At 36.7% G+C, this 72,089-nt stretch overlaps 1 protein-coding gene across 2 annotated transcripts; it reads left to right on the forward strand.

The window, feature by feature from the left end:
• Positions 1 to 34,880: 34,880 nt before the first annotated feature.
• On the forward strand, positions 34,881 to 56,038 carry LOC149780988 (twitchin-like). 2 transcript variants are annotated; one of them, XM_089938096.1, is made up of 4 exons: positions 34,881 to 34,968; positions 46,118 to 49,207; positions 49,849 to 50,027; positions 53,913 to 56,038. In XM_089938096.1, the coding sequence occupies exons 2-4, from the start codon at positions 46,279 to 46,281 to the stop codon at positions 55,206 to 55,208; spliced, it is 4,404 nt and encodes a 1,467-aa protein (XP_089794222.1). In that variant the 5' UTR covers positions 34,881 to 34,968; positions 46,118 to 46,278; the 3' UTR covers positions 55,209 to 56,038. The 2 variants fall into 2 exon arrangements, with proteins under 2 accessions (XP_089794222.1, XP_089794223.1); XM_089938097.1 differs by lacking the exon at positions 34,881 to 34,968 and adding an exon at positions 45,366 to 45,492.
• The last annotated feature ends 16,051 nt before the right edge of the window (positions 56,039 to 72,089 follow it).

The following is a 72,089-nucleotide window of genomic DNA, read 5'->3' on the forward strand; positions in this document are numbered from 1 at the left end:
CATAAAGGTATTTCTCTGAAGGCTATATCACGCAAAATCCATGTCGTCATGAACTAAAAGCACACATAATTAATTATGCTAATGAAATAGAAGATGTAGCTGACAGTGACCTTTGATTGTAAGGTGAAATACTAACAGATGTTTTCATTTATCAAGCTTCATTACTCTAAAATGAAAAGTACACCGATGTTCTCCATAAAAGCCACAATATATAAATACAAGGCTTATATATACAGATATTTCTATATTTATCGGCGTACGTCAATGACATTATATTTCTTCTTGGACTTCATATTTGCACTATCACATCAATGTCAAGATTATATCTCACTTCGTTCTGAAATATGTAATGTTGTATTCAGTGATGTTGATTAGCTACTCATGCGAAGCAAAACTAAGCTGGTTAGCAATGTTGTTAATTGCAGTTTTCATGGCAATGCACTCATAGCTGTAAAAAAACATATTTGTAATATTGGGTCAAAAGTTAGACAGATGTCAATCAGTAGCGTCCCTGAATTAGATCAGTGCTATGTTACCTTTTTGATCCATGCGATGAATTGTAAATACTTTTATACAGAATTCTAAATCAATATTATGTATCCTTCCGTGAATATATATTCGGGGTAAATCAAAATATTACATTCTCTCAGATTGTTGACAAATGGCAAATTATTCGGTCAATTCTCATTGAAAGAGCATTCGTTACAAATGAGTATTAGCGTTCTGTCTAAAATTTATGAGAACAAATGTGTTAGATGGTAAACGTTTATTTCTGTATCGGAATTTTTAGTTTCCGGTTCCATCTCCAGGTAACAGTCATGTATATATCCTTATGTATTGCTTTTAAAACAGCATTATCATTTCTTGTGATTTTGCCTTTAACCTGTATATGTCAGAGAATAACATACGTCATTATTAGAAAATGAGTTTAATTTGTAGGTAAAGTTGCAGAAAATGTAAACATAATTAAGATAATAGCAAATATGAAGTATCGACAGTTCCATTTGTTGACTCCTTCTCCTCGTTGCTACATTGATTTGTCAGCGATCTGAAAGTGACTCTTTTCTAAATTAAACACAGATGTTTCATGGCTATTGCACCGTTCTTACCAGTTCTGTTTAATAAAATGACTTATTCTGGGATATTTTCAGAGGAATGGGTAACGTCACAATGTATCCATGACATAAGAAAGGCTCAGTTCAATATCCCAACGATTAGAGAGATATTTCGTTTTACAGATGCAGTGTCCAAAATATTTTACAAAAGCATTGAATTCCAATTTCACTATTTTGTCTGATAACAAATTATAGCATTTAATGATTATAGCAAGGTCAGTTCAGCAGATATGTGCCATATTCCCATGCTGTCATGTCTTTTTGACCTTAAAAAAATTCTGGAATAGAAAATAAAACTTATAAACCAAATCGTTGTCAAATTATTGCGTTTTAGGTTTTTATATATGGTTCTGATAATAAAAAGCAATTTACTTCTATTTTAATAACAGTTCGAAATCGCTTTTGGTTGTGTTTAAATATAATTTGAGAGGAAATATTTATTAAAATTATTCACTGGAATTATAAAGGCATTATTGACATGTTTTACTAGAACACTATTTTTGGGATGTTATTATGACTTCAAAAACCATTCTGAATTATATCTTTGTGGTACATCAAGACTATCCGTGCACATGATGCAGACCTTCATCATCTGCAGGTGCTTTTCCCGATTTCAAAGCATTAACTCTCGGCCACATAAACTAATCCAAAGTTTATGGTCCAGTTTGTTGTCGTTACCTGTGCTAAGAGCCCAAACTGCCTTTGGCTAGTTTACCTTAATCAGAGAAATGGTTTGCCATGTGTTTGTCTCATAGTACTGAGTGCTGCCTCGCTCAAAGAATGATGGGAAGTGTAAAGTCATTGTGCTGACGTGTCTGTTGTGAACTATAACCCCTACTGATTGCACTTGTCTTGTGGACTAACATTCTACATTCCGTAATTTTGCTGCTGAGGGTTTCGGTATGACATTGACCTCTGAAGGCATGTTTTAATGTGTTATAAAGCACGCCTCACAACATAATTCATTTGGCTGTCCCTGAAAGGATTAAGCTGTCAGAGCCAAGCTCTCAGATGGGTAGAGGCCGCAAACTACTTTAGCCGCCGGGTAATCATTCTCGCGAGTAAGGTTGTCGATACCAGTAAGCAGTTCAGGTTTCGTTTTGCCTATGCTCTATTCAGTCTACACCAGATCAGTATTGTCTAATGCCATCCACCGTTCTACTCCATATCATGGTTATCATTTGAACGTCAACTGCGAATCAAAAACATTTTAAATGTCGGAAGTTACGCCACGTGTGCGTCAGTCATTTTGGATATTTGAGATTTGGCTATTAGGCTTTCGCCTTCTAAGTTGTACTTGGTATCGCGGCACGATATTAATATCTCCTAGTCCGAATGGGTCTTCTTTATTTTGATACAACATGGGCCAAAGATGTGAACAGCGTCGTCGACTTTAATTTCTTCCCGGCGTTACGAAGATGAATATATGTATCCAGATCTAGTTTTGGGGAATATTCGTAAAGTGACCTACCTTGTCAACATCATGGGCGCTTCTTTGATTTCAGTTATGCCAAGGCGGCCAAATTACTGCCTCACGGTCAGCGCTACAATCTCTGCTGAGCAATAATTCAAACCAAGCTTGAAGGTGGTGGAGCTTCAACCGAAACTGCTACAGTCCTAAATGGGTCCTGGCGTTTTTAGATCGGACCCCCGTCAATGCTTCAAACTGCTTCCGTAATACACGTGTTTGTTGTATATGTGCCATGGATAGAGTGTGCCTAGCCATCTCTAAATGTATTTTAAAACCTAATAGATATGTACCTTATGAGTCTTATCTCTAAATGGATTCATCAATATTCGCTGGTACAAGCATAAGATTCCATTCGGCTCTTTTCTCTATATGCGCCAGCTTATGCTTCACTATATCCCCCCCCCCCATGGAAGACTACGGCTGGCTGAAGACTCAACATCCTTCCCAAAGAAACGACATGCTGTTGGCAGAGTGCAATCATTTCAGTATTTTGTAGATGAACTTTGAAATATTCTCTAAACATTAATTTTGGAGGAAACAGTCTCACCAAATATCGATCCCTTGCAATTATTGTAATCTGTTGATTAAGTATGTCCATTTCAAAATATTTCATCAAAATAAAAAAATAAAATGAGATACGCTCTGGAGGTCTGGACAGCAAAGGAAATGTACCATCACTTAAGTAGCTAGAAAGTCTTAAACATACCTAGTTTTCTTTTTCCTTTTGGGTTTGCAAAAAAGGTATAGTTGTGTACGCTGTGTGGGTTTGTAAGAGCGGTGTCTGTCGCTGAGCGAGCGGGACGTCACGCATATGTGGTACGATCACCTTCCCTTCTGCTACAGATGTTAGAATACATAAACTATGATATGTCCTGACACTGTGAGAGCTACTTCGAATGTTCTTGCATGAGAGAAATGCTGTAGCCAAGAAATGAAGACCTACACTACAACTATCCATATGCATAGTAATGACACACTCAGAGCTGCTTCCGGTACGGAGTACATGAAACTGGTATTCTATCGTATACAGACACACACACACGTATAGAGCGCGCACACGAGCTTTCGTATGTGCGCGCTTTGTACATTCAGTACAAAGTACGCACATACGCGCGCTCGTGTATTCAACACACAATCTTAATCGAATCACAGTCAAAGATATTTCCGCCGGAAATACTGTTTAACTGAACTGATGAGGGAATTTATCCCTACACAATTTGAGAAAACGAATTTCCTAAGATGTACGGCAAGTTACAGCCAAGAGACATGTACTTCAAATGTGAGTTCACATATGTACATTCCTGAGGCAATCAAAGCTACTTCAGATTTTATTACCATATATATTAGCTACTCTAGTAATACTCAGAGGATGTAAGTCTCATACTTATATGAGAGATAGAATTTTCCTAAAAGAGACAATATTAGCTAATGTTAAGCGACATAATGAAAGAGAACTCAGGCCGATCTTCTAGGCAGCGAAAGAGCGAGTTCTGCTGAGGGGATGGGTGGGGTAAAATACCGTTTAATAGAATTGACGAGGGAAATTTCGGCCCCCATCCATATTTATTAAAGAAATTTTCTCACACGAGGGACAAATTGCATCTAAGAGACGTTGATTCCACACACCTTCAAGTCCCTTCATACATGTTACTGGCACATTCAAAACAACTACTTGTAAAATCCTTATAACATTCGAACAAAGCAGAGGGGTCACTTCATAGCCCCGCTAGTTGCTTAGAGCTGAAGGTCTGGAGTAGTCCCCACAAACGAATTGTAATTGGACTGAATATCGTGAGTTAGTGGGGAGGAAGACATCCAGTCTGTTGCACGGGACTTGAGTTGACATCACTCGATCACATGTCATGAGAAAATGCGGTTATCTTTAAATCTATTGCAAAACAGTTTTACATGCTCTGGATTTGTAGTTGCGACATCCAGGTATTTTGAACGCAAGAAATCTGTCGAGTCAGCCATCCCAGGTCATTTTAATGAAAGCGACAAATTATGTCTCTGGGGTATGTAAGGTGCACCTTCCCTGCCCTACGACCCAAACTGCACATAGGACTGCTGTGCTTTTGTTAAAAATTGATACTATGTTTCACATATCTGAAAAATAGAAATGTAATTTGAACTGTTTCAATACAGAATAAACAATTGCACAACTCGATATAAAATCAGTTTTCAGAGCTTTTATATAAATTTTTATGAGTTTAAGAAGAAATAATGCCTATTTGTTTTCAAATTTGAACGGGATAAAAGTAAGTTCCAAGTTGTGTTATGTACAAGAGACAATGATTTGTTTCTCGAACTCAAAAATCATACCTTTTAGAAAAGATACAGAAGTTTTACATATTGCATTTGATGATGACAACAGTGAGGTAGACAACATCAGCATTGATAGAAAGATGATTGAAACAGTGCAGTATGAAGAAGGAAAACAATAATTCGAAGGTGATGCTGAAAAATACAAACATTCGTTTACGGCAACATTTGAACTACAACTTGAAGATCGCGTAAATTTAAGAAGGCCAGTCTACAAAAATTTAACAAAAGCAAATATAGAATTTATCGAAACAAAATTCTATTTAAGATCAGAACACAGTGATCCATTATATGTAATAGCTGTTTAAGAATCAACAATGGGAATATATGACCCATAAATCTGAAGCAATTTATCCTTTTGAAAGGATTGAACAAACTGCGCTAATTACTAGAAATACAAGTACCCGTTAGTAGTATATATAAATTGGGGTTCTGGACTACTGTATCCCTACGTGATAAAAAGTGACTGAGAGAGCCCCATTGATCTCTGGACTACCACGTGAGAACGGGTGGTCTAGCACTGTCCCTGTTGCTGTGTGATAGTGTTTCTGGACCACTTGTTGTGTATATAGTGATGTATTAGAGATGTTCTTGTAGTATAACTAATATGTCTCTTCCATATTATGCTTGGAGCGTCGATCGACTGGGATCTAGTGATGAGCTTGGCAGTAGTATTGCAATAGTGGAATTAAGTGAAGAGGAGTCCAATGAAGGGTTGAAGCGTGCGAAGGAGGCTATAGCTTATGCGAATAAGGATTTGAGTTAAGTTCTTGAGATGATTGCGAGGAGAGCGATGGCGAGTACGAGAACGAAAGTGGGCGAGGCACAGTCATAGTCAATCAGCGTCCGGTGCAGCGTTGCAAGCAGCAGTATTACATAAAGAATAAGCTTAAACGTTTTCACTTGTCAGCGCCGTAGCCAGATCAGATTTTTTCTTCAGTTGCTGAATAGAGTGACTTTAGTTCCGTTGGTGGGCCGTGTGAAATTTATAAAATATGAGTATGTGTTCAAGCGTATATTTGAGATGATGGGTCTTCACGAGCAAGCAGCTAAGTGTAAGAGTGTATCTGCAAAGATCATAGGCGAGGAGTATGATCCGATTATTTCGGAGGTGTTGTCGTCTCAGCAGTAGTGGACACGCAAGGCAATGGCATCAAAGATGCTGATGGAATCCACGAGCTGAATTGTTCATGATAATCAAACCATTTGGCGAGCGATTTTTTATTTGGTGGAGATGGCTTTGTTTTGTTTTGTTTTTATAATTCCTGATTGTAAAGAGAACCCTGTATGGTCTCTCCCGATGAATCTATGAGCATGTCCGTGACCGGAATGATTTTTGAATGCTATCAACGACAATGACTGTAACAAGATGAAACAGAATGGATGCTTGGATTGAATGACAACGCAACACAATGTGAGGGCATGACAGTTTATGAATCAAACAAAAGATGAATAAATAAATGTTCACTACAAGACATATGCAAATTGACTCGCACACCCAACTACTACAAATAATACACTACTACTATACTGAACTTGTTACAGATACCCGTATGTGTAACAAGGATACGAGTATGGTTATCACATTCACATTGTGCACAATGATAATAATATGATTTACGGAGTCATACGAGACAAATGAACATACAGGAGTACGATTCACGGAAACGTATGTTGCACAAAAGAAATAAGCATGATTCCGACAACCATACAATACCGATGAAAAATACGTGGTTCACACAACCATATGATACCAATGAAAAATATGTATATTTCACACAACCAAATGGCACAAAATAAAGTATGATTCAAATAACCACGTGTTACAAAACATATTAAATATGGTTCACAGCCACATGTCTTAGAATCCATTACACAGTGTAATGATCCTTATCCAGGAGTTGAAAATTTACCTCAGTATTCCTCGTCCTTCTTCAGAATTATACGTCCATATTCAGCAATTTCCACAATGAAACAGATATACTTTCGTTTCAAGTGTACTTTTCAGTGTGTGTGTGTGTGTGGGCGATATGGACTTTTAAACGTAGTTTATAGTGATGCATAGCACTGGGGCATCATGCTGCAGACATGTAACATGATGTCACACCCAATCACTTTATCCTGACACCAGGTCGACCAGTTCTAACACTAATCTCTTAATGCTGAACGCACAGCGAGGCAGATGTTAGTAACATTTTTGCAAGTCTTTTGAATGATTCGGCCGGGGATCCAACCCACGAACTCCCGCATCCAAGACGGACGCTCTATCCACTAGGCCACCGGAGCGATAATTGGTAAATACCGACTGCTTTTCTAGCATAATTAACCCGCAGAATAACAAATAAAGGCAGTAAGTAGAAGAAAGGCATTTAAGCTGTAAAAAAATACGTTTGCAAACTGGATTTGTATAAAATGTAACACTTATCCCTATGGCTGTAGTTCGAAGTAAGAGTATTCAACCCCCCCCCCCCCGACTAGATCCAAGCGAGCATTGTGTCGCATAGAACAATAAGCCTCCTATAAATACATGAGACAAAAAAATGCATACGACCAGGAGTAAAGTACCCGTGCATACAGTGCTATCCGTGCTATACTAGTATCTCGCTGTGAGCGACCTAGGACGAGATGCATGTTTTGTTCAGTCATACAAAACAAAAACAAATGAACCAAACTAGATAACGCTGTATGTGTCAATGAAGTTAATAAACCAAATTGTTCTTCAGGTTTACCAAATTATTGTATTGCCTTACTCCGCTACAAAGACTTCCTCGGTCCAGTTAGGGGTGTATCTCTTTTCGAATGTAGCTTTTTGTCTGCTAATTCTGAAGTGGTCACCTACTTTGAATTTGGATCTAAAAATAAGACCTCCATAACCTGTTGTTTTTTGTCAGCCGAAGATGCTTCCGTGGGAGTGATTTTAATGCTGCCGTGCCAAGTATGATAGTATTAGTAAATGATTTCTCTCAAAAGGTCAAAGTATCGGTTAGTGTTATAGCTGATAAATCTCTTTCACATGCGATTTTTGAGAGTTCTGTTAAAACGCAATACGACTGCCGCTTTTGTTTGTTTGTGCTCTACAAGATAATAATTATTGTTTCAAAACCAATCTGAGTCGGTTTGGTTATAGAATTCACTAACATGATCTGACCATAACTTATTGGGCTTTCGTGCACCTAGAAAGATATCAAACGCGATACGATAGCATTTTTTTCTTCTAGAGCAACAACACATGCGTATTTGCTGAGCACATTCATTACCGTCATGAGATATTTTAAATGATCATTGTATGCGCTGTAATATCTCTTGTCGACGAGATCTGTGAACCATATATCGTCTGCTGCGACCGCGATGACTCTCCGTTGTGGAAAATGCTTGCGGGCTAGTTTATGCAGTTCTTCTGCTAGAACTTTCAGTTCCGAAAGATCTTCTGCCGACTTTTTCATTTTATTTGCCTGTGCCTAACTTATGTTTGACTCCTATGATGCTCCGCACAAGAGCTCGGTCTATAAGCTCTCTGAAAATTTTCGGCTAGAGTTCTTTTAAGTCCTTCATCATGAATCATTCGCATCACACTTTGTCGTCTGGTTGATCTCTGTAGCATTGCCGTTGTAGGGCTCTTGACTCGGCTGTTCCTTTTCATCCAGTTGCTGTTCTAGTTGATTCCGCGGCCTTGTGCATTTGTCCAGGCAACGTCCATCAGCCACGTGGTCTTGGGAGATTTCCGGTCAGCGCATGGATGTCCACGGCGCCACCGAGGTTTTGTCTCTCTCTGTGCTATTTACAGTCCCCCAAGCACATAATTAGTTCCACGTGAAGGTCTTTGCAGCTCCTTCCGATGTCACATTGCCTGAAATGGTGCATATTTATGCAAAGCAATGACACTAAGTCACCATCGCACAAACTTCTGCTGCTTACATTTTAGTTGTCTCAGTTGCTGACTGCGTTACCATGCCTGTAACGATGTGTGATTATTTTGAACCAAATACGGCACACCTCAATTTGTTGACGAGGCGGTGACTCTTCGTGACCACCTCGGTGGGGTCGATACTATCAGTTCTGGTTTTGAATTTACGGCACCACGAGTTCGTGTTGGCTATTATATGTTATAATTTACATTATGTGTTTCCTCCGGACCTAGGTCAGATGCAAATGATACAGTACCATCCACACATGTTATTGTTGGCGTCTTGAAGCCGTAACGAGTTGTTCATTGTTCCTTTATGCGGTTGTTGGATGTAACGCACAAACTCATCTGGTGGAGGTAAACCAAACGAATCGAGATACTCGAAGTCGCAGTAATGTAAATCGTTGATTACGGCAACCCAATGATTGCCATGTCCATTGTAATAATTTTGCAGCCTAATTAGGCAGCTCTCGTTGGGCGTAACTTGTTCAGAAACCAGATCTTTAGAAAATACACCTCTGAAATTTCCAACGTTTGGTAATAATTCTTTTTCGAGGTCGAGGTTGGACAGTAGAACCTCACTAAACTGTGTTATTCTAGTCATATTCTTCAGCGTTAAAATCTTTTTTTTTTCTCATACCTCTTCTGGAGTTAACTTTACCGCGTGTGGTTCCAGTAAGTTGGAATCCACGACCAATGCCGAGAAATCCTGGCAGTAACGTTCCAGCGATCCCTGCAAACAGGGGTCGGATGAATACTCCTTGTTTGTCCAGCTGCGACGGTAATAAGTTAAGAACGATGCCTTTTCGTTTAGCAGCATGTTTGGTGACCGAGGTGGCCTGGCAATTCGTCAGCATGAGTCCATCCGGTCCTGTGAGCACCGACACTTTAATGCTAATCGATACAGGTCTTTTGTGCCTGGGTGCCACATTCGTATTTGCTAAACACATTCATGACCGTTATGTGATATTTGAAATGATTATTGTACGCGCTGTATTTTCTCATGTGGAGACTCGATGCGTCAGAAATAGGATACATTCCAATACTCACAAGAAATACCGTAAAATCAGTGTGGCGTAGTCGTATCGGCATCAACGGAATTTTCTACGTCTTTAAAGTTTGTAATGCATTTGCTCAGAATATCGCACCCATTATCACTGGAAACGAGTGGGCGACAGACGGAATCACATCCAATTTTTCGCTACAAATACAGTTACCACAGCCAGTAGCTATCTGGAAATTTCAAGTGCTTGACCAACATCTGGTGCAATATTCTATTTAATTCTTGTCAAGTGGAGACACGATGGCATTGAACATGAAAGCACCACGGATGTGCTTTACAACGGTATAGCAGCGGAGGGAGCAACCACTCTTGAATTTTACATAATTATCAACTACACAAAGTATTCCATGTTTACGTTTACAGTGGAAACAGCAGAACCAACAGCAGAACCAACTAATCCAAACTTATTTTCAGATCCCTAAGATGGATGGATTCATATAATTCAAACAATGACCTGATATATGCACCATGGAGGAAATGGACCAAGTGGCGATATAATTTTACCGGTTGCTATTCGATGATACTTATAGGCAGGATGCATCGTAGGATTGAAATGGCAATCACGTGCTGAAGTATACCACGGTAGTTCAAGCCGAGATCATGCACGGGAGAAACTGTTCACGAACGATGGAAACACGTTGAGGCGAAACTGTCACACATTTCTGTGGGAAGCATGTGTCAGCAGCAGCCGAGAGAAGCCATCGATATGTATTTTGCTGCATTCAAATTTTGTAGCGATCGAGAATCGTCAAGGCTGGTCAAAATCATCGAGTGCACAATATGATTAAAGAGTTGCATCCGTGTCTCGTGGAAACCAGATACCTCAAAGGACGATGGTTTGGTTGAAAAGAAGAGGACGACGCACACAAAAATATCACGACTGCATGGACAAATTAATTTTTTTCTAGCAGGTTGGCTTGGAGTACATAGACGTGAAAACGATCATGGAAGTGATTTCGCTCTAGGAACGATCTGGCGAAGCTGAATCTGACTATGAGTTACCAGCTGCAAAAACGCCAGGACGTGCTCCAATGCACTAATCTATTAAGGCTATAGAAGCCTTATGGTACGTGATCATGTACGGAGACAATGGAAAAGTGTAATCCAATCTGGCTGCGGCCGCGTACCAATAGCTAGAGAGATTAAAACGGGACGAACTATGAGTCAGCTGGCCAGTGTTCTTAAGGACGGCAACGCCATCGTTAAACTCATTTACAGTGGCCTCTCAGCATGTGGTTGTGAAGAAAAACCTTTCCAAGTATATATCTCTCCTGGATGTGGTAGGTTTTTCTCGAGTAATATTAGTTTACGAAAAAGTAAATAAGAACGTGGAGAAAATAGCTAATAATTTGTATCGCCTTTACAGATATGACCGTAGCGATCAATACACAGATATGACGGTAGTGATCAATACCCTATAACGTATCGTGTAGCAGTCGTGGCCAATTCGTATGAATGCTTAGACCATACTAACCTTCAAGCGGCTCCTGATATGTTAGCGGATCTTGTTAAATTAAACTAGGTGCCGATTAACCATAGCCTCACCGATGAGTTCGATGATGGAATCATCAAAGTGGATCTAGCGCATATTAAATTCCTCAAAGATTACCTGCCACAGCTTGAAACGCTGAGGAAGAGTTTAGTCGACACATGAGCATAAGATTATAAAGCACATCATCGACTTCAACCACATCGACGAGAATTTGTCGGTGGATAAACGTCGCGAGCTAGAATCGTATTACCGCTTCTACCACTGAAGAGCATACGTGTACAAACACGTGCTCCGACGATACAGATTCAAAGAGTGACATCGGGGGTACCGCTTGTCGTAACTGCCACCGTTGTAATATCAATGGAAGCGCTAGCCAATTCCGATGATGCTGATTTTGTCCCTTCGTGGACTGGCTCTACAACCGATGATGAAACGCATCGAACCTAAATTGAAGTCCAAAAAGATTAGCGCCAAGCAGGTCATGTTGTAGCATCGGAAAACGTGCTAGAAGATCCGATCATATCTGCGCTGGGTTCCATTCGCCATCCAACTGCTCATCGGCGAGATGATAACTGTCTATGATCTCATTGCGGACATGTACACGTTTAAGGCTTTGCACTTTCATACATTCTATATTTGTAATTGACTTTTTTACAAATATATATTACATTTTAAAAAAAAACTAATGTTTGAATATAACGGGGATATTTCATAAATATGAATCCACACAAGGGTTCTTTTGGGAGTCGGGGGAAGAACTCGTTTGATATAGCGTTGGAACATAATCTGGGCCTGACGTCCTCGACATTCCTACACCGCATCAAACTAGTTGTTTCCGCCCGCTCGGGGCAAAACATATGTGTTCTTTTCTCCATATATGGCCTGATGAGGTTCATGAGAGTAACAAATATATCAAAAACTTCGATAATCTATTTTATATTTTATTGAAAAGACCCAACAAACCGTATGCACAACGTTGCACTAAAAGTTGCTGTTGTTGTTGTTGTAGGGTTTAACGCCATTTTTCAGCACACGATAGGCTATACATGGCGGGCAGTATTAATGGTGGAGGAAGAACCCGGGAAAACCCCGGAAAGAACCACCGACCCACGAGAAGCTACTGGCAAGCTTTCTCATATACCCACATTGGCTGAATCCGAGACTCGAACCCACGCAGACAGAGGTAAGATGGCAGTGATCCGTAACGGAGAACGCTTTAGACCACTCGGCCACTCGGGGCCCCTGCACTAAAAGTAAACAATACTAATTTTCTTTAATAAATATTTCTTTGAGAATTATGTCGATTAGCTATAAGTTTTTGATGTATCAGAATAATAAAATCCAATAATGTTCTTGTCTGAAATCCCTATATTTCGAAATTAATGCTCCAGTCCAAGAATATTATTGATGAACATTTTGTATTTCCAGTGAATACTAATTTTAATATATTATTTCACTCTAAATACTGAACACAACAAAAAGTCTAATTCTACCTCAAATGTTCAATGTAAGAATTTGTAATTTTTTAAGTAAATAAAAATATAAAAGCTAAGACACAAAAGTAGAACAAGATTGCGAGTCCAAAGTTCATTTCCAGAATATTCTAGATTGTCAACAAGATAAAATATTTTGCTAAAATTTTAATAAAGATTATATTAAACATCAGGTACAACATGTTATTCAAGGATAATTCCAACGTCCTAGACCCAGACCAAAATAAACATATTTACTTCCAATGATAATGATCATAATATTTAAACCTGAATCTTTGAGAAATATTAACTATGTACTATTTATTTACAAAATACAAATTACTAGTCAAGTACACAATGAGCCTGATTCTGTCCAAGGTCAAGTATATAAATATGTACATGGCATATAATCATAGAGAAAAAACTAGAAAATATAAATTAAATAAACATAACAAAATATAAATCTATATTTGAACGTCAAGTTTGTTTAACGAAACATAAAATAGAATTTTGTGTTACTGTGACGGTGGCCTATGGAGACTGATATAACAGGTTATCTAAGAAACGCATTTTGTTTTATTTTTTCTGCGCGTGAGTCATGAGCGCAAACGAGCACATGTTTAAAATTTGCATATATGTTAGATGGTTAAATAGTATGTTTTGTATGTGTTCTGGAATGCGCTATTAGTTTTGAGGACTTCAAATAGGCAAATATCGGACAAATTTTGAGATTGGATAGAATTCGGGCCTATTTAGAAAAAAAAAATAACTGTTAATTTCACACTGTTTCAACATGGCATGTGTACACATTTTGCATTTGATATTTAAGGATATGATATAACCATAAGAACTTTGTCGCTAATTTGGGTGCCAATTTAATTGCACTCATGATTCAAGTTAGAGTAAGAAAATTCATACACAGATTCAATGCAGGGTTGCGGCGTTTATTGCGACTACATGGTCTTAAAATAAATAATAGAAAAGAGAGAGAAAACAACAGTCTTTGTGAAATTCAATAACTAATTAATTTTCCTAGAACACAAAGTGCAAGATGTAAAAGAACTTACGGTATTACGAATTAAATACCAGAATTAGTGACACAAGTTGTAATAATTAAAGTTCTAAATAAACGGTAGTGATAATCAAAATGAAATCCAACGCTGGACGTTTTGATGTGCATATGGTGGCCTATGTAGTGGTGATATGGCAACAGTTTTTGTTGGATCACAATAATGCAATTCAAGAATATAACCTTATTTTGAAATTTTACTATAAATCCATATCTCTCATTCCATTAATGTTATTTTTGAGCACTTTGTATTTCCAGAGAAGTATACATTGAATTAAAAAATTCGAATAAATAAGTTCCCGCCTAAATCAAATGCTAGACAAAACACTGATTCTGCCTCTAGGTCTTCTGGCACGAATGAATAATTTCTAGATAACTAAGATTAACGGTATATAGTCCTCTACTTGACCGCAGGTCCCAAGTAGCATTTTCTAAAACAGACTATAATCTAATGAAAAATTTCATTATGGAAGGCTCCAGATGTCTGCAATATAAAATCTGAGTTATAATTAGAAGGCCTCTTAATAGAATTATGATATAAATTATGATAAACTCAATGTCCATTACTCAGGTCAAGATAATAATCTTAATAGCTAACCAGTAATCATATGGAAAATATTTACAATGTAATAGTCTTTTACAGAATAAAAATCATTGATTCAGGTTGGAAAGTCACCCTCTTAGTAAGAGGTGTGGTTAAATGGATTTGGCTGGCATTATCTAGAGGATGACCTCCCTCGATTGTATAGCCCGGTGGGAGTGGACAGATAGATTATCAACAGAGAACTGAGCAAGACTATTGGGGAATAAATAATGCAATACGAGCCTCCTTACACAAGAAAAATACCAAATTTAATCAATGACAATTAATAGCGGCAACTCCAATTCAATCTAAGTTATGTCAACAGAATTTAATTGCAGTGTCTAATTTGGATTTATTTCATCATAGTAACGAGTGGTGAAAAGAGCGCACCCTCCCTCTCGTGACACGTGTATCCTGACTCCCTATTCGTTAGTCTTCCTATTCCGACGCTTCATCTGTTCCTGGACTTCCTAGTCCTTTATTCTGACCACGTCATCTATTTCCAGACTTTGGTATTCCGTCTTCGGACTTTCCTGTCTCTCCCACACAGCTTTTTCTTTAAAGGACAAAATTACCCTATAACCTCCATACGGATCACTTCCTAACGTACGTAAAATTCCCTCACTTACGTTACTTATAAATACTATCCAAACACTGCATACATTTTGAACTAATTCGATAGATCATCACTCTCGCTTCAGAGCGACGGACCATAAATTAACACGTGAGCCGTGTATCTAACATTACCGTATTTCTTTACCTACGCTATCACATGCTCGATTATTATTGCATAAAATCACAAATTTCTAGCTCACGGCAATCCCTAACTTAATAGATTATTTAAACATTACAAAATCAGATATAAATATGCGATTACTGTTAACTCACGATAATCAATATCGTCCTAATAAGCAAATGAAATCATTTCTTATAACCCTATGAAATCCTACACATTTGAAAATTTATTTAGTATGCAATCGTCAATTCTATCAATGAACTATTAAATGTAAAATTAAAGAGATAAAATGCATAACAACTCTAGCATCAACAGATTTCCATGAAACTCACACACGATATGGATCATAGTCATATCATACACATTTGCACAAAACAAATAAAAAATACAAAGTTACGTGAAAAATTAAAATTGCGTACGTGAATGCTGTTCTCTTCCAGAAATTGAGTGTCCTAGCACTAAAGCCTGTCTTTTCGTACAACACAGACACCTGGTCCCTTTTTCATGTTTAACGAGGAAATCACTATTCTTTATAGGCTTCCCCGGAGCAAAACTTCTCCTTTCTCAGGATTTTCGGACTAAAAAATATCGACCAAGGTCGTCACTTTAAATTCACATCATTCCAAAGAGTACTGTTTAATTTACTCTGACCAATCGTATGCAGCGGTTCCTAATTTTCCCAATATAATCATTTCTTTCGTTAGATTTTGGATAGCCTAGAATCTCTGAACTACGCTGCATATCAATTTCCCTTTGAAAAATGATAATTTGACATGGTTTTCTATCAAACGGTTATGGTTGGTAGTTCAAATGTTTACTTTCGTAGGACAGCGTTGCAATGCCCTGGACAAATCTCAATGAGTCATATAAGTTAGCCTTTCAAGCTTAGCACTGATATGGGAGGAGAAAAGAAGAAAGGTCGAGACTTTTCTGGCGTAAATGTTATAAAATATTTATGCTAAATGCATTCAACTTTAAGGCTCAATGCAATTCAAAATTCGACAATTTGTACTTTACATAGGTCAGGTAGAAAATGAATTTAATTTTGTACAAGGTCAAGTCCAAAACAATATTATACATGGTCCACACCATGTAATGAATACTTCTCCTCCCGTGGCCACACTTTCAGTGATATAACACTTATTGCAATGGATTCAAACCTTAAGGGGGTTCCGAAAGCAAAAAAAAAAAGAAAAGGAATCTCACTGGATACGCAGCCTTAGAATATTGAAACCATGAAGACTAGAAAAAGACAGCCATGCACAAATAAAATTATCTTTTTGCAGTAGACAACATTATCTTCACAATTATTATCTAAATTTGCTTATTAGTCACCCAATAGCTTATAATTACTACTATAACAATGAAATATCAGATATATAATTTGCACTTACATAAATTTACATAAAATAAGAGATGTCTGTATGGCCCATCGTTTTCAAGGTCAATATAAAACATTTTCCAGCATCCGCAGCAAGCTGAAATAAACTAGGTGAAACATAATAAATTTAAAGGTTTCATTCCTGTAGAAACAGCCATGGAATGTTTTGCAAAGACAATGGTTATTGTGTTTTATTTGTTTGTCGTATGTTTGTACTTCCTATGAAAAAGACTCACTATGAGTCGAAAGCGCTCAGTCTTGTTAGATACTAGTTTTGCACTGTTCGTTGTCAGTTTTATTGCACGTATCTTAATCAATCACGGACACACGTGATCCTTTTTTCATTCCAGTGCACTTGAAAGAACTGTTATGATTTGTGTTTTTGTTATATATATATATATTGCTTTAGTTTTTACTTCGGTTGTTTTGCCAATGTATTGCTAAATACGACTCGTATAATTCTAAATGAAAACAGCTTTGTTCACCGAATCTGCTTTTTATCAATGTGCCACGAATACTATTTGTATGCATAATAAAATTTAATGAGACATCATTCCTTAAAGGTCCATTATGAAGAACATCTCCAGGATGTGAATTGTTCATACCTTTGTACAAGATTATGAGTAGAATAACAATCCATATCTGGAACAATATTTACATTTGTTAAATCTCAGAAATAAACGGTTATAAGTATTGAATTTTTAGATTGTCGGAATTTTTCCTAACAACTCTTCAAATATTCATATTAAATGGTGCTTTAAATATTTTAACATATGGCATGGTTTGGAAAGACATGGAAGAAATTTACAATTTATGTAAATGGAAATGATTTTGAACTGACCACATTTTTTGACATTAATGTGAAGAATCGTAACATTCACCCACTAGATAATCATATCCTGTTATCATTTTAAAAGGGCTCGCTTTTCTAATGGGGTGATTGTTTCAACGAAGAGGACATACTAATATGATCCATTACCCATATAAAAGTCTGCCTCGGTCAATTTGTTCTTTAGAAACGTACCATCCGCAGGTTTTCTTCGGGGTCAATATTATATACTGCATTGGTATCACCAGTTCGGGGGAAAGAAAACAGCAGAACTAGATAGCATATCATCCGATTATCCCAATGCTACTGATAAATCAAATATTGCAATTTTAACACTTGCAGAAGCAAAAGAAAGACTCACTGTGCAACATAAACAAATTATAATTGAAATAAATAAATGTACAACTTAAATTGCTATTGCAAATATTAAAATCTGACAAATGAAATTCACCCTATCTTTGCCTTTACTAATCACCACCATTGTTTATTTTAGTTCTTGCATTGACACTAGTTAGTATCTGCGTTAAAACGTGAAGTTAATTAGTACTGTTGTATGAAATAACTCTTCAGATGATTTTTATAAACTTTCATAACTTAATAAGGCAAGATTTGTTGACCTTAATCATGTGTAAAATATCATTCAAACTGACTTAATGTAGATGTCCGTGTGTAGCAACCTTTGATGTATAGGATCTATGAGGGTACCAGTATAGAGTGGGGTTTTAAGAGTTTTCATGCAATGGAACTAAAACACTATGGCGCAGTCTAATTTTAGAAATCATTCATCTATATAGCGTTCTGACGGAGAAAGAGAACATCACTGGCTGAGTTTTTTTTATCATTGAAGCACATTAGCATAGATATGGTTATATGTAGATGTCATTTCTTTTCGTTTCTGAATGATGATTGTTCAGTTGTTAGTGTGAAGCTGGAATTGAGTAAATTACATTTCAAGGTTTGCATCCTAGTCGACATAGTAATTAATTCTCATCTATATACAGTCATTCACGATTTTTAATACATAAATCAAAGTAATTAGAACTAATTATAGAGGATTACAAATTATGAATGTGTTTTTGCTATGCACGGATGCCTATATCACCGACAATGTAACATCATGTTTGGTGATTTGTGCATGGTCAGATGGTATAGGAGTCGGTGCTTACAGGCAAAGCGATGGGTGCCGTTTATCCGGGGACCCGGGTTCGAATATCCGTACAGTAGGCATTAAAACTCACTAAATTGTATCGAATATTATATCTATCTATCTATCTATATATATATATATATATATATATATATATATATATATATATATATATATATATATATATATATATACATTTGCTTTCTGTGAAATAGTAAAACTATGAATGTCAGTATCTGATTTAAATGCGTCAAATATTTTAACACCAGACTGTGAATGTATCAGTCACTAAGTAAACATTACATTTTCTAACATTTAATATGCAAAAGGGAAGAGATAACTGAAACAGAAAGAGATAATTAAGTCACCTATTTCGTACTAAAATTAATGATAATAATTTATACTGGTGATTCACAATTCTCGGAGATATATCTAAAATATTCTAAATGCAATAAAGTATGTATATATCAGCTTAGGCTGCAGAATTCCTTCGTCAGACCGTTTTGCGTTCTTATTTGTCCTTGATTACATATGGATTTCTGTATGAAAAGTGCATGAGTTTATACCGACACCCACCTCAATCGGGTGTTAAAATAAACCTTTTCTCTTTGTATATCCCTCTTCTGATCCCTCTCTTCTAACAAAATTCATTGTTATTTTAAAAAGGTGTAAAGATTTTTATGTTGGTGCAAAGATCGGCTGTTTAATTTAACTTAAATATACAACTGCACTATAATGATACAAAATGTTGTATAGTTTGAAACCAGGATATTAATCTGTAACGATGGAAGATTTTGGAAATTTAGATCAAATATGACTCTGGTCCTGAAATATAAGAAAACGAAGCTGTGTCACTCAAAACATGTAATTATTCTTGTCAAAACAACATCGAAGCCTATTGTGGACGCTCTTCTTGAATCTATCAGCTTTCTATATATATTGCCCATGCTGTTTACACTGGAAAATCTTGACGGAAGCAGATATTACCTACTTTCATTTTGCTTTAGTCCATTTAATAAATTATTTATCTAGTGTCGAATTACCAAGAATTACACACCAAGAACATCCCATTGATGACTAAAATTACATATTCTTGTGATCAACCCAAGCTAAAGCACTGAAGCACAAGTAAAAACTCTACTTTTTTAACCTGTCTCGCTACTTTTGTTGCAAGCGAACGTACCTATCTAGATAAAAAGTTTTAAAATACGACTTGCCACGGAAATAAATAAATGTGGGTTGCGCCGATGGTGCATGAAAGTTAAGCGATAGTTGTCGTTACGAACAGCATGTGCTTTTTCGAATGATCTATTATATAACATCTGAGTATGAATGTATGTATGTATGTATGTATGCATGTATGTATGTATGTATGTATGCACTTAAAGCTCTATCACAAGTCCATATGCATGAAGTTCCAATTGAATTGCATTGGTATTCCAATTAAATTCATATATTGAATGCGTTGATGTGCATGTTGTCTCAGATTCGCTAATTTGTCAGTTGCCTGGAGTGTGACAATATGCTAAGAGTCTTTTGATGTATTACAATAATGCAATCCAAAATGATCTTGTCTGAAATCACAATAATTCCAAATGAATGTTACAGTCCGAGAATATTTATGATGAGCACTTTGGACTTTCATTGAATAATATTTGAAGAAATAAACCCACCCAAATGAAAAACTGTGTTCAACAATAAGATTGATTCTGCTTCAAGATGTTAAGGTTAGACTGAATAATTTCTCCAGTAAACAATATTGTTTATAAATAAGACACGAATAACAGAGCCCGGATAAAACTCAGCCTCCTCTCTAAAACATTCAAAGATGATAACAAGTTTAGGAAATATAATGTCCCAAATAAACATGTTTACCCCCTTTGATAATGATCCGAATATTCCACACTCATAGAGAACTATTAGCTGTGTATTATGTTGTTTACAAAATAAATGTCCCTGGTCAGAAACACAGTGAACTTGATTTTGGAGAAGGTCGAATACCAGATACAAAATGAACATAACTTATAATCATTACGTGAAACCAACAAATAATACAAATTAAAATAGACAATATGGTCTACCTAATACTGATTTCCTCTCCATCTTGTTTATGACATGAAACTTTGGACAATGCCGTGGAATAGCGAAATGTACAGAACACGTCTGGATTAAATAATATGGTTCATCTTTATCACTACACAAAGCCTTTGAGATGGGAATATTAAATGTTAAAGAATTAAAGAACCTTTCTAAAAAAGTTTGCCTTGTGCTGGTGGGAAATAAGGTATCCCCTCTTAAAAGTTCCATGCTGGAATAAGGGTAGCCAAATAGAAGGGACACTAAGAAATGAGACTAGCCTTTTGTGTGAATTTCAACATTCGAACTATAAACTGCGCGTGTGCTGAACGACTTTGACAGGAAATTTCAGGAGTGGGGTGACAGATCCATGATGGCGAAAACCTGAGGATTTTGTGGCTTTTCGTACCAAAAATGGGTCTCAAAAACCTTAAATGAAAAGCTTTACAGGGGAATGGTGCTTATAAATTCCTTCCGAATTTCTTGTGTCACTGATGGGGTACAGGAATGATAATTAAAGTATACACTTACTACCTATACCCTCAGCCAGTCATCCATACATAATGACATGAATATAACTCACAAAAATGATTACAGATATTGGCAAGTGCTAAAAATATTTACAAAATTAATGTCAATATTCACATTAGTTCTTACTAGTTTCAAGTGGCACTAATGCACTTCTGTAAAATAGTATAGACAATAATTAAGATATTTGTCAGTAGTCGGATTTTGTGAACGACGTTTGGAGTACTCTTTATTCAAGCAAACATAATCTTCATGAAGCGTTGGAATTCGATTTTAGCTGTTACATAATGCCACCTTTCTCTAGTACTTTTTGTTTTGTACTTCCTGTGTTATTTTTAAATTTAACAAATGTCACAAAATCTCACAAAGTGGTGAAATTTAGCTATGTAATCTATTTATATCTTTCGCATGTGATTTTAAACAATAAATAATCGACACAGTTCAACCGTCGGACCGCTCCGGTGGCCAAGTGGTTAGAGCGTCCGCCTCATATGCGGGAGGTCGTGGGTTCGATCCCCGGCCGAGTCATACCAGAGACTTAAAAAATGGTACTAACAGCTGCCTCGCTTGGCGTTCAGCATTAAGAGGTTAGTGTTAGGACTGGTCGGCTTGGTGTCAGGATCTGCATCTCCATCCCATCGAGAAAGGCCTCAAGAATATGACGTTGGTTTCTGCAGATCTCGTCTAAAAATATCTTAGGGAATGTATATTTTATTTGTACGTTCTGGTGTTCAATCATTTTGTCGTTGGAAAGAAGAAAATAGTTCTAGCGTCAGAGCTAGCTCCGCTGGGGATGGGATAGTAGGGTCATTTTATAGCATTGTTGAGAAACGTTTGCCGTATCCAATTTTAGAAAACAAACTTTCTCACATAACGGTAAGTTGCAGTCAAGATATGCGACCCCCCACTAGCAGTACACATATGCATAGTATGTATGTATGTATGTATGTAGTGCTATACAGGGCACAATATACTACGAATAATATTCTGCTATGTAATTTGCCACTATCCATGCAGAGGCCACATGCATTTCGATTCTACCTGCCTTGTCAAAAAAAAAATAATTGTATCAACATATCTTTGTTCTTCAAAGAAGTCCAAAATAAAAAGAATGCTTTACAATCATTAATAATGCAACAACTTATGTAGGACGAATACGGACCTATTCTGCAATATTGAAAGTAGAAGGAATATAATTGGTTAATGACCTGTGACCAATAAATCTCCTTGTTCAATATTTTTCCAATCGATAGCTGTTAGAGCGGCTCAAACTGGGTGCTGTTTTTTATAATAAGCCAAGCTAGTTATTAATTTTTAATGTTGTCATTTCGGCCCACTGATCGCGGTTTCGATTCTTCAGTCATGGTTTATAATAACAATATAGTGGCACCGTGATAGGTCCAATAACGTACCTTGGTACTGCCTGCTTTTGTATTGATCAATATGTGCCTTTGTTAAGTTTAATTGCATCGGTCTTTGTGGATGGGTGGGTGTAGGTGTGTATTCATGAATTCGGGTTCGTTAAAACAAAAATGTTAACAGTAATACGGATAGCTGGCGAATGCCGGTAGTTAATTGCAGTTAGGTTAATTGCGCGTGAGGCTGCTACGGTTTTTCAAATGTGCTGATACAGTTGACATACAAATAGACCGCAGTATTATTTTGGTTTTGTGCCCGTTATTGTAAAGTCGCATTATCCGGCGAGGAAGTGCTGGCTGTAAATCTTGAGTCAGGAGGTTCTTTTTGTTCCATTGTTGTTTCTGCTTTCGTGCATTATCTTGCATTGGTGGCCGAACCACATCTTAGTATGCATTTCCAGATAGATGTGAAATGCTGTTATTGAAAACTTAATTTCTTCCGCGAACGACTAGTATAACTTCTGTGATGTGATGTGATTTGTGATGTGTGTGATGTGAACGATACGTGAGGGTTAGACTTCTTTTCGTTCCTCATGGTCGTATATATGTCGCCCTCATAAAAGATAAGCTTAATGTCGTCCTCGGTGATGGTATTGTCCAGGAACGCCATACATATGAATTTTACCGTGCTTTTAGACTTTTATTGTTGGTCCCTGTCTGATAGTGTTTCCAGCCAGAGAAACAAATCGGCAGGCAAAAGCTGTAATTCCAAGTGCAACCATGATTGGGACGGCAATGATTTCGATAATATACCAACCCCTCGCACGACGGTTCCTACAGACATAGAAGTCAGTGTGGTGTCGACGATATGCACCACCATGGCAATGTCGGAATGGCAGTAATACCATTATGTGACATTAAGGCTCCGTTAACACATTTATTGTCGTAACTATACCAACTGACGTGATTCTGAATGAAATTAAGTACACGAGTTTAAGGGAGGTACTGGTACCCGCGATATCAGAGGCAGCAATGACTCTCATGCTAGTGTGGCTTTCCATAGGAGACGGTACTTGTCACCAAGAGAGCTGGAAAGGTAGGTAACGCCGCTCCACCGACTATGTGTGGTCTGTAACAGTATACAGGCTAGAACGTGCGGTTGCTGAGACCTTGTAGCCCGCACTATATTACATGATTAGCAAAGACAATGCAAAACTTAATCGAGTTTTTCATTAAGGGATGCAGGTTGTGCCCCCTGAGGTCGGAACCACTATCTTGCTTTCCCTCTGGATTCTCGGGACAAAGCGGCGCAGATTCTCTTTTGCATCTACACTCTGAAAAAGAGCAGCCGTACGGTGACTTTTGAGCCTCTATAGCCTTTGCCTAGGAGGTATATTTTGAACTGATGCTTGTCATTTGCCAATGTTGCACCGGGGCCTCGAGTGGCCGAGTGGTCTAAAGCGCTCACCGTTCCGGATCACTGTCATCTCACCTCTGTCTGCGTGGGTTCGAGTCCAAGGCTCGGCTAGCGTGGGTATGTGGGAAAGCCTGCCAGTAACTTCTCGTGGGTCGGTGGTTCTTCCCTGGGTTTTCCAGGGCTCTTCCTCCACCATTAGTACTGGCCGCCATGTATAGCCTATCTTGTAATGAAAAATGGCGTTAAACCCTAGAACAACAACACAAAAAGCAGGCTGCACCGACAGTTATTTGCTGTTGCGTAATGCGGAGCACGTCTTTGAAAGTGAGCTGGATTGCTCGGGTTATAAAGTTACCATGGGCCTCATCCTGCTGTTTAAGTTAACACTCTACAGTTTTGCATTTTGCATAGGTTTATCGTTTCCAACAGAACCAATTCCCCAGGATTTTCTCTCTGGTTATACTGGCTATTTGAAAATGCATTGTACATCTTATCCTTTTAAAAAATAATTCCCTTTGATTTGGTAAATGATTGATTTGTGATATTGGTGTTATAGAGTATACAGATTGAACATAGTTCAGGTGTTAAGCTCTCAAACACTGTTAACTCTTTTTGGTCATTTTCTCTTCTTGGGTTTAAGAGGTAAATTGTAAAAAGGAGCTGATACCATTTTGTAAGTTTTGCATATTTTGTAATTCTTTTATTTCAGAAGCCGGAATTGTCTAGTCTGGGTAAATTAATTTTCCCTAGTTTAATAAATGATAATATTGGTGTAATTTTGACTAATTCCGGCTGATTATTCGAGCGTGTGGAATTAGCCATTTTGGTTATATGTGTGAACTTGTGTACAAGTCCCACAAGTACAATATCCAAAGAAATTGCAGCTACAATGTATGAATGTAATATAGAGGTGTGCCAACATTCTCTTCATTGTACATGTCGCAAATGCAAACAATTTCAACTTACACCTGTCACTCTCATAATATCTATAGACGTGAGTGGAGACAAGTACTCGCCACGTGATACAGCCAAACATGCACGGCGGAACCATTGGAGATAGTCGTCGACAATGAATATCTTTCTCGTGGTTTTTATGGTAATCATCCAGGAATCTGGTCACAGTAATTGTATAGCAAGAGCGCCATTCTGTACTTCTTGCAATAATACCTCAGCCTAGGCAGGTGTTATATTCACTTTGATGGCATTGTTTAGGAGAACCACTTGCTGGTAGTTTGTTCCTAGTACTAGAACAATGATAATTTGCGCTTACCATCCTATGAATATAATAGAAGTGGAACTAACGTGTCTGAAGAATGCTTGTTGTGTCGGTCGAATAAGAGATGCTGTGCCCCATCATGAACAACACATCAAGCATCTTTATGCAGTTATTTACGAGCGTGTCACACGACTTCCTCTACTCCAGAAAGGAAATGCAACTACAGCAGGGTCTGGCACAGACGCATCTTCATTTTTGGTCTTTTAGATCTTCGTTATGGCAAGGTAGCCTCCATCAACGTCTTCGTCTAGGTCAACATATTTGTGCAGCCAATAATAACGCAACTCTCGAGCACTGTGCAGACCACGTGGATGCTCCACATCTATAGCCCCACCCCCAAGAATGGCCTCAAGAATGAGATGAGGACTGCAAATCACGTCCCAAAAAATATAACACGATATGTGCCTTCAATTTTACGTTCTAGAGTCCAATCTTTTTTTTGCCATTGATACGAAAGAAGTTTCGGAAAATGTTTGCATGGTACTGGCGCCATATCCGTTTTCCATTTTGGTGGGTGGGGGTAAGAGTGTGATTCGTTACCAAACGATCGTCCTGCCATAACCTTCTCTGCCGTTTAGATATGACAAGTTTTGCATTGCCAACGGTTCGTCGACCTGAGAGTTTTTCAGTCTGGCTCTATTTCACGAACCGATTACCAGTATTTGAGTTTGGACATAGATGTTGCCCTGTGACTGCGGCCCAGGATTATTTCACCCGTAATAAGTCACTGCCCCAGGATCATTCTGTCGTTTGGCTTTTGCTAGATGTGGACTTTGCAAACAATCGCAGATCATTCGCATCAAATGGACTCTTCCTTTGCATATGTTCGAAACTATCGCATGAAGGACTTCTATGGTTGCGTCCGTCAATTCGCTATTTATGATTTGTATATTAGGTTATCGCCTCGTACTTGGTATCCCGGCATAATGTCGAGGTCTTCCAGTCCATATGGGTCTTTTACATCAGTGCAAAATAGGCCAATACTTGTGCAGAAACGGAGACTCCAAATTCTCCCTTGGCGTCAAAAAGATGACAATAACAATCAAGATCTTGATGCCTGTGATTATTTTTAGGGTTAAGTAATACATTATCAACATCTACAGAAACTTTTTTGATTCCACAAGAACCAAGTCAGGAACATTTCTGCATCATGGTCAGCGCTGTCTGCTCTACTATCTCAAACTGATCAAAGTCTACACGGCTCTCCTGATGGCGGTATAGGTTCTCCCTGAACTGCTGAAGTTCTTTTGGGGTCTTGGGGTAAGCCGGTCCGGACCTCGTCAATGCTTCAAACTCATCGCGCAATATCGTTGTTAACGCATTGTGGATTTGAAAAGATGGAGGCTGGTGCGGAAGGAGTGTGGACACTATTCATATTTTTTTATAATCACCTTTTCTGTAGCTGCAGGTGTGTGGAAACTTAATCAGTGAAGAAGCCGGGCCAGCGTCAAAGCTAACAATGTTGAAGGTGGGTTAATAGAACCACTGAGAAACATCAAAATAAAGACGTTTCCCCATTCCGTGTTTTCAAATCGAAGTTTCTCACAAGACAGACAAGGTGATGGCAAGATTTGTTGAACTAAACTGGAAGTATACATATGCATATAAATATCAATCTCAAAGCTATTTCCGGTTTAGAAATAACGGATTTTCTCGCATACACACTCCAACGTGTATATGCTTGTGCTATGTACTGAATATACACAAGATATGTTGGTCTCATTCGAATGACAGTTAATTCTATATCCGCTTGGCTTTGGGTAAAATGCCGTTTTATTGAATTGATGAGAGAATTTGCCCCTATGCAGTTTGAGAAAATGAATTTCTTAACATTAAAGTCAAGTTGTAGTCTAAGAGACCTGGACTTCTAATGCGACACTTCCGATTTAATTCCCATGTATATTTGCTACTCAAGCAATATATACAAGTTAGTCTCACACTAATATGAGAAATCAAACTTTTGCAAATGAGACATTTTTAGGTAATGTTCTTCGATATTATCGATGAAAAAGCCTCATGCCGATCTTCTGGGCAACGTCAGAGCTAGTTCTGAGATTGGTTGGTAAAACAGAGTTTACTTGCATTGACGAGGGGATTTTCGCCGCCCACCCCAAGTTCTTGGTAAAGAACTGTGTTTGCAGGAGGGACAAATTGTAACCAAGAGATTTAGATGCCCCCACACCTTCTACTCCCAACATTCAAAACAACTTCCCAAACAGAGAAAAACAAATATTTTTTGTTTTACATACAGTATGCTCAATATAAAGATCACATTCAGTCTAATATGAGCAAAGAACTTTAACCAAATTAAATACCATTAACAGTGTAATTGTACCCTAGTCAAAATATTTGATTTAACCCTTTCAAAATTATGTTCGATTGTTTGAAAAAGGCCCATAATACAAATGAAGGTGGGGATACAGACACAATATGTAACAACTTTTAAGTTTCAAACAAGGGGGGAGTGTCACATCATAAGCCCATAAATGTTGCATAGCTAGATGACTGGAGGTGTCCACACAAACGAAATCTAATTGGGCTCAATATCATGAATTTGTGGAGAGGAAGAGATAAAATCGATTGCTCTGAACTTGAGGTCACATCAATTCAATTACATGTCACGCGAAAGTGCAATTCTCCTTAAATCTCTTGAAAACGGCTACACATGCCCTCGATTTGTAGCAGCGACTTTCTAGCTGTTTTAACGTAAGAGACATGCCGTCTCATCCATCTCAGGTGATTGTAAGAAAAGCGATAAAATATGTCCCTGGCGTATGTCAAGTGCATTTGTCTCCTTCGCCCCCCACTCCCAAGCTACACAGTGGACTGTTGTGCTTTTTCCAAAACTGATGCAATAATTTTATATATTTAAACATGTTTCACATATCTATCCTAATTATAGTTTCAATTGTTTCAAAACATCACGAATAATTACCCAGGGGTTTACACATTCAACTCTTTTAGGAGTTAATACAAATTTATACGAGATTAAGATCACAGCAATAATGATTGTTTGTAGAAAGAATGCCTATTTGCTTTGGAGAGGATAAAAGCGTATTCAAAGCTAGCTCTGTTTCTCATTAACATAAAAGAAAAGAACAAAATGTTGATTTGCTTGGTTCTCTAATATACAATACACATATACTTCAATATTTTAGAAAAGATGCCGAAATGGTATATATTACATAAAAAATAGACAATATCAAGGACAATGAAACAGTTCGGTATGAAAAATGAAAAAAAATTACTCACTTATTCACGTGATGCTAGGAAATAATAAAAAAATTGTATACGGCAACGTTTAAACAGAATCTATTATTCATAGCATATTCTCTGCATGTTTAAATAATATTTCCACATATTTAGCACGAAGTTAATAATAATACCTAGTAATGATCTCCTTCCCCAAAAGGTATTTTATCATTTATTCATCTGTTCTTGCTAACTTTCATGCATGCAGTGATTGGTTAATGAAAACATTTTCATTGTTGTTAGGGACGGTAAGGTCCATAAATCGTGATATGGGAATATGGCAATCTCAGAGGTCATGCGAATAGAGCAAAACATCCGTGCATGTATGTATGTATGTATGTATGTATGCATGTATGTATAATAGATTTATTGATATATGGGATACTTATATTAAAAATAATATTCAGGAGGTTATTTTCCCACACTCAATGCAGAGGGCACTTTCAATTTTATTCTACCTGTTCAATTAAAACATATAAAATTGCATAAACTATTTTTGGTCGTCAAAGCGATTCAAAACTACTAGCAAAGCTTTGCAATCATTACTGACATAAGATCTTATGTAGGACACACATTTGTCTGCTGTTCAATATTGAAAGTAGAATTAACGGAATTCGGTTTTGGCTTGCGACCAAGAAGACTCCTTGTTTATATTTGTTGACGGATAACCGTCAAGGTGACATTTGGTTGTAATTTTACAGAAGATAATTATATATTTGATACAATTTGATACATAAAACTCCATATCTTTCTCTTTCTCTCTCTCTCTCTCTCTCTCTCTCTCTCTCTCTCTATATATATATATATATATATATATATATATATATATAGATGTGTGTGGAAAATGTCAGCAAAGTTATGCATGCGTATGTCTTGATAGATTAATAAACTAATAAACGGATGGACAGAGATAATAAACCTACATTCATAATTCTCTTTCGGGAACATGCAGAAAAATGATTATTTTCTTAGCTCTTGCAATAAAGCCTTGAAACTGTAGGCACGATTCTTTTTGCCAGATGAGACTGCAAGCATCGAGAAAACGTCACCTTATTTAGAATGTGATGAGTTTTTCTTAAATATTGAAAGTAGAACACATTCATGGAACTCATTTTTATAGAAGCAGTCATATTTATTTCACTGTGATCGATAAAGCTCAAGATGACATATGTGTTTTATTTTCTAGCGGTATGAGTGGATAAATATACATATTTTTGAAGAAATCTTTTTTCAAAACTTTTCTTTAACAGTTAAAAAATTTTTGAATTCTGTATGGATAGATGTATAAAAGAAGAGAGAGAGAGAGAGGGTACTTAGACCTATGGAGAAAAACAAAAATCATCCGTTTCAATTCTGAATCAATTCTGAGTCTTATTCAGTAGGAAAGGAACACGTGCCGTTCAAAACTGCCGGGCACATAACACTAGCAGTTAAATAAATCAAAGGGAACGGAATAAATTAAACTGGTAAGAGCGACTTTTAATCCTTATATGTGCAACATTTAAGAGACTGGATCCAAAGGGATCCATCTGCAAAATAGAAAACAACAAACTCTGCTTTAAGTGTGTTGTCTTGTAATAAGGGATGATCTTTAAATTTGAATATTATTATTGATGAAGGCCAAAGTCAAATGTTGTATGTGTTAAATAGAATCATCACTGGTTAATAATAATAATAATAATAATAATAATTCAGACTACAGTCCCTAGACACATACACGACATAAAATGCATAGGAGTAAAGAAAACAATTAATGCAGTAGTTTGTTATTGCTATAAATTAGAGCTGGACCAAGATAAACTAATAATTATTAGTGTACTCCCACTATGTTACTTTAAGTTACTTGCTCAGGGACCAGTTACATATTTTGACTATGTATGACTCATACTAAAATTTAAAATTAAATTGAAATTTGTAGCCAATGATATATGTAAGCATAAGATACCCTCCCAGTTATCATTGTCGCAGTACCTTACCTTGAACATATATAGGTTGTTTTTAATACTGAGAGTAGAACATATTCCTGGAAATATTTGTTTGAGACTAATTACAGTCCTATTTACTTTTTGTCCTTTGCCTTTGTTAGAATTCATTGATAATTGATTTTTGATATTATGTGTATTAATTTTGGCGACCATGGGAATCATCATCATCAGCCTTTATGGACACAGACAATCTGGCGAAAATTTGAATTTAACATTATGCCTCTATTGTGACTAGTTACACTTGGTCGACATGGGGAATTTAAGTTATATACTGTTAATAAGGAATGCAAGGACAGTAAATAGTAGGAGTGCTTAAATGTGCACAAATATAATAACAAACCTGTAAAGGGTAGGAGTATTCATACACTATACATACAAACATGCTTAATCCTGTTTCGGTGGATAGTTGGACGTGGTGTACACCAAAACAATTTTGGCACTTATATTTTTAATCCTTATATTTCCAACGTAAAATTAAGAGCTTTGTTATAGACAAGGCATGAAACTATTGAGAACTTACTTGGTCAGTCAGAATTTTTCGTGTCGTCGGATTCCAATGAAAAAAAAGATCCCGTATTGGACTGAAAGTTCATGGTATTTAATCGACACTATGTTGATGGTATTGTGCGTATGTGCCATTGAACTATATACATGCATACAAAGATACGTACATATATACTGATTATAGATCATATATAAGAGCTAACAGCTGCTTACGCCTCCTACAGTGGATACACCTTTAAAGATGCTATGTGGAGATACAGTTTTTGTGGCTAGTGTTCTTCAGAAAGGGATGTTCAAGACAAATAACGTGTCATACACAAAGAACAGTATCATTTGATCTACGTCGTGACAAAATTTTAATGAAAATACATACATTAAATAATCAAAACCAGTCCAATGTCCCCAACAAAATCCAGATTAATTTGCTATTTCATGCTTATCATTGAAATAGGTGTCGATTTGATTACTGAAAGTGAAACTTTATACGGTCAATTCAACGAGGCAGTTGTCAAGTTGTCGTTATTTCTAACAACAAACCTTACGAAATTCATTGTTACAGAGTGTAATGGTCACAAACTGAAAACTCGAATACAATTCCTGTATATGACACTGATTCCAAATCGTTGTTACGTATTTTAAGTTGAGATTCTTTCAAAAACTCACGCATTTGTCTATGAACGCAGGAAGGGAACGTTGGTAAGGATGTTGATTGTTTGTTTTCCAATGGTTGAAACTTATGTGCATTTTACATTTTTGTACACAACCTCTTTTTTGGATCTATTATACACATCATACCGTTCGACTTTTTACAACAGCTGACATTGTGTGGTAGTTTATACTTGACACGTACTCATACTCTCACGTATATACTTCCATCCTCTTCCTAACTTCACTACTTCTACTACTACTATTACTACAATAATCACTATCGATTTTAATTAATCTACCTCTCCTGCTGCTTCGTCGTCTACTAATATTACTACCGAATCAAACAATCACATCAACAAAAAGTTTCGAACGCCATTCTCTTTATACACTGACTTGGTAAATGATGACAATCGATAAAGGTGGTTTTTCTGTTCTTAGATAAGTTTGATTGGTTTCTCCCAAGAAAGTCATGGATGTGTCCGTGACTAGCGAGATCATTGAAGTGCAAATCTAGCTGCACATCCTTTTCTTGGAAGTCGGTTGGGATTTGGTAAATGTTTCTTTTGTTAATTGGTTCCCAAACACAGAACCTATGAGCTCTGTGCGCAAATTTCATCATGCATTATAGTGTGCACATCATAGTATGTATTTTGCTATTTATAAATCCTTATGCCTTTAAAGAGAACTGATTAAGGATAATATTTTGAGGCACTTTTATCTACAGTTATATTTTTATTCATATTTGTGCTCATTTTGAATCAATACTATTTAGTTACCTCTATATACCATAGGTGATTATCGGATTATATTTGTGTTCTCTGATTTAACATCACGTGATTTGGGAAGTGCATTAGATAGGTCTTTCTTGTTCTATTTACTTTCGAATGAAAAGATACATTATAAAGTAAAAGGCCATCCCGTACATGTTGATTTTTACCGATATAGGATTATACAAACTTAGCGTGTAAACATCATCAATGTATTAGCAAGGATACAAAGAGGGGGTAAACATAAAACTCCCGACAACTATCTGACCAAGCTGGCTGAAGGAACAATTCTCTAGGCCGCAATTAGAAAAAGATAGTTAATTCTCTCAAAAAGGCATTTTTCAATTTGATATAGACCTAGTGAATGATAAGTAAAAAGTCTAGCAATAGATAATTGTTGGGACAAATGTAACTCTATGTAGTATGGTGTCCACTCATCTTATTTCCTGCTGGAGCACGTAAAGTTGCGTGATCCTGTAGTTTCCTCGCAGCGAACGCGCTGGGAGGAAACTACAGGATCACTAAATGCTGGAGCTTGATTCGAATACATGGCAACGCTCAACAACCAAGCTTACCCTGTTGTCAAGCCAAATGCTGTAGCCAGCCACTTATTACAAGTGGCAAATGCACCCCTGGGGAAACAGCACCGACGTCAAGTACCAGATGAGTGGCGACAGTGCTGCCGTTGGAAGTAAGATAAACTAGATCAAAATACCCCAGAGGCCTTTACAACAACAGAACATGAAACGGTGCTATGCAGCATCAAATCAGGCAAAGCAGCAGGATATGAAAACAGCCTGCCTCCGTTCCTGAAGCATCTTGGCCCGAAGGCAAAGGTATGGCTTGTCGTTTTTCTGCACCCTGATTGGTACGGAAAAGTGCATTCCGACTTTGTGGCGCCAGGCAAAGATTATTGCGATCCCAGAGCTTGGCAAAGATCCCAACAATGTGGCAAGTTATCGGCCGGTCTCCTTGCTTTCAGTCTGTTTTAAGGTATTGGAGTGACTGATTCTCCAACGAATTGGTCCTGACTTGGTGAATATTATAACTGTTGAGCAGGAAGGTTTGAGGAATGGCCATTGCATTTGCGATCAAGTCTTTGCCGTGATTATATTTGTTGAAAACGGGTTTCAGAGGAACCTTAAAACTGGATTTGTCTCTTTATCTAACAGAGGTATTTCACACGTTCTGGCATGCATGGCTGCTGTTGAAAATTTCCAGACTATGTATGTATGTATGTATGTATCACAGATAATTTTAATAATTCACATACTTGCAAGATATACTTAAAATAATATTCCCGTAGAAAACTTCACACTATCTATGCAGAAGTCACTTGCGATTTGATTCATCCTGCATCGTTAAGTAGTCATACTTGTATCAATATAATTTCGTTTGACAAAGAAGTAGGAAAAAATGGAGAAAGCTATACAGTGCTTACTGACACAACATCTTATGTAGGACACATACGGGTCTGTACTGCAAATTTGAATGTAAATAAACTAATCGTCGAACATGGTTCAACACTGCACACACACACACACACACACACACACACACACACACTATCAACCCTTACACACGTTGAATGAAACATGTCCCATACGAAAGGATAAGAACCTTATAAAAGAAGCTTTATATACATCTCAGGCAAGTAAAAATGAATTTAGCAACAACGCTTCGTCTCAACTTCTATCAGAAAACATAGATCTTTTAATAATTATTATTTGCTATTGCAAGTGTAACAGGGATCAAGGATGTAATCTAGTATTTCTGTTTTAACCTTCACACACTAGATCGCAACCGATATTCACGGCACACGCAGAGGAAACGTGTCCGCCAGCTCCTGAAGATGTTTTGCTTCATGGTCCAATTGTCTTGCCATAAACTTAACTTTTTCGACATCCCCTTGTAACGTTAACAGATCAATGTCAGCCTTTATTTGTTTGTTATAATGCCGTAATGTAATACTCTTTCTCAATGTTTACCATTGTCATGCGAATCTAAGAAAATTACAATTCGTAAGGACTGGTTTGTGTTGACAAATAGAGATTGATTTTCATCAAGAAAATCTTAGACTGTGAGTGTGACTATTAAATTTGTTGAAATCTAGTTGTACATTCTTTACTTCGAAGTGGATTGAAATTCAGTCAAGGTTTTATTTATTAGTTTCCCCCAAAAGGAAGTCACGAACTCTCCGCATGACTTGTACAAAGCGTTGAAGTGCAAATGTAGTATAATATCTAATTTAAAATCACGTGATCTGGGTTGTGCATTAGTTAGATCTATCGATCTTATTACATTTACCTTCAAACGAATGATACATTTTAATGCGAAAACCCGCCTATGCAGGTAGATTGCTTCCAAATATGGTCACGCATTTTACAAACATTAAACCCCGCCTGTACACGCTGGTCGCTTCCCAATATGGTCATATTATCTTACCGTGTTAACCTCATTTACGTATATGCAAAGATAGAAAGCAGTCGCGTATATAAAGCTCCGGACAACTGTCCAGGCAAAATAGCCTAGAGAATCGGAACAACAAAAAGAGCACCATCATCGAATAACAGGTAATTCTCTCTTTCTCATACAGACGCAAATTATGCACAATGTCAGATACACATTTGACAAACATTTCAATACTGATTTAGAAATACTAGTCGAACAAAAATATAAAAAACTGATTGCTAAATAATCATTATGAATTTTTCAGTCTCATATAGGCCTGATAACTAATACATATCAAACATAATAAAATATAATTATTTGGATAGAGATAAATTATATTTAGTACTTTGTTGCGCCTCACTAATGACAGACTCGCTAATGTTGAGGCAAATATTACATGTATGAAGCTATAAGCCACTATATTCAGTTCGTTAACAAATAGGAGATGCTCGTGAATTCATGTGATGCAACAGTGAATTATTCAATGCAAATGTAAATTACGACTGTATTCTTCGACATCGCATTATGTAGCCATAAAACACTTGCCATTCATTAGCTCTAATATTCCGCTCCCGGAAAAAAAAAAAGATGTTGCATCTACCAGAAAATCAACCGTTGCAACTATTGTCAACATTCATGTAGCAATGCACGAATAATATTTGGTGACAGTGACAGCAATCAGGTTGAGATATATATATATACACAGCACAAGAGATATAGTCATTGACACGGCAGATTGTATTAATTACGTCAACCTGTTATTCTATCTATTTTTCTTCGCTTTCTCTTAAGAAAAGCAATTTCTGAAATGAGTCTCGGTTTAATATTGACTTTTTAAAAATAACTGAATAATTCCCTTCTTTTGCTCGCCAAGGCTTGCAAAAGCTGGAGATTATTATATTCGTTTAATAAATTCAGTATTCAATCGTTTTTCAAGTAGATTGCCTGTTGTCAAGTTTTATTTTACTGTCATAACGTTTTCAATTTTCCAACAGATGTACTTGAACGTATATATATATATATATATATATATATATATATATATATATATATATATATATATAGATAGATAGATAGATAGATAGATAGATAGATAGATAGATAGATAGACAGATAGATATAATACAATATAATAAAGGAAATAGGCCAAAATCCATAATTATATAAATGCTTGCACGTTTTCAGTTCTACAGAATAAAATTGTATCAATCCCAGAACGATAATGTTTCGTTTTTGCACCAATTCTGGGTTATCAAGGGTCTTCCCACGTTTGAACTATTATAGTTAAGTACACGTTGTTTGGCAATAGCTTGAAAGAAGGTTCTTTAATGTTTGCACATAAGTGATGTTTTAAAGCACAAAAAAAATTCGTTTGTAATTAGTTTCAGGTCAAAGATTATACTGACAGGACTGCTACAATAAAATTAAATAAAAAGATTTTGTCCATTCTCCCATCGTGCTCAAAATGTGCATACTTGCACCATTATGTTATATTGCTAAAATATAAATAATAAAGAAAGTTTCATGATTTTAAAAAAGATCTTAATAATAATACCATACTGTGTTTCTGAAATTTCTTCCCACCAGAGAAATATCTACTAAAATTCTGTTTCGATCATCGCCTATTCACACATTTGCGTGTTTGTGTGCTGGGTGCAGCAAGTCTATTATGATAGATACATAGCAAAATGGTGGGTAAGGATAAGGAAATATGGACATTCCCAATATGTACCTCACTTGGTGGAGACTTAATATCATGCTATTTAAACGTTTACAAAATCAAATGTAAATACTCCATGATATTTCCTGTGAGATTGCATTTTGTTCGCATGTTAATGCTACTCTGCATCGTTTTTCATTAGTATTTTCCTTTCTTGTGGGTCCTTTCGCTCACGTGACGACAACAGCAACATATACTACACACATTTATTATTGTGGTCCAAGGTTGACGTTGCCGGGGTGGAAGTGGGAGACAAGCGTCCCACTCCTCCAGAAATTCCCCTGCTTGTGTTTCTGATCGCCTCTGTCAACTACAATCCACCTCCTGGCTCGGCTTCGGAGTCAGACGGACCATATTTCCACTAAATGGAGACGGGGTGAAGGCGGGCCACTGGCGCTTTAAACCCAGTCGCTTCGGGTAGTTGGGACTCGTAAACCTTGGGTAGTAGCTCATCTAGGAGAAGGAAAACTCCAATTCCAAATCTCGGATGTATTGGGGCTATACCCACTCATGTGAAAGGCTAAGGGAGTAAACCCCGACAGAAATTCTGGAGACGGAGTCCATAAAGCGCTTTGACATTGGCTTCAACGTCGTTCCCGCAACTCCTGCGACGCCGTTGGTGCTAAGCTGTATCGGCATTCGTCGTTCACTTGGGTCCAACAGCTGAGTGTAGAGAAACGGGATCGGATGCATGCGCAACAGCTGATTCTCTATACCACCCTGCCCAGGCTTCGTAGCTCCACTAGAGAGGACACACCAGCATCGTCCTACGGTGTCGACACAACACTTGAAGAGGCAGTTTACCGGTTCTAAGTCAGAGCTTGGCGCCAGGGGTTACTTCTGAAGGTGGGAGAGATCACCATGTCTCACTGGACATAGTAATCTATATTGTATGAAACATTAAATATGTATTATACTGAAACATACGTTTATCTAAAGTTTTAATTGTTCTTTTAATAAAAGCCATTTATCAAGCCCTAACATATATTCATGAATTTCTTTATGTGGAACATACTAGTTATCACACTACTTACAATTACGCCTGAAAAATATAATCTTGATTTTCTTGATACTAAAAATAAATGTGACCCTTCCCGCGTACCTCCAAAACATAAACGTGTTACAACTAGAACGTGTTCTAGAATGTTTTCTTTATAGTGAGTGAGATTAGATTTTGCCGTATATTATCTGTGGAAATACATTAAAATTCCTGAAGTAATACATACAAATGTATTCACTAGTTATTTTCTTTCGACTGATTAAAATAAACAAAAATATCTACTTATTACTCCAACTTGTGTTTCTTCCAAAACACGGATTTTGAAGTCATCCACAATAAAAACGCAGTGTGGGAATTTTAAAGCACAGACTGACTACAAACGACACTGAGATTTTTATTTGCTAATAATTTGACTACTTTCAGGTGTTTGTAGACTTGTTGAATTTTTATGTTAATTTTATACGTTAATTTCACTACCATGTGATGTCTCACAGAGTAATATCGTTTACATTTGCATTATTGCATTACCTGTTTTCAGGGCATTATTGCACCTCTAGATATCAGGAAAATTAGTCACTTGCCTAAGGCTGTTTTAAGATGCAGGTACCTGTTATGCTAATTCTGTAAGGCAACACAATAACTTCCTTAAAGATGTGACAGGACACTCGTACCGGTTCTAGCAATGTTTTCAGGTCATATAACCTGTTAATCACTGTCTTAAAACACAAATACTTGTTATGGCAAGGCTGACAGATAACATGCTACTGTGCTAGTACTTATCACGTCGATTATGTGATACAGAACGTTCCAAAATATGTTAAGATACTAGTACCTCTTATGACAATGGTTATCCTGATTTGCCATGGCAATAGCTATACAACTTACACCTTACACGTTATATACGGTCGAATATATATGAAAACAGACCTTCTGAAAGCAAAGACATATAATCTCAGTATAAATAGTATTAACAGTATTGTGTCTCGAGCAACAGCATACATTATCTCAATCAATCAATCAATCCTCTCTGCGCCGTCTGGTGCTTGAGGCGACAGCAAGGGAGCACCATTTTGGTCTGTCGGCTGCTCTTTGGGTCTGCCACGGTTCCTTTTCCCCTGTGGAGTTCATCTCAGTGCCACCCTTGGTAGTGAGTCAGGGGGCATTCTGCAGACGTGGCCGAGCCATCTCCATCGACGAGTTGCAATGGTCTCAGCGATGGTGTTTGCGCCCGCTATGTACCGGAGTTCCTCATTCGAGATCATGTTTGGCCAGAAGATCCTCATGATCCGTCGCAGGCATTTGGTATGGAAAACTTCAAGCTTGCGTTCTATGTTAGCAGTGGTCTTCCAACACTCTGACCAGTACAAAAGGACGCTCAGCACGTTGCTCTTGAAGATACGGATCTTTGTGTGGGCGCTGAGGTTTGTTGACCTCCAGATGGGCTTCAGCATTGCGAAGGCCTGGTTATGTCGCCCCCTCCAAAAACAAAATGAAAAGAAAACGACAGCAACAAAACAAACAACCACAAAAAACCAAATAGACACCTGGGTAGGTTCTGACAAACATAGGAACTGTACGTGAAGGAATTGTGAGAAATAATTGTACGAAAGAACCCTTTTTTTACGTAAAGGTTGCTTCCTTCATTGAGCGTAGATGCCATCCAAGTTAGAACTATTGTTTAGGTGAGTTAACCATTATGTATTCAAAGCAAGATTTCATAATTCATCAGATTACTGAAGGGGTGCCTTTGCACGTTATCAACATACTCGTATGGCGGGTATAATAATAATAATAATAATAATAATAATAATTGAAACAACAACAAAAACAACAACAACAATCATCGGACAAGTCATCATTATTTTCAGAAAATGAATTTCATTTCCGAACTTTGTCGAAGGCATTATTTATCAAGCGAATAAAGCGAAACATATCACAATGTAATTGTCGGTGTTGAGAGAATGTTCGGCTAGGGTTTTGCATATATGAAAATGTATCTCTTGTATAGGCGCTTATATGACTTTAAAGAGAGAGAAACAATAATTATCAGAGAACATCTGTGCATGTGTGTGTGTGTGTGTGTGTGTGTGTGTGTGTGTGTGTGTGTGTGTGTAAAGTGCACACGTGAGGAAATCTATTTTACTTTTAGCATTTATGAAAAATTAGCTGATCAAAGTACGTTCGTTCTGAAAAGTACATCTATTCACATTAATAAATACACTTATACCAAATATAAACAATTGTCATGTCAAATAACATCATTCAAAGAACGAGATACTTTCGTAACTTTACCTTATATACATTATAATTATGAGTCATAATCCATAATGTTTAAATACAATTTTTAATTCATAATATCCCTATGCGAGTGAAGACAGTAGACAGACACGGCTACTTCTAAATACATATGTGTAATACCTTTTATCCTTTGAAAATCCGTCGAGGGAATCTGATCATTAGAACACTGTTATGCCCGTGTCCGTCGGCAAAGCGTCAAAAGTCAGAACGTATATTCTATTTAAAATTAAAAGTTGTTGCATGCATCCCTTATGCTAGCAAATATCATCTGTCACAACTAGATAATAAGAACATAAAGATAATATTTCTTAAATGGGTTATATACAAGCGGTTAGTAATGAATAATTTACATTCAAAGCTGGTCCCTTTTCGTGGTGTAAGGACGTCGGATTTTCTACTAGGTAGATACTAGAAAAAAGAATTCAAGCTTTGTAACCCTGTACAAAGTTAAAAGGATAAGATTTCTTTCAGCGGATGTTTGGCGATTAAACGTTGTTCCTCATATCTTGAATTGTTACATCTACAAGCTAATTCTCTTTGAATAATGAGTGTTTAGCATGCATAGCATGTTGATATCCTAATCGGTAAACACAGACCAACACTAACACAAGTAACATATAAAAGATAGAAAAGAAAGACATCTTTAGCAAGGACACAATGAATATCATCAAATTTTATGCTACCATGCCATAGACAACATTTAGAATACTACATTTAAAGAAAAAGTTTTTCAGGAGGTTTCAAAGACTAACTACCATCTCATCGAATTCCAGAGTTTGTACGATAGACAGCCAACCTGTAAGTTTGTAAACATTTTGATGTACTGAATATGACCATTTGACCACAAGGATTATTAACAGGAAACGAAATTAAATTAGATCATGCAATCATGGAATTTAGAGCACCAACATTACTAAAGTAGCATTCAGGTTTACGATGACATCTTTGTTCGTAAACATATTATCAGATTGAATGACACTTAAGTACATCGCATTGACAAGGCATTAAACACATCAGCAGTTTATCCCATTTATTCTGTTTAAAGGTATCTAGACTTCATAGTTTCATTTCATCTGAGCATTATGGTTTCTTCCAAAACAGATTACATTGTTGTTTTGTCCCTCCTTTAAAAAAAAAAAGCACAAAGAGTGTACATTGTATCAAAACCCTTTGAAATAATTTTGCACTCTGACCATTTTGATTTTAAAATGTCAGCTCCGGAATGGTGGTTATAGCTTTGTAAGTTGCTATTCTGTTTACTTTATGCAAGGGACCCCCGGGTCGCAGAGTGTTCCTAAGCTCTCGCCTTAAAGATCACTCACATTTCATCTCTGTCCGCAGAGGCGAGGGTAGTGTCTTGATTCGACTAGCGTCGGAATATAAGAAAGCTTGCCACAAGCTTCCTTTTGGGTCTGTACTTCTTCCCGGGTCTTCTCTGGTTCTTTCTCCATCATATATACTGTCCGCTATGTAAGGCCTAACATGTGCTGAAAATGGCGTGAAACTCCGCATAATCAAATCTAGAGCAGTATGACTGAACAATTAAGTTAGCTTGACAAATATGAAACAGTAAATTATACCGGATATCCAATTTATCATCGGGATCTATAACGATGATTAGTTTCGACTGATTTACCTCTTTCTATCGTATGTCATATTTGATCGAAAATTTCGACAGATGATAATGATACAGACGAAAACGTATCACTATTTAGTCTCTATCAATTTAGTGCAAACTTCCTATTACTACAGTTAATAGGCCGCAAATGTTATCTTACCAAATCGACAAAGCATACATCCCGAAAAAATGATGCTAAAAGGTCGCTGATATAGGCAACACCAGGTTTTGACACAGTAATCAATTCTCATCTAAATAACCAACAGCTCCATATCCATGGATATTACTTTCCGATTTGTGAGGTGTATACTTGTTACCCTATATAAAACTCTTTATGCCTTGATATATGTCATAGTAATCCGGATTTATGACCATTTTATTCTCAAGATTTATGTATTTTCTTCCATCATGCCAATAGCTACAAACATCAATCCAATGGCCATTTATTGCGTTGCTAGAGACTTTCCTGTTGGAAATGTTATTCACGAAATCTTTGTTTTATGCAATGTTTATCGAAATTATAAGCTATCCTTAATTATTGCCTTCAAGAGAATATATAATGATGTATATTTGATTTAATTATATCTGATTTTATATATATTTATTTCAATTTAATTGTTTGTCAGTTTTAATTTGTTTTAATTATTTCATTAAATGCTATTGTAATGTAAATTTATTCACTGGAGATGATACTTTTTCCAGAAAATAGTTTGACCATAACTGTTCGTTTTAGTAAACCCCAGGTCCTGATCTTGATTCGAAATTAGTAGAAACAACGTAAATAAGTTCTATTTTTATTTTAAAATGATTGTTTGATGTCGAGGGCATGATGGGACTACATGATTTTAGATGTAAACAATTTTTATACTTTATTTCTTAGAGTAAAATGATTGGTTTTCATGAAGGTCTGGTTAAGCATACGAGATATAAACACGATCATGTGACCCCCTTTCGATTTTGCAACATGGGGATTTTAGAAACTGCGTTTAAGGACACGATATAACTTTTGTTTTGGAGAAATAATCTCAGTTGGGCTCTTACTCTGGAAAGTGTATACTGTGCTGTTTGGAGTTATTTCAGATTATTTTGATTCAAAAGGATTCATTCTTTTGTTTTGGAAAATACTTCTGCTCGTGTAAGATTCTTAAACAAAGACAGCTCTTATAAAAAATTTTATTCAGATTTCAAAAATCGGAGTGATATTTCTTGTTTCTACTAGGAACTGTATACTTCAACACACTACAGGTTCCAGCATACGTCTTTGTCTTTCATCTTAGATTTTTCGTCGGGACATGAACTTGAAATCATCAAATGTTATGCTACCATGCCATAGACAACATTTAGAATACCACAATTCAAGAAAAGGTTTTTCAGGAGGTTTCAAAGACTAACTACTATTAGGACTTTTAAAATTTTATTCGTGGATTATTCTTGGATTATTTTTGGATTTGATTATTAAAACTGTAAGATTATATTGTTTCATTTTAACAGAACTTTCCCAAGGAAATAAATTATTATATTTTTCAAAGCTTGTTGTTTTCACTCTTCCTTATGTTACTGTTTATTCGAGCCTAAACAGGTAACATAAGAATAGGCTTGAAAGGTGAAGACGGAAACGTGATATAAATTTATTTGATCCGCGATATGTTTTCCATATAATGAAGATAATTTGGATGGTGTGCGTCAAAATTTAGGAGTTGCTAGAGAGTTCTTACAACTGAACACTGGTAGACAGGTCTAGAAAATAAGTTGTATTTAATTAATTAATTAACACTGACTTAAGCCTCAATAATAACCATATACTGCACAAAAATACAATGCAGTTAATACAAATTATTACAAAAAGGTGTGATTGCTTTGGAAGATAACAATTTATTGGATGTTAAGTTAAAAGAAGAAAATCTAAACAAAGAATTAGCAGCTATTCAAACGAGCCGTTCTGAAACATCAACAAAACTAATCGAGCTGCTAAAAAGAAATTGAACTGAAGGCGATTGTACTTGATGTACTTGGCCGTTGTTTTGAGATCTATTGCACAATATGTAAATCACAAACATTCAAATGAAACGCCTATATTACTGGACAGAGAGAACTACATTTTTTACATTTACAGACTACAAGTTCAACGAATCATTCACTTGAGCATGAATCTTCAGCATGAGATTGTTTCCAGCATTGTGTAAAATAGGATAAATATAGTGATTCAGAAAGGTTTTCTTATATCACAACAAAAATCTATGTGGCTGTAAAAGCTCTGACAAGCATGGTTTATGTTTAAGGTTTTTAACTGATGCAACAGTTTACAAAAGCTACTAAGTATTTCTTTCATGAACACTAACATCACATTGAAATTAGTAACGTCATTATTTACAAGTTTTACTTGGAAATTCGTTGTATTTTTTCAGATTTGAGAAGTCTACACGATAATCGATTAAACCTGCTTGCAGTCTTCAATTAGATAACGTGCTATAAAATATTCACTTTCAAATAACAAATAGAGTTGTAGATGCCCACAAAATATCTTGTCGCAGAGGGTGGGGTAAATATTCCACATTCATTAAATATAGCATGACATTTAAAGTGTTGGTATAAAGCAAATCGATATACCAATAATGTTGGAATTTCAAATTGTGATCCGCCCATGGCGCAATAATACGAATATATAGACATTCTTTCAATTGCAGGCCTATTGATCAATGATGAATTTCTACTCATTCATTAATTATAAAAGACATATGAAAATAACGATAATAAGTATTAATAATCCATGTTTTCTAAATGAAAATAAAATGGCACACAATTCATCGGAATCATTTCTTTTTTCCATTCCCCTATCCCCTCTTGTGCGTATTGGACAAAATAAGCAAAAATCTGGAGTGAGAGAGAAAATCATATTGCGCTGGATGAAATCATTAAACCTGAACTTGCACCACGTAATCGACATTGATTTGGTTCGTCGTAACGGTACGTTTACCCTTTCCTTGTGATCTATCTACAATGTTCATAATATCAGTGATACATGGTTGAAATAGCCAGTCGATACTAAGCCTATATATATGAAATCTGTCGTTAACGAGGCACACATACTGTAGCGTATTTATCGCTTAGTTGTTGTTGTTTTTTTAAACCTATTATAATGTTCTAAAAAATGATTATTAATTATTAAATATAAAAATGTCCAAACGGTCGCTCCGCCTGCTCCCATTCTCTCTCTCTCTCTCTCTCTCTCTCTCTATCAGGATTATCTAGCTTGATATGGTCGAAATCCATGAAAACACGAGCGTTGGGGATCTTGGCTTGTGTCATAAGAAGATGTCTCTCGATCTATGAATAATGGTAAATTTTATTCAAACCATACTAAGGAGAGAGAGAGAGAGTTGTATAGTCTTTAGAAATGTTAATTAAACCAGAATAATGACTTAGATGAAATGTCAATATAGTACAATATATTTTTAACGTGTTTGTATTACTCTACTTTCTTCATAAAAATCACATATGTTTAAGGCATGAGTGTGTCTTATATTGATTTATTAAATGTCAATAAAAATAGAAACTCAAAAACAAACCAGTCAACTTATCAATTTGCATATGTGATTGTGAACAACAACAACAATCATAGAACTATATTTTGTAGCTGACGGCTCGCTGAGATGTGAGGAGTTCATTCATTCGGCCAATAATCAGCAGCCCGGAGCATATCGTAGCTCCATTCAAAGTGCAAAAATGTGTATTTGTAGGTAATATATATATATATATATATATATATATATATATATATATATATATATATATATATATATATATATATATATATATATAATGTATTCTGTATCAATGATATACCACTTGTATAAAGTTTTCAGTTAAAGGAAACCCGGCAAGCCTCGTTTCCTTTTAATGAAACAATTAGACATCTGGTGGTTATATCATTGATACAGGGTACATACTATACATACAGGAGAGGCGATGGGTGCCGTTTATCCAAGGACCTGGGTTGGAATCTCCATAGGGTACAAATTAAAAATTATCTAATCTGTATGACAGTATTATATATATATATATATATATATATATATATATATATATATATATATATATATATATATATATATATATATATATATATATATATATATATCTGGATGGATGTTTAAAGTGGTAAGATATAAACTATTGATGCATTCATGCTCCATTATTGAGCCATTTATTGGTGTTTGCAAACTGGATTGAAGTTTGGTTTCTTTCTTGAGACTCGTAATTATTTGGATATATCTATTTGTAATTATCAGATTTAAACTTGCCATTTCTTCTCAATGTAATAAAGCTTGAAAATCGATATTTTGAATAACGGAAATTGTTATACTACAGTGAACTCTAAATTTACAAGTAGTGTTTTCCATGCGGATTCTATTGTAAGAAAGACATTCTACATTTGACTTTTATGATATGAAAAACTAAATCAAATAAAGTTTTGAAACTAAGATTTTACATTTGCGCAGGTATGTATTATGCTTGTACTTTACATTATGATGTACGAATGAGCTAGATTTTTGAAATGTTGATTGTAAATAGACATTTGCTACACATAGATGCAAAATGCTTTTCACTGAGAATGACAAGGCTCTTTTATTTTAGACAATGATGCGCAGATAAGAGGAAAGAGTCATCGGATGGTCTTTATGAGAATGTTCCTGCTGAAAACTGGCCAAGTAGCATTATCTGTTAAAAAGTAAATTAATAATCATATTTTGCTGGTGCCGAGTTAAACCTCCGCTGAATGATATAGTCTTTTAAAAATGGAATTTCTACACTCAACTATTAAAAAACTAACAGAGGACAGTGGACAAATACCCACAATAACAGACCCTGAAGAAAAATATATTTCTGGAACAAATGAGGATCCAGAAAACATGATTATGACGACAGAGTCTAGTAAAAGACCTGGAAAACCGAAAGGAGTTATAAGTGATAACAAAGGTCTAACAATAAGCTGGGATGTCCATTTATGCAACCTGCAAACTATAGAATTCTTTGAAATACAGTGGAAGGAAAATGAAGAGGAACAATGGTCAGGACGACAATGCACCAATGACAATTCTACAAAAATTACAGTTCCGATCACAGAATTGCAAATAAACACCACATACCAATTTAAAGTACGATGGATTACAAAAGAAGGCGCAGAAAGTCCTTTTAGTGAATTAAGTGATCATATCACCATCAAGACGTCACAAAAACCCGGAAAGCCGAAAGAAGTTATGAGCAACGATAAAGATCTTTTGCTAAGTTGGGATGTATCCTCAGCCGATCTTCAAATTGTGGACGTCTTCGAAATACAGTGGAAGGAAACACAAGTAAAAAGATGGTCAGGACGGAAAAATACAAATGACAATTCTCCATCAATCAAACTTCCAATCGCAGATTTTGAAAAGAATACTGCATATCAGTTCAAAGTACGATGGATAACACAAGAAGGAGTAGAAAGTCAGTTCAGTGATATAAGTGATGATATTATCATCAAGATTTCACAGAAACCTGGAAAACCGAAAGGAGTTATAAGTAACGATATAGATCTCGTATTAAGCTGGGATGTTCCCTCAGCAGATCTTCAATCGGTAGACGTCTTCGAAATACAATGGAAGAAAACAGAAGAGAAAAGATGGTCAGGACGGAGAAATACAGACGACAACTCACCATCATTCAAACTTCCAATCACAGATTTAGAAAAGAATACTGCATATCAGTTCAAAGTACGATGGATAACACAAGAAGGGGTAGAAAGTCAGTTCAGTGATATAAGTGATGATCTTATCATCAAGATTTCACAGAAACCTGGAAAGCCAAAAGGAATTCTAAGTAACGAAAGAGATCTCTTATTAAGCTGGGATGTCCCCTCAACCGATCTTCAATCGGTTGACGTCTTTGAAATACAATGGAAGAAAACAGAAGAGAAAAGATGGTCAGGACGGAGAAATACAAATGACAACTCTCCATCAATCAAACTTCCGATCACAGATTTAGAAAAGAATACTGCATATCAGTTCAAAGTACGATGGATAACACAAGAAGGAGTAGAAAGTCAGTTCAGTGATATAAGTGATGATATTATCATCAAGATTTCACAGAAACCTGGAAAGCCAAAAGGAATTATATGTAACGAAACAGATCTCTTATTAAGCTGGGATGTCCCCTCAACCGATCTTCAATCGGTAGACGTCTTTGAAATACAGTGGAAGAAAACAGAAGAAAAAAGATGGTCAGGACGGAGAAATACAAATGACAATTCTCCATCAATCAAAATTCCAGTCGCAGATTTAGAAAACAATACTGCATATCAGTTCAAAGTACGATGGATAACACAAGAAGGAGTAGAAAGTCAGTTCAGTGACATAAGTGATGATATTATCATCAAGATTTCACAGAAACCAGGAAAACCAAAAGGAGTTATAAGTAACGATACAGATGTCTTATTAAGCTGGGATGTCCCCTCAACAGATCTTCAATCGGTTGACGTCTTTGAAATACAATGGAAGAAAACAGAAGAGAAAAGATGGTCAGGACGGAGAAATACAAATGACAATTCTCCATCAATCAAAATTCCAGTCGCAGATTTAGAAAACAATACTACCTACCAGTTCAAGGTACGATGGATAACACAAGAAGGAGTAGAAAGTCAGTTCAGTGATATAAGTGATGATATTATCATCAAGGTATTGCAGAAGCCTGGAAAACCAAAGGAAGTCACAAGGAACAATAACGATCTGGTCCTAGACTGGGATGTCCCTGCAACCCATATTCAATCTGTACAGTTCTTTGAAATACAATGGAAGAAAAAAGAGGATAAAACATGGGTAGGACGGAAGAGTACCAATGATAACTGTGCATCGATCAAAATTGCAATAAAAGATTTCGAAAAGAATATTGCCTATCAATTCAAAGTACGATGGACAACAGTAAAAGATGATGAAAGTCCGTTTAGTGATATAAGTGATGACATTATCATCAAGATGCCGCAGAAACCTGGAAAGCCGAAAGTAGTTGCTATTAACGATAAAGACATCTTAATAAGTTGGGAAGTTTCATCGTCCGATCTCCGGGAAATAGATTTTTTCGAAATACAGTGGAAGAAAAATGAAGATACAACATGGTCAGGGCGGAAATGCACAGATGACAATTCGACATCCATCAAAATTCCGACCACAGATTTGGTGCAAAACGTAGCCTACCAATTTACCGTACAATGGACAACTAAGGAGGATGTAAGAAGTCCGTTAAGTGATGTAAGTGATGATGTAATAATTACAAGATCCCCTCAACAACCTGGAAAAATTTCATGTTCTAAAAAGACAGCGAACTCTGTATGTTTGTCTTGGGAGAAGCCAAAAGGATCTGATACAGTATCTTACTATGAAGTCAAATACAGATCATGTAAAGAAGTTCAATGGTTGACTGCTAACACAAAACAGCCTTCGGAGTTGCTAGAGTTGAAAGATCTGAAGAGCAGTAACGATTACGTATTCAAGGTTAGAGCCATTTTTTCAGACGGTAATGATGGTCCATTTAGTGAAGTCAGTGATACGGTTACAACACAGGAATCGCTAGCCACTAGGGTGAAGAAAGATGCTAAGAAAATAAACTCGGGAAACCCACAGATATACAAAATACCCCTCATATTTTCAGAAGAAACGACGAACAACAAAACTATGACAAGAAAAGGAAGGTTTGGTAGGTAGTCATGTTTTGATCGTAAATTTACTGAGGTACATTTAAAATGTTATTGTCATTGTCTTTGCCATATGGATTGTTGACGGTTCTGCGGAAGAGAGATTAGATATCTTCAAATCTTTGATATTTTTCTGCTTCTTCAAGTGAACATTGCTTAACAAGTATGCACTAAAGTGAGAATGAAGACCGTCAATCTAATGCGTAGAGCTATTTTGGAAATATTTACCTTTTAATATCAAAACAAACTAATCACCATGCATCACTAATGTTTTGCCAACACTTCAATGAAAGAATGCCTCTGTTACTCAGATATGGTAGGCACTATGTTTGTCCATCTTCTTGTTTATCCCTTTCTTGTGCAAATCTTGAATGTGAATATGTTGGAGTTTTAAAAATTCCAAACCTCCCGCTAATGTACAAGATTAACTGGACTCGAATTCCCAATCTTAGTTTTTATAATTACCGTATGTTTCAAAGTATTTAAAGGAAGAAAAAAAAACAAATTATCCCAATAGTAAATTATTTCCATACAAAAAATAAAAAAGGTACTAGAAAAAAATTTGCCATATATAATCTGCTGTAAGACATTGTATTTCAATGCCTTCTGTCTACCAATATGCATTCAGTGCAATGTTTTCCAGGTCAAAGAGATCAGATACGTCCAACAAAGACCATCATGGTTGTTGGGGCGACTGGCTCTGGGAAAAGCACTTTGATTGATGGCATGATCAACTACATAGTGAATGTAGCTTGGGAGGACGATTTTAGATTTACTCTGATTGATTTGACTGAAGACGAGAAGCAAAATGCAGGCAAACAGGTAGGTAAACATTATTTATAATTAGGCGCTAGATCCTCCCAATGTTATAAGTTACGAAATGACATGATAATAATACATGCGTCGTTAAATAAAGAAGCTAATATTTTTTGTTTTGGCAATTCTATTTTAAAAGTACTTTAATATTGAAAATAGAGCAAGAATACTCCTATAATGCAACGAAGTAACATGTTCTATGTAACGTGTGTGAAATATACAACACATAGCAATGACAATTTTATAGTACTCAAAATATTTTAGAAAACCTTAATGAAGTAATAATTCATTCATTCTGAAATGTAAGGAAACGACTGACTAACCCAGAGGATCCTGGTTGTCTTAAGGCTCTTAATGATTCGTTTAGACTATTGGTTTGCTAATAAAATACATTGTAGACTGAATATTTATATTGATTATTTTCAGATAGTTTCGTAAGAAAATTAATACTCTTTACAAAAGAGGTTTCATTGAAAGTAAGTGACTAAAAGAAACAGGCGCGAACTATAGCTTTAATGTCATTTACACTTTAATGAAGATTTTTGACAAAGTTGTATAACTTGAATTATATGATTGGCTTCGTTGTGTTAAAATCCAGGCAATAATCAACAGGCTATATTTTTCCCAAAAAAATTAATTAGTAAACTCCTAATCACGATAAGCCATGGGTATTTTATGGTTACATTTATAGGTTGCAATGTACATATAGGATCATTCTTGATCGATAGTACACAGGATCATTCTTGATCGATAGTTCACAATGGTGAAATTTCTCAGCGACTTAAACCCCGTGAAAAACACCGACCCAAGGGAAGCTAATGGCAAGCTTTCTCACATATCCACATTAGTCAAGCCCGAGACTCTAAACCCACACAGATAGCGGTATGTTGGCATTGATCGGTAAAGGCGAACACTTTAGACAGCAGATAGGCACAGGGGCCCCATTAACTTATAAATATCCACAATTTGATTTTCTATGTGCCCTTTCAACAATTTCCTCCCACAGGCTACGAACGGAACCCACTTCCGTCATATGATAACAGGATATAAGCTAAAACTGACATCATCTTTAGTCAAATAATCAAATTTCAAGCATTGTTTCATATTTATATAATGTAAATTACAACAAGGTCCATTGCTCCTACTATCGCTTTCAAATTCTTTGGATAACATCATTATAAAATTACTTTATCCACGTAGCTGACATGGCAAATCTCCTTGCAATACTATGTGTGTTTTACTCGAGAGCAAATGGAAACAAAAATTATAACTGAAAGACTGTTAAACACTTCTCAAAAGGCTTTAAATATATTATTGTATTAATAATATAAGTTTAAACATCCCAATGTCACAGAATGGAAAAGTAGGTTTTAGAAACATTTCAGAGAGGGATACATAAAGGCGTAATAAAATGAACTGATCTGAAATTATATGTTTGTCTTTACCCATGTTAAGTTAAATGCATCTATTTTGGTATCTCAAGAGCAATTCACATAGGCACTGTAAATAAAGTTTAGAGTTTGATAATCACAAAACGTGATAGAGGTGAATGCAGATAAAAATATGCACCATTAGAAATACGAGTGAGAGAGATAGAGAGATCTTGATTCTAAGAAATTATGTTAGCATGCTTAGATTGTGCTGACAAGTGCATATATTTGAACCTCTATACATTTCAAATAACACTCTTATACAGCACGAATTTAGAGTTTTTTATTTTGTTTTAAACATTTGAAATCTTTGCATTCAATTAGTTACTCAAATATAAAATTTCAAAGCCCCCAGAGTGGTGTTTCTGTTGTGCTTATTTTCGTGTTAAATTAAAGGAACCGTGAACCTGTGCACCTCGCTCCTAGTTTTCTGACTCAATGTGTATGTTGCAAAAACACAGAAAGTAAATGGTTGAAATTCAAATATCAGACAGATAAATAAGTACGTATACAGACATGTGCATGTGTGAACTTTGAGTTCCGAAATTCGATTCCAAAGTTAAAATTTGCCAAAATGCACAGAGAGAAGTCTTTACAACCATGAATAAAATTATATTAAGCCATTCTAATAATAAGAAAGACAAATTGAAAACAATTTTTAACAATCCATCAAAATAAACTTTTAAGAATTGTAACTGATCTTTTAGAAGATATACGTTTGTTGCACAATCGTTGGTAAATTTGTTTCACATAAAAGCATTAGGTATAGTACCGAAAGTATAAAAAGAGTCCATAAGCCCTAGATCTTTTTTGATAATTACATTATGGAATTATGATACGTGACATATGCAATGTTGAATTTTTTATCTTGTAGATTAAGGGAGAAAAAAATAAATATTTATTCTACAGTCGAAGACGATCCACATCCTTTAATAATTATCATAATGACTTCGATTTTTATATTTTTTACTTGTAAACCTAATAAGAATATTTGAAACAACTGCATATTAAATGTGTAATTACAGACAGCAAATCTGCCATGGATCAGAAGTATTTTCTTCTCACCATGTTCATACCAAACTCTAGCAAATATGTTTAAAAATGGTAGCAAGGAGTCATCTTGAGAAAAACTCTTTTCTGAAATATGAAATAAAGCGAACCACGCACCGTCCAAAATTGATTGTGAATTAAGCACAGGAAACGAATTAAACATTTCTAACATATTTTTTAATTAGTTAGTTGGTACGTTAGTTGGCATTTTTTGGCATCCTCTGAAGTATTATTTTCTATAAAATTATACGAAATAGGCGCTATATGCACTTCCCAATGACAGAGCAAGGCATCCGACATACGATGACCTGAAATGCTATTAAATCGGCATCCACCTATTTCAAACACAAATAAAATGAAGAAGCAAGAAAAGAATAAAACGATTCATAGCTGATTGCAAGTATCAGCAAATGTCCTTGACAAATATTATTTAGTTTCTAAACGTTAGTATGCTGCAAATGTCTCTCTTAGTTTAGGTAGGAAAGGCCAATCGGTACGAAAATAATAAGAGCTAGGATTATAAGCCAACACCCATGGAAGAAATCCTTGAGAACTGCCCATGAATGAGTAGTAAAATTCGAAATGTTTGTAAGTTCATTTATTTTATGTCATGAGCATTATACTGTCCACACGCCTCTCTAGTTACGGTCATGTATGATAGGTCATATACAACGTTGGGCTATATATGTTTTTGTGATGCGACATTTTACAATTTGATGAGGTGCATGATAGTCTAATCAGTACTGCTTAATTAATATCAAACAAGTGTTTATTTTACTTATTTTTAATTATTTACGAAATTAGGGTAAATGTCTCAATTAACATTCTCTTTGTTTATATAAAGAAGTATTAACATACTGTACCATGAATGGGATTTCCTGAGTTGGGACATATTCATTACCATATACTTACGAATGGATTTTCCCAAATTGATATGAAATTTTCTTGTCTTTCTATGGGTTTTGTTGTGATTTATTGTGATAATGTATGATAATAAAAGACGTATGAAACATCTAATCAATAATGCTAGAATTTAGATCTCCAAATTTAAAACTATGATACTTTTGTAAAATAAATATTGGAAACGTTCTGTTATATTTAATATTTTTTTCCTATTGACTCTTAAGCACTTTTAATATTACTTTTGTGTTTTTCTTTTATGTCTAAGACCTTAAAACAGTTTCTGCCTTTATATAAAATAATGCATTTGAAACAAACAAATTAATTTCAAGGCAAACAGAAATGCAAGCATAGATCGGAATATGTGGCCTGATTACCAGTCGCAAAACCAAATCGTCCTCGAGCCCGTTTCCGTTTTTTTCCCCTTTTGCTCTTTTTCTTTGTTTATAACTGGCAATCTATAAATACACAAATAATAAGCGACGGAATTAACATATTACATTCTTTGTAGGCCATCTCGCAAACAAGCTGGCTCACATGCTACGAGGTTTATCACCAGAATGGAAGTCGGCTCGAGTACAATTTGAATATCATTGATACACCAGGATTTGGTGACACTCGAGGAATTGAATACGACAAGAGGATTGTCGATCAAATCCGTGAATTCTTTATGGCACGTGGAGGTCGAGGTGTAGATAGGATAGATGCAATTTGCTTTGTTACACAAGCGCCCCTGGCAAGATTGACGCATACTCAGAAGTATATATTTGACTCGATCCTATCTGTATTTGGAAAAGATGTAAAAGACAACATATTTGTTTTGATCACATTTGCAGATGGCAAAGAACCACCAGTTCTTGCAGCCTTAAAGGAAGCGAATGTTCCGTTTCAGCAAGATTTTAATTTTAACAACTCTGCCTTGTTTGCGTGCTCGAATGCCTCAGAACTATTTTCCCAACTGTTCTGGAAATTAGGTATCACCAGTTTTGATAATTTTTTTGGCAAATTATCAGTGGTACAACAAAGAAGTCTCCAGCTAACTTCAGAGGTCCTAGCGCTAAGGAAACAAATAGAAAATACAATTGAACGCCTTCAGCCACAAATTCAAGACGGTCTTCACAAGTTGAATACAATGAAAGCAGAAACAGAGATATTGGAAAAGCACAAGAGAGACATAGAAGACAATCGAAACTTCACGTATATGGCCGAAGAAATTCACCAGCGAAAAGTGGATACAAAACCTGGACAGTACGTCACAAATTGCTTCGTCTGCAATTTTACGTGTCATCTACCGTGCAGGTTCGCCGATGACAGCGAAAAAGCGAAGTGCTGCGCCATGGGAAAAGACGGAAATTGCACAATATGCAAAGGAAAATGCCATTGGTCGAAACATAGAAACAACTCTTTCTATTACGAAACCTACATCGAAAAAGTAGAGGGGACATATGAAAATTTGAAGACGAAGTATGAATCTGCTGTTACTGGAGAACAGAAACAAGCATCCACGATACAAACAATTAAATCAGCATTCAAAGCTCTCGGGAGAAGCGTTATGTCGATGATGAAGACAGTCAGGGACAGTGTCAACAAATTAGAACAAGGTGCTTTGAAACCAAACCCACTAAATGAGGTCAACTATGTCAAACTGTTGATTGATAGCGAAAAGAGAGAAGCGAAAGTGGGCTGGGAAGCTCGAGTGAAATTACTAGAGGAAATTAAAACGAAAGCCGAGTTGGTACAGAAGATACCAAATAGAAGTAGTGATTGGACTGACGACGAAGTCGAAAAATTTTTCAAAAGTGTATAGCTCACGTGTTGTTGAAAGTTCCATATTTTTGTTAGTTCTGGTCTGCATATAAATGTATATAATTACATTGAAAGTCAGAAGAAAAAGTACGTACTAGGTTCGGCATTGGAATGCATTTTAAATTAACCCATGCCTTAATGTCGACTACTGTACGTTTACACTCTCTCATAAATATATATTTACAAATCTTTTATCTTGTAACGTTTTTGTAGTCAAACTTACTTGGGAAGATAAACATTTGTGATATTCGTGCTATTCTTTAATTGTTGTCATTTTGTTGTGGCATTGCAAGTGATTAAAAACGTTTTACTTGTTCTCATGAAATGGATTCTTAATGCTTGAAATTTAGAAAATTTGTAACAAGTGCTGAAATAATAACTTCTGCATTTATTAATAAGATTATAATCAATTTATAAGCATCAATTTTAAAGAAGGACTTTCAGATTAGAATTGGATTTGTTTACCTTGTGATCACTAATCAATTTCAAAAATTTAGTAAAGGAACACTTACTACTTATTGTGCCAAACGATGGTGGAAGAGCAAATCACACTGTACAACTTTGATTTAATATACATTGTATGGGAGTAATGGTACATCCAAATAAAGATATTACAGTTCACCAACATGGTGGGTAAAATTATATTATTATCGTTTTGAAGTTTTGCCTTAAAATAATACATTAATCTATATTTCTGTATTCATTAGTGTTTTGTTATTACAGAGTGTCCGCTTGATGGAAATCAAATGGACTGGTAATGTGAGCACTGAGAGAAGTATTTGATTACTCCTGTATAGTGCTTGATATAATGATATAAAATCCAAAAATGCACTTTCCTTCTGATTTGTTTATTTATCGAGCGGGGATATGGATGGACACAAGTTCCCGTAATAATCTCTCTCACTCTCTACATATAAGTCTTTATGCGTCTTTATGCTTTTATCCATAACTTCCTACTGTTCATCAGCGAAAAGTCAGAAGATTTTATGATCATAATCTGTCCTAATCTTTACTGTCTTATTAAGTCGTTACTTTTATTTGCTTTCCACGTCATCTTACCCTCACACACACACGTATATCAAGAAGGTAACCTATAAACAGTTATCGAATCAATAATGAAATAGCTGGTACAGAATGAAGGGTTCAACAGCATTTCGTTTATTTCTTCTTTTACTCTCGCATAAACACATATTTGAATTCACACATACACGCAAACTTATACAAAATGCGCAGACGCAATCTCTATATTTTTGCCATCTTAATATTCTCTACTGTCTCTCCCTCTCTGACATGCATACTCATATAGTGAAACAAACGTAATACACTTGCCTGATTACACTAATTCTCTCTACCTCCACTCCGAGATCCCACATCAATCCACACACACACACACTCATACACACATATGGATTTTGTCTACGCATTAGATGATGGAAAATTTGCTACTGAAACACTGATGGATCTTTCACTTCTTTTGTACTCTTCATTAACCGTACCTTTAGCTGCACACACAAATTCATAAAAATACACACAAGCAAATGTTATATATTTTCTCTGTCCTTCTGTCTCTTTGGGAACAAAACGAGATAGCTTCGTGCCAAATAAATGGATAAATTACAACGTTAATCATCCCATACCGGACTAAATTTCCTGAGGGAAAAAAACTTATTTCATCAAGGCGCTTATTCAAGTTGAAGAACTACTACTACAAAAACACACTCATGCACACACGAATGCACTCACGCACAGTACTACTACTACAGCTATTACTACTACTACAAACGATAGCAACAACAATAACAACAACAGACACTTTTGACCAAGGTAGAACAATGAAACAGTGTGATCATAAAAACAATTACTCGTTAACAGAAATTGAAGACACCTAATCCCACACGCCGTTAATTGCTGTGAAAAGAAATCTGACATGGACTCTTATTTAAGCGTGTGTGGGATCTAGAAAAAAGATGAAAGAGTTATTTATCTCTTTTAAAAGACGTCGTTGTTCTAAAACGTCAAAATTTCAAATATGTATATCCACGTTATCTGACCCGTGTTTGACTTGTTATTTATGTTATATTTATATTTATTTATGTATATAATTACACGGGTTTGTGGAATTCTGCAGACAACATCGATTTCTTTCAATTCGGCAAGGAGATATGGGCCGAGAACTTGTCCAAGTCGAAATGATCGCATAAGATCACGAGGCTATAACGAAGTCATTCTGGCCTATCTTAAAAAAATTGTACGGATTTTACTATTAGTATGCCTGCAATTTAAGGATAATAATGGTGTTCGTTCTTGCAAAATCGATGCGTGTGGTACATGTAAAAATACTTCACTGTGATGGGCTAGAAAAAAATCAAATGACTGATGCAATTATACATATATACTCGATCAACAAGTATCTTCATTACAATGATTTGCTTTCTGCCTGAAAACACTACTGTTATATAAATAGAAAGAATGTATCATGTCATAAAGTATGTTAGATAAATGTTAACAATTAAACATACACTTTACAGTAACCGTACAAAAACAAGAATTGCTTTACTTAAAAGTATAAATAGTATGATCACGTATAATCGAAACATCAATTTAAAGGCTATCGTTTCAGTATTTTACACTGAGCACTGTCCCAAAATAAAAAATAAATATAAAAATATAAGATACAAATAAATCGTTAAAATAAAATAACTTAAAATATAAAGAAACCAACTCTTAAATTTTTTCAACATTATTATCTAAATAATTGCATTATTTATTGAGTTATTGCAGAGCTCAACATTAATATGTTAAACTAAGAAAATGCATTTTGTGAGCCTAATACGGTTTATGCTCACCGCCTGTACCCCAAAACAGACGTATAGCTAAATATTTTTTGGCAACATCTCCTATTCTATGATGTGTATTTATTACAGGATGATAAACTTCGTTGGCTATGAGTCTTTTATTATTAGACGGGTTGTGCACGACGGACACACGTGATTAAACGTTATCAAAATACAACTTTGGACCGGATCCACAAAATGTAATCTTAACGTTCATACAGTAGTACGTCAAATCTGATGTTAGAGTTTTGGTGAACAAGCTACACTTATGCTTATGATTTTGGATCATTCTGAGCTAGTCTGTATCCTGTCAGCTGACAACTCCAGTGTGTTCCTTTTTTACGTATGTATGTGTCGCTTGATATGATGTGGTCCCGCTCTGCAGTTAGAGAGAGAGATTGGTAAATGGCAAAGTTCTTTGAATTTGAAGCATGCACAATGGATAGAATGTCAGCTTATCTGTATGCTACTTTCATGTACTGTGATTGCAATTTCTTTAAATCTAGTAATTATGGAAATTATGAAATATTTAAAGCAGACAGCTATGAAAATTATTGCTCACCTGAGCTGTAAAAATAGGGGAAATGAATGTGCTTTTGAAAATGTAATAAATGAATTAGATAAAGTTATTGGCTCATTTTTTCTTTTCCATTTTATCTTTGAAGTCCAGAAAGTGAAAATGACCAAGTGAAGCTAGCGGTCATTTGTGAGATATACATTTTTGAAGTAAGACCAAGCAGTACACTTGCTACAGAGTGGTGGTGGTGGTGAACAGACCACTTACGGAGGTCCTCATTTGTGGAACTAAAGGCTTCACCAAAATTTTACATACAAGGTCAAGGAGGCTAAATCGAGGCTTTGGTGAGAACCCGAGGCAGGCAGGGATGGTGAAGTCTTATTTCACGAACGAGACATCTACGCTGTGGTCGCACACACACTGCTGGTATATGAGGCAACGATTCGGCGGCAATATGGCCCCTGGGGCAAAAAAAAAAAGGAAAAAAAGTTAGCAGCTACGCTGACTGAGGTTGCTTAAGCAAAGATTTGGTCGAGATCAATGTGATATTTTGTTCTTGGAACGTGTAAATTGATTAAAATAAATCAATGTGGGGTGTTCTGAGCATGTGCAAAATCTTTTTTAAACTACTCGATTATTGATATCGCATTCAAGATCTTCGACGGAGGAAGATCATTGATGTCAGTGATAAATTCAACAACATCTGCATCTGCTGAACCCCCACGTTCCAAGGACTCCTACGCAGCTTCATTGAATTCACTGGGGATATTATAACATCGCTGGTTGTTTGCGGATGGCGCCACTAAATAAAGTGTGTTCCATTTGAGCCATCTCATTATCATCTGGAGTTGCAACTGTGTTTTACCAGACCCAGATTGACCAATGATAATGACACGAACAGCATATGCAATGCTGGATGATGCATGCCCGATTCTTACTCTTGCGTCGCTGAAAATTCAATCATGTTCATGTTATAGAAATATGTTATGTATAATCAAGAGTTCATTTTACGTTAGATGCAAGATAATCACTGATACCAGTATTTTAAAAATAAAAACGACAAAGAATCATCAACAGGCACTTACAGGTACGTGCGTAAAATGCGGTACAAAGAAATGCTAATTTGTGTCTTCTAACACCTGAGAAATTACCGGGAACTCCGAGGGCTAGGTATCCTGTTGAACGAACTTCTGGGATGTAATTATTGTGGCCCCGGAACCCGACTTGATATCAGACTTGACGTGTAAAAGCGACCAAAGGTTAACGAATTTCCAGTGAATGCAATTGATCAAACGTGTCATGCTCATTTCGTTGCTTATAAAAATAAAGATCTGCAACAGCGACATAACGCATATTTCAAGCTGATTCACACTAAAAGATAAAATTGTAAGAGAGTCACTGGTCAACTGTTTGTTAAGATCGGAGATGAGTGGTAAACTTGCGGCGGGGGCCTGCAATTAGTTTCCCATTAATTATAATAACTGAATCGATTTATTGTGGTCTACGAGGATACTTTAAAAGCTGAGCGGCGATTAGCGAACTCGTTGATGCAGAAGATGTCAGGCGTGACGTTGCCGCAATTGGTTGTCCCAGTAGGCAATATGGCAAATTTATTTACCACCACCCAAAACGATAAAATATAAGCAATGTCTAAGAGTACAGTATGTTGTAATGAAAGTTCTACATAATGTTTAAGTTCAGGGTATGTCGTCGATTTGGATTTTGTAAGGTTTGATATTATCCTTATTGGTGGTTATTTTTTATTTATTCAAGGTATGCAAATTCTGATCACGATGTAAACTGTGCTCAATTTTCATTAACATTTCCTGTCAGGTGTATTAGAGTGTTTTATAAAGGGTGTTGAAATACAGAACAATATTAAGCACAACTGCCGAATCCTCAGAAAACCCAATTAAAAAAGTTAGTGAGGACACATTTTTGTAAAGGAAGTCCTTTTTGTACTGAATCAAACCCGACATTATGATGTAGCACGGAACGTATCATGATACACGAAGAAAGAGCTTATGAAACTCGGTTTTGCACATCCTACTCTGCGACCGTTCCGGTGGCCAAGTGGTTAGAGCGTCCGCCTCGGATGCGGGAGGTCGCAATTTAAAAAGTTAGTGAGGTCACAATTTTTTAAAGGAAGTCCTTTTTGTACTGAAGCAAACCCGACATTATGATGTAGCACCGAACGTATCATGATACACGAAGAACGAGCTTATGAAACTCAGTTTTGTACATCCTACTCTGCGACGACTCCGGTGGCCTAGTGGTTAGAGCGTCCGCCTCGGATGCGGGAGGTCGCAGGTTCGAACCCCAGCCGATTCATATTAAAGACATAAAATTGGTACAAACGGCTGCCTCGCTATACGCTCAGCATTACGAGGTTAGTGTTAGGACCGGTCGGCCTGGTGTCTTGGATAGTGTGACTGGGTGGGACATCATGCTACATGTCTGCGTTATGATTCCTCAGTGCTAGACATCACTGCAAACCACCACACATCGTAGCGATATGATTGAATAATTGTTGAGCTACGTTAAAAATCCAAATCACACACACACACACACACACACACACACACACACACATCCTAATCTGCGAACCTATCACTTTTCACTACAAGAGACATGAAATGATTGGTTGCATAACATAAAAGAAAAGTCATAAAGCTGCTTTTAGATACTCCTAAGACGTTTTCTTGTTCATGTAAAACCTAATTAGCTCCAAACTGAATCTATACTTTACAGTCACTATCAAAACTTAAATTCATTTTCTACCGACTGACATTATGTCAATTAGCCGGTATACATGTATATTGGATCCGCGGTACTAATTATATGCACAACTATGGACCAATCTAGAAATGTGTGACCATAACATAGAGGATATTAGTTTTAATGGCCCATAATTAATACTGAAATGTAAAGTTTTTGCGAAAGAAAGTGACAATATACTGTTGATGTAAATTTAGTATTTGTATAGACATGACTTAGGGACTAACACCTGATTCGTTGGACACGGTAAATATAAAGCATTTCATGCGCATGAAGATGACAAAAATATCGTTGCAGCCGGGCATTTCGTTTTCACCACAGGGGCTCGTATCGTTGCATACAAATGACCTGTCATACATGTACTGTATAATAATTACAAGGGAGGACACTTGTCTCCTTGCTCTCGCGACCTATTTAAGAATAAACGCTGATATTTCACGCTATGCTTTGCGTAGCTTAACAAATCTGGTACCGATATTTAGCTCAGGCAGTCGACTGTGTATCCCTATCAAACGTTTGACTTAATATCATACTTTTAAGGCATGTCAAATCATTTTCCCACAGTACTGCTCGACATGGCCGTGATCGCGCCCGCTTAATATGGTTGTGGTTGTGGTTGTTGTGGGGTTTAACGCCATTTTTCAGCACACGATAGGCTATGCATGGCGACCAGTATTAATGGTGGAGGAAGAACCCTGGAAAACCCCGGGAAGAACCACCGACCCACGAGAAGCTACTGGCAAGCTTTCTCACATACCCACATTGTCCGAATCCTGGACTCGAACCCACGCAGACAGAGGTGATATGGCAGTGATCCGTAACGGAGAGCGCTTTAGACCACTCGGCCACTCGGGGCCCCCGCTTAATATGTGAGATCCCGCTGAATGGAATGCTGTCCTCTCATTGTTTAAATTAAAATGATGTCCTGTATTTATTTATAACTGATTTTTCAGTTGGCCAATGAGAAGGTAGTATTCCATTCAGCGCGTTGTTGTTGTGTTGGTTTTGCTTCTTTCTGTTACTTATTTTAAGACCAATGAGTCCTAACAAGCCAGATAACTTTGAAAATATGATTTTTAATTTTGGCCTGAGTAGTAATAACAAGAACAACAATATGTTGTTGATATACATATATAATATATTAAATCTTAAATGATACTAATAATTTTAGTTCAATGTTCATTTATAAGAAGTGAATTGATTCAGTTTTCGGATCCATGAAGAAATGCATCCAGGGTCACTCGCCGATAGTCGTATTGCATCATGTGTGTGTGTGTGTGTGTGTGTGTGTGTGTTGGATTTGTAACGAAGCATTTACAATTTTTCAGTCATATCGCTACGATGTCTGCAGTGTGGCAGCACTGGGGCTTCATGCCGCAGACATGTAGTATGATGTCCCACCTAGTCACAATATCCTGACACCAGGCCGACCAGTCCTAACACTAACCTCTTAATGCTGAGCGCCAAGCGAGGAAGCTGTTAGTACCATTTTTGTAAGTCTTTGTTATGACTCGGCCGGGGATCGAACCCATGACCTTCCGCATCCGAGGCGGACGCTCGTATTGCATTTTAGCGATAGCCGAAATGAAGGAAACCATCGGGGTATGTCTGTTGTTGTTTTTGTTGTTGTTGTAGGGTTTAACGCCATTTTTCAGCACAAGAGAGGCTATACATGGCGGCCAGTATTAATGGTGGAGGAAGAACCCTGGAAAACCCGGGAGAACCCTGGAAAGAATCACCGACCCACGAGAAGCTACTGGCAAGCTTTCTCACATACCTACATTGGCCGAACCCGAGACTCGAACCCACGCAGACAGGGTTGATATTGCAGTGATCCATAATGGATAGCGCTTTAGGCCACTCGGTGCCCCTGAGTATGTTTGAAAAGTACACTCCCATAGCTACATGTATAAAGGGAAACGCCTTGTGTCTGTTTTTTGTTTTTATGTTTGTTTGTGCGCGGAGGTGCGTTTAGGCACTGTGTATATTTTGCATACATGAAACTATTTTTTTATGTAACTATGTAACTTTTTTTGTCATATACCTAACTCGATGCCTTATGCAAAATCTCTTCACGGAGGAGATAAAGATTAATGAGCGAAGAAATAGTATATACATACATTTTGTTAATGTCAGCTGCATTAGAAAGAAACATGTCGATACGACTATTATCTTCAGATGGTAGAGACACTATATATTCCAAAATATCTTCCCTAGGGACCATATCCAATGGATATTATTTCTGTATAGAAGCACATAGACATGAAGACAAACATTACCATATAATTACATTACATTTTACTCAGATATATTTAATACTGGTAAATTGGCCATTTGTGTCTGCTCCGATTTGGTTGGGGTGTAGTGAAATGTGATTGTGTACGAGTAGGGATTGAGTTTAGGTATAATCGATTTTTATAATCACGTCCCCCCCCAACACAAAACCTTAAAACCCTTCACCTTCTATCCGAGTTTGAGTTGAATCTCTTTTGACGTACGTCCTTCCAGTTTACCCACTGGATTATTTTATAGCAAAGTTTATATAGAAGGTATAATCCAACACCCCTCCACCCCGACCTTCCCCGACCCATTATATTTTAGTCATAGGTTTAACGTTGGTGTAGTGTATAACATGAGAAACACGTTGGCCAACAACATTCGTAACTTCAGAATGGTCGATTATTAGAAATTTACACACAATGAGTTTACCTCCACTGATGTCTAAACTCTGCTGATAACCCTTCATACCATTTCTATATTTCTTCAAACTTACAAATCGAAATCACGTCTGAGTGGTATGGTATTTTGACGTAACAAAAGTTCCTCTTATACATAATGCAAGAGTCAATTAAGAAAGGAACCCCGACCATTAGCGCATGTTAAAGCACTTTGTTTCTTTATTTGTGTTGTTCTTGTTGTCATTGTTGTTTATATGATTCGACGCGTTGGTGAACTTAACGATGGATATATGTTATTCAATTCCCCAATTTTCTCTTGCGTAGTGAAATCCATTTACAATATTGTGTGGTTATGGTGAAGGCCATTTAAGTTTTAAATGATCTTTTAGTCAAATTTGAGATTATATGAAGACAACATATAGAACATTATGACAACTCTACTTGCACAGTAAACTTGCATAGGCCATTGTATATAAATGATAGGAAATGGCATGTTGATCCAACGAAGAATCAGTGTTCATGACCCCAAGAAAAAAAGTGATTTTTATGTTCCCTCAAAATCAATTGGACACAAGTGCAGAGAGCACCACCAAAGTTGAAAGGTATCTCGCATTTCCGACCATTTCCTTTTATCCCTCTCTCTCTCTCTCTCTCTCTCTCTCAAATGGAAAACGAATTCATGCAAACCATGTCCTAAGAGAAATTAAGGAATATAGGCTTTGTAATTGGTCAAATTCCCTTTCATACCAGCAGATGGTGTGTATCCAAAAGACCAAGTTCAACCCTTAGGTAAGATTAAGAAGAAAACAAAATAATCTATAAATTCAGTTTCAACTAATTTGACATTAGTTTGTCAACTATACTGCAGCTTTAAAACATTAAACCAGATTCCACACATTGTGTTGTATTTCGGGTTTGAATCGTGTGCAGCAAATTTAGAACCCTGTTTCCATTCTGCATAAATCGCTTTTATGTGTTTGGTTCTTGTGAGACTTATTCTTCTTCTGTTTTCCCCCACATAATTATTATAAAAAACTCCACAGAGTAGTCGCACGAATTATGAAACTATCAGTCATACATTTGCTCACTCTCAATGAAATCCGAATATACATTTTTGACTCCGTTTGTTCTCTCTAATTACAAAATCACAAAAATCCAACATGAAAATATGCAAACATTCTCCTAATGATCAATCAATCTATCTTTCTATCAAACTTTCTATCCATCTATCTAACTATTTATCTATCTATCTATCTGTCTGTCTGCTGTCTGTCTGTCTATCTATATATCTATCTATCGGTCTATCTATCTATCTATTTATTTATCTGTCTGTCTATCTGTCTATCTATCTATCTATCTATCTATCTGTCTGTCTGTCTATTTATCTATCTACCTATCTATCTATTTATTTATTTATCTGTCTGTCTATCTATCTATCTATCTATCTATCTATCTATCTATCTATCTGTCTGTCTGTCTGTTTATCTATCTATCTATCTCTAAAACAGTCTAAATACAACATATACTTTAACATGTTTAAGCATTTATTTATTTTTCAAAATGTGCTGTACATGGTACATATTTCAATTTTAGTGTGCGGGAGGACAACGCAGGACTGTATGTATGAAAGTTGGGAGGGACTGAGAAGATAATGGAGGGATGATAACATATGCTTAACTTATATACAGGTCGACAGTGAGTATATCCCAGGCTTTTTGTTTAAACCAGGCAATTGACAATTTGCAAACCTTTTCTAGAAAAAAAGGGTACCGCGGTAGCTCAGTTGGTAGAAAGTTGGACTCTTAATCCCCACTCAACCTGCAACCTACCGCATCCTAGGCGGACGCTCTACCACTAGGCCACCGTAGCGGTTTGAATGAATTCAAAATAATCCCAACCTGTTTCCTTAGTCCTTACATTAATTTGACAATAAGTAACTCAAATAAATGATTCCTCTCAAATAAATCTAAACACATCATTAAATACATCTGCATATTGATATTAAAACAATAACAATAATGGGAACAGAAATAATTGTTCACATCTGTCTTCATATACATCTCCATTATTCTATTGCGACTCTTTATTGCAATATATCACTACGTGAAATCCCCTGAATGGAATATCGTCCTCTCATTGGTTGAAAGAAAATAACGTTCAGCATTTATTTATAACTTATTTTCAGTTGGCAAATGAGAAGGCAGAATTTCATTCAGCGGCCAGTATATATGGTGTTGGAATAATCCGGTAAACCCATTGGAAGGTCCACTGAACAACTGGAAACTGCTGGCAACAATTCTCAAACACACACTTTCGCCGAACCCGAAATTCGAGTCACCCCAAGCGAGCGAGATGAGAATATTTTGTGATTTTAAAGGCGAGCATCTTAGACAAATCGGGTACCTGAGCTTTTCTATTTGTTAAATTGGTATTCAGTATGTTTCTTTCCCCCCATTCCTGGCGGGGAAGCCGTGCAACTCCTATCTTAGGGCCCCTCTCTTCTACTGGAAGAGGTATGTCTGACTGCCCTTTCTAAATATGTACCAACCCACAACCATCATTAACCCCACCCCACCCCCCACCCCCTTCTGTGTTTCGGCGAACAGGACTACACGGTATTAATTTGCTAGGTCAATTGCCCGTCCTAGGACGGGAATAAAAAAGTAAGATAATTGGGATCAGCGACTTTAAATGAAAGTTTGAACATACAAATGCAAATAAAGTTTTAAAGGAACTGCGATGCCGCCGCAAGTTCCGAACTCGCGACCTCTTGTTTGTCAGCATGGATTTCACAGAAAGACAAATGTGCGTGTTTATATATGACTAGGTTGATTGCCCGTCGGGAATTAAAAAAATAAAAAAATAAAAATAAACAAACTGGGGAGAGAGTTTAAAAGAAGTTTGAAGATAAACATAAAAAAGTAATTAAAAAAGATACATTGCAAATGCCGTTACGAGTTTCAAACTCGTGATCTCTATTTTGGCAGCCGGAACATATAGAAAGACAAATATGTTGTTTATGTATAAGATATACTAGAGATTCTACAATACTGTGTTGTTGTTTTTTTTCTTTCAAGTCGGAAAAGATGTTCTACCACATCAGTATTGAAGTGGGGCGATTCAGCGTCAGTGGGAATTAGCATTACAGGACCCCCTGGGCCTGTATAGCGTCTATGTAAATTTAACATGGGAATAGATTTTGGGCGTGTATAGCGTCAAGGGAAATTTAACATGGGAATAAATCGTGGGCCTGAATAGCGTCAAGGGGAAATGGAATAGGGTCGGGACCCTATTTTAATACGGTCCCGACCTGATAGGTCTATGGAAATGGAACAGGGGAGAGGAATATAAAACACACACACACACACACACACACACACACACACACACACACACATAAAATAAAAATTTGGGGTAGGCAATTGAAAGTAGATCTCTTTTCGAGAAATTGGAGTGGCCCTGAAAAGGGCCTTTGGGTTTCTTCTTCCTCTTCTTCTATGTCCTCCACTTCTTCATCCATTCCCTTATCTTTCCTAATAATCCTTTCTTCTTCTTTATATCTGACTCTGGTAACCAGTCAGGATGGCCCAGCTCTCTAAACTTGGTCTGTATCTTCATCCAATTCTGATTTAGCCTCTCAAACTCTGTCTGTTTCTTTTTGTTTTCCTGATCTTTTCTTTCTTCCCTCCATGTCTCTTTAATCTTCTCTACTTCTTCCTCCATTACTTTTCTCATCAGATCTTCCCCTTTCTTCATCTTGTCCAACCCCCATTTTACATTCCTCCACTCTGTCCAGTACAATATCTTTTCTAGGAAGCACCGGACTTGGATGACATGATCCAGTACTTCCTTCAAACTTCCCACTCTGAAGTAAGGTGGGTTAATGAAGACTCTAGACTTATTGACTTCTTCTTCTATCATGATATCTCTTGCTGTCTTTAGGCCTTGAACTTGACTGGTTACCAAGTCTTTCATATCTCCATGTCTCCATTCCTCTTCTATTCTTCCTACAACATATTCTACATCCATTATCCAAAAATAGATGTCTCTCAATAGATTAAATAAAACTGATACTTGAGTCATTTTGTCTCAGTTATTCCTTAGAATGGTTCGAACATCAAACCTTGTGGGTTCTTATAGTTAAAGCGAGGATGTGAAGGAAAACATCCCCCTAAAACAAAATTTATATTACCTAGATCATAACCAAACAACGCGCGGACGTGAAGGAAAACATCCCCTACTTTTCTCATTTCATATTATCTACTATCCACATAAGTGAAGCAGCAATTAACACACCCCAAATCTACTATCCACACACGCAAAGCATTATAATGAAACCCAAATCTACTATCCACACAAACCAACTTAAGCTCATACAAAAACCCAATAATCTACTATCCACACAAACGTACTTGAGCGCTTACACACACACACACACACACACACACACACACACACACAAGGAAAAAAGAGTCAGTGTTTATATTCACACTACTCTACATACACACATTGGCAAATCGATTACTATTTCTTTTCTAGAGTATTGGGTAGCCCTGAAAAGGGCTGTTTTTTTAACTCCATGGCACCTGGTTAATGATGGTACCTTCCAGGCCTGGAACCATACACACATCTTCTTCCCCAGTTTCCTTTCACTCTTTTTGGGGGGAGAGCAGGGGCGGGATGAGTGGCTTCAGAATCCCAATCTTCTGTCTCTGGGATTCTGAAATTTCCTTCTTGTGGCTGTGGTACAGCCATTCCTCTCTCCTTTTCTTCCTCCTCTTCTTTTTTCTTCTCTCCTCCTCTTCTTTGTTTCTTCTCTCCTCCTCTTTCATCCTTCCCTCTTCTACGATGGCATCCGCGGCCAGTTCATTTAATATGAGCCTGGCATATTCCAGGTGCACATGAAGTTCCAACAGTTTCGCTAGCCTTCTGCTCATTCTCAAGTGTTGATCAATCAACAAGGATAGCTAGACTGCCGAGCGATTTTCAATTTATACTTAAAGCGCGGACGTGAAGGAAAACATCCCCTATAACCCAAAATTTATATTACCTTGATTATGACCAAACAACGCGCGGACTTAAAAGAAACACTCACTGACTTTTTTATACTACCCATCACTATTCTAAAAAATTTTCATTTAACCAATAAGATACTATCCACAAACGCAAAGCATTCAAATCAAACCCAAACTCTACTATTCCCACACGTCAAACAGCAAAAACAAACATGATCATAATCTACTATCCACACAAACGTACTTGAGCACTTACAATCACTCACACATATAAACATATACAATCACACCAGAAAAGAGTGAGTGTTTATATTCACACTACTCTACATACACACATTGGCAAATCGATTGTTATTTCTTTTCTAGAGGTATGGGTAGCCCTGAAAAGGGCTGGTTTTTTATTTTTTTTTTTTTTTTGCTTGCGTGAAGTTGAAGCTAGGGCGATCTTTTAGTTTCTAAGAATGCGACGTCCTCTGACGATAGACTTTCTGACGATAGGTCTGCTTCTTCGGAAAGAGAAGAAGAACTCTTTGGTGTCGATACGAAAATCGACAAAGCCTCTGTCAGGTTCAGGTTGCTGCTGCTGCTGTTGTTGTTGTTGCTGCTGTTGCTGCTCTCTCTGCTGTTTCGGAAGTCTGTACTTCTCTGTCCAGTCTTCTTTTTCCCTGTTCATTTCTTCTCTGAAGAGCTCTTCTATCAGGTCTTCAGTGACTTTTAACATTCTCACATTCTCTATCTCTTCAGCCTTCGGTATCAGACTGTGTCTGACCCTATGCAAATTCCCGTATTCATCGTTTAGCTTAGCTAGTTTGGAGCACATCTTCGTAGGAGGATGAGTCGACAATGAATGGTTAGACTGGAAACTAACCCGTTTTTTTTAAAGTCAAAGCGCGGACGTGAAGGAAAACATCCCTACACGGTTTTCGAGCAGGAACGTTTAATGAGTGTCATGAGAGGGATAGTAAGAAGTCAAAGAGCGTGAATCAAGATTCCTATAGCCAAACAAACCACAAAGGCATTTTTTCTTTCTTCAAAACAACATTTTTTATTCAGAATCACTTAACACTAACAGACAACAATAACATTTTTAACAATAATCCAACAATATAACATCAAACATTTTTGTCAAATTACAAACATTTTCTTCAACTCACACATTATTTTGGACAGGGCTGACAACGTTGTGAACGAAATTGTGATTTCCACTGTTGGAAGTCATTAGGCCATTGATGGACACTACGTTTCCTAGCTTGAGACAAAAGCTAAGCATACTGGTCACAAAACCATTGATCTACTTTCACATCGTTTCTAGAAGAAGAACGAGGATCAAAATGAGTCACTAAATGTTCTAAGGAATAGCCCAGGCTGCGATGATGCAGAAAATACACACAATATTGTCCACACACCAAGGAATCTGTGCCTTGTAATTTCACATTATTGAATCGGGTGGTCTGAGCATTTATTCTCATAAGGTCAATGATATCGTCTTCCAAAGGAGGCAATGCATACGAATCGAAATATTCCACACATCCTTCTTGAGGAAAGTAGACGGCTACCCAGTGGGTTCCTGGGAGATGACTGTCGTCCGTGTTGATCACATAAGCTTGATAGTCTTGAGGTTTGCGATGAGGAAGTTCATCTTTAGCACAGACGACAGGATTCCAAGAAGCAGTGTACGAACTGTGGCTCAAAAGATAATAAAGTTCCCAGGTATCCATTGATTTGTGCGGTTTTTTTTCTTCACAGGTAATGATAAGTCTTCAATTCGATCCTGACTTTTTGCTTGAAAATGTCTGACAAGTAAAAGGCGTTTGGCTCCGTCTTCTTATTCTGGTCCAAGAGAGATTGACTTCGATCTTGGACACGCCAAAGTGTTGAAAGTAGAAAGGATTTTTAGCGAAGTCTCCGTTGAAGGTTGAATTCTCGACGATACCAACGATCAAACGTTTGGGTAACTGTCCTTGGAACAGATGATCTTCGATCATGGATCGTTGCCCCTTGGGAATGGTGAAGGTTTTCACTTCCACGCGTCGTATGGGATACTTGGCGGTCGTTCTGCTCGAAGTGTTACTGATGTCGTTACCCACTTTAGGTAACACTTCCACGCGTCGTACGTAGAGCCTGGCTTCCTCGATGACAGTTTTGCAAGCACTAGTACCTATCAAATGGAAAGCGGCACTAGTACGATTCAGTCTGAGGCGAACATTCACCCCATTCAGCAAATACTTTTCTTGTAACCACATGTCCAAATGCAAACGGTCCATCAGTTCTAAACTATTTCCACTTTTGATTCTGTCTCTTCGTTCTACAAATCCCGGATTGTGTTCTTTGGTTGTATTAATTTCGAATTCTTCAAACTGGCCTGCATCGTCAGCTTCCCATACCACACAGGCATTGAGATGAGTGTTCTTGGCATCTATTCCGTACGTCAAGAGATTTTCCAGGTATGTTCGATAAAGGTAAGTATCCATGCTGCTACTGACTAGTTTGCTATTCAAGTACAAGTCCACTCCACTGAACAAGGAATGCATGAAATTGTTTGCGGGAGCTATTACCTCATCACCTTCTAGGGGCGTATTGTCCTCATCGATAACTTTGACTTTCAGGTACAAGTAACTGCTATTCAGATCATTGTAATCTTCGGGCTCTCCTTTGATTTCAAACTCGATGGGGGCTGAGGCTGTCAAAGAGGAGACGGGGTGAAATTCCACCCACTGGGATTCTTGCATGGTCATCATGGTGGGTGGCATGGCAAACAAATTCAGTTCCGACTTGGAACAAGCGCATGACTCTCGGTACATCATTTTTTTCTGTTTCTCAATAATCGAAAACGTCTAAGTCTCGGACGGTTCTTCTTTTCTTAGTTTTTCTAGCTTTAGACGTGTGATGTCTGGTGAAAGGGTATTTTCTTCGTCGTCTCTTTCTGCCTTGTGATTGCTGTGGTATCAGGGAAGCGGGAATGCTTGACTCGGTAACGTGCAGGGCATTTATAGGTGTTTCTCGTCGGCCCAAAAGGCCTTTACCCGTTTGCAGCAAGACATTTTTGCCTGCCCTCATGAA

This window comes from Sinohyriopsis cumingii, chromosome 16 (assembly GCF_028554795.1).
Source record: "Sinohyriopsis cumingii isolate HCF-2022 chromosome 16, ASM2855479v2, whole genome shotgun sequence".
Classification (NCBI taxonomy): Eukaryota; Metazoa; Mollusca; class Bivalvia; order Unionida; family Unionidae; genus Sinohyriopsis; species Sinohyriopsis cumingii.

Bases quoted from the DNA above. Each gene is read 5' to 3' on its own strand.
- LOC149780988 (XM_089938096.1), top strand. From the start codon at position 46,279: ATGGAATTTCTACACTCAACTATTAAAAAACTAACAGAGGACAGTGGA. The intron at 49,208-49,848 runs GTAGGTAGTCAT...AATGTTTTCCAG, and splicing joins GACAAGAAAAGGAAGGTTTG to GTCAAAGAGATCAGATACGT. The intron at 50,028-53,912 runs GTAGGTAAACAT...CATTCTTTGTAG, and splicing joins AGCAAAATGCAGGCAAACAG to GCCATCTCGCAAACAAGCTG.